The 72,089-nt window shown below is 43.6% G+C and overlaps 3 protein-coding genes across 6 annotated transcripts; 1 reads left to right on the top strand and 2 right to left on the bottom strand.

Annotated features, from left to right (window-relative positions):
- The first annotated feature begins 22,068 nt into the window (after positions 1–22,068).
- Positions 22,069–55,309, top strand: LOC310785341 (myocyte-specific enhancer factor 2D homolog). Of its 4 annotated transcripts, XM_083646381.1 has the most exons (14): positions 22,069–22,205; positions 29,860–30,264; positions 32,289–32,492; positions 37,083–37,217; positions 38,282–38,498; positions 39,655–39,711; positions 40,799–40,980; positions 43,839–43,968; positions 45,885–46,056; positions 48,063–48,119; positions 49,826–49,876; positions 50,791–51,010; positions 53,049–53,118; positions 53,826–55,309. In XM_083646381.1, exons 2-14 carry the CDS (start codon positions 30,211–30,213, stop codon positions 53,828–53,830), a joined length of 1,554 nt encoding a protein of 517 aa, XP_083502507.1. In that variant the 5' UTR covers positions 22,069–22,205; positions 29,860–30,210; the 3' UTR covers positions 53,831–55,309. The 4 variants fall into 4 exon arrangements, with proteins under 4 accessions (XP_083502507.1, XP_083502506.1, XP_083502508.1 ...); XM_083646380.1 differs by lacking the exon at positions 53,826–55,309 and having other exon boundaries at positions 53,049–53,183; XM_083646382.1 differs by lacking the exons at positions 49,826–49,876; positions 53,826–55,309 and having other exon boundaries at positions 53,049–53,183.
- Positions 55,310–57,622: 2,313 nt separating this feature from the next.
- On the bottom strand, positions 57,623–64,052 carry tmem79a (transmembrane protein 79a). Its single transcript, XM_083645786.1, has 5 exons — positions 63,916–64,052; positions 61,824–62,652; positions 60,022–60,216; positions 59,603–59,825; positions 57,623–59,113 (listed from the first exon to the last, which is right to left on the bottom strand). Exons 2-5 carry the CDS (start codon positions 62,515–62,517, stop codon positions 58,924–58,926), a joined length of 1,302 nt encoding a protein of 433 aa, XP_083501912.1. The 5' UTR covers positions 62,518–62,652; positions 63,916–64,052; the 3' UTR covers positions 57,623–58,923.
- A 1,295-nt stretch (positions 64,053–65,347) lies between these two features.
- Positions 65,348–70,563, bottom strand: LOC310785797 (uncharacterized protein). Its single transcript, XM_083646948.1, has 2 exons — positions 70,476–70,563; positions 65,348–68,086 (listed from the first exon to the last, which is right to left on the bottom strand). The coding sequence occupies exon 2, from the start codon at positions 68,026–68,028 to the stop codon at positions 66,691–66,693; it is 1,338 nt and encodes a 445-aa protein (XP_083503074.1). The 5' UTR covers positions 68,029–68,086; positions 70,476–70,563; the 3' UTR covers positions 65,348–66,690.
- Positions 70,564–72,089: the final 1,526 nt, after the last annotated feature.

Genomic DNA, 72,089 nt, shown 5'->3' with positions numbered 1-72,089 from the left:
TCCCTCCTGTTTCCCCTGACACTCCACTCCACACTGTCAGGTGGGTCCCTCCTGTTTCCCCCCGACACTCCACTTCACACTGTCAGGTGGGTCCCTCCTGTTTCCCCCCGACACTCCACTCCACACTGTCAGGTGGGTCCCTCCTGTTTCCCCCGACACTCCACTCCACACTGTCAGGTGGGTCCCTCCTGTTTCCCCCGACACTCCACTCCACACTGTCAGGTGGGTCCCTCCTGTTTCCCCCGACACTCCACTTCACACTGTCAGGTGGGTCCCTCCTGTTTCCCCCCGACACTCCACTCCACACTGTCAGGTGGGTCCCTCCTGTTTCCCCCCGACACTCCACTCCACACTGTCAGGTGGGTCCCTCCTGTTTCCCCCCGACACTCCACTTCACACTGTCAGGTGGGTCCCTCCTGTTTCCCCCCGACACTCCACTCCACACTGTCAGGTGGGTCTCTCCTGTTTCCCCCGACACTCCACTCCACACTGTCAAGTGGGTCCCCTGCGTTCAGACGGCCACCCTGAGCGAGACAGGCTCAGTGGTCAGGTGATAAAACAGCAGCCGAGGGAAGTGATCGCACTCGATTCATCATCCCTGCTGCTGAAGCACTGGGCACAGGGGCGCTGCTGCTGCTGGCGTGATGAAACCTCCTAACTCCAGTTTGGCTCCTTTTCATGGTTTCACTACCATGACAATGTTCCTCTATGGGTTGAAGGAATTCTCTGCCTTCTAGCTAAAAACAAATATTTTTTTTGTGTTGAAAAGCTGCTGTGTTGGAGAAAGGTTTTCTTTTCACAGCGACTAAATCAGGCGAAGCGACCCTATATTCCTTTAGATTGTTTCTCTTCGTTTTATTTGAAGGGGGGTTTTGAAGCTTAGACCTTCCACTAGGCTTACCGTGGAGGGACTGTGCACACGCACGATTTGATGTACGTTTACTGGGAAATAACTGTGCAATATCTGGAGATATATCTGCATAAGTCTCTGTTTATGATCCTGTGTGTCTTATTTATACATACTGTACATATACATTCTTTCATATATACATAATAGACACACACACTTATTGTATTACAGTAGTTAATGCAAAATCTGTGTGTGAGTTCTTTGAGAGCAACGCGAATCAGATTCCTTGTATGTGTAACATAGTTGGCCAATAAAGCTGATTCTGATTATTCAGACATCAATGACAATTAACCCATTGATACCTGATGCAGCATTTGTGCTGTGCAAATGAGGGCTATACACGCAAATGCTGCATCAGGTATCAATGGGTTAACGGTAGCATGTCAAATATCCATAAGGCTGTTCTACCTCCGACCAGATGATGACAGTGTAGGCTACTGCACGTATGATCAAACTGCCTCAGTATGATTGCAAGTGGAGATTTATGAAGATCAGTGCAGCTACCAGTAGCCTATACTCACAGTTACGTGTGTACGTTATGGAGCATGTTAGGTAGGTGTAGTGTTTGTTTTTCACACTATCCAATAAAGCTAGCTCAACACACGTGCGGCGTCAATATTGTCACCACGATCCACATGCGTCCACCATGTTACGGCCAAAATAATTAATAAAAAAAAAAAACCTTTAATGATCTAATTAATGTCGCGGGCAAAAGGAAACGCTTTCAGAGCATCTTGGAAATCCACCAAATGGCTGATCGTCGTCGGCGTTTGATTCGTCGTGACAAGGGGGCACAATGGAAGCCACGCGGGAACCGCAGCTGCCCTTCAAAATGCCAGCTTGTCAACATTCAGAGCTCCTGTCTGCCCGCGCTCTGCTCCTATCTCAGCCCTAGCCGCACGTCTCTCGGGGGGCGATCTCTACAATTAACACACTGGCAGTAATTAACACTGTCTTGAGGCAACCAATGGCGCGGAAAGGATGGGGGCCAAAGTGGAGTGGGGGGAAGGTGCTGCGCGGGCCATCCACGTTCCCTTCTCAGCTGCCATTTTGTGCCAGTCTTACACCTAAGATGGTGGCAGGACTGTGACTTGCCGTGTGGGGGAAGAGGACAAACTGGCGAGGGAGGGGTCGGAGGAGGAGGAGAGGAGGATTATGGGATTGAGGAGGGAGAGTCTCTTATTTTCATTCTTCTCGTCAGAGCGTTTGCTGAACGGTTACCACGACAGCTAGGGGGAAATGGAGGCGGAGATAGGGCAAATAGACAGCTTGGGGGGGGGGGGGGGGGGGGTAGAGTTAGGGGAAATAGAGGCGGAGAGAGAAAAGCCTGATTGTGAGATTGATGCCCAACGTGCTCGACACATGGAGCGGGAATTCTCTTACACATGAGCACACTCACACACACACACACACACACACACACACACACACACACACACACACACACACACACATACACACTCACACACACACACTCTCACACACACACACACACGCACGCACGCACACACACACACACACAGACACACACATGCATGCACGCACAAACGCATCCGCGCACACACACACACACACACACACACACACACACACACACACACACACACACACACACACACACATGCTTGAAGGCACATACCATACACACAATGCACCGGTCTGAGGTGAAGATGGAAAGAAGAAAGTCAAGTATTATAGAGTGGGCTCAAAACAACACGTTGTGATGATCTGTTTGTGTTAATTGCTTGTGCTCAATATAAACCACACACACACAATTACACATTCACACACACACACACACACACACATACACACACACACACACACACACACACACACACACACACACACACACACACATGCTTGAAGGCACATACACACAATACACACACACACACACACACACACACACACACACACACAAACAACCAACGCAGCCGTTCTCATGGTATGGTCTGCCCCTGAGCATGCAAATGACATTCATTATGCAAATGCATACAAATCAGAAGCAACCATCTGAGAATCCAGGCTGGGAAAAAACCAGCAGAATCCAATTAAATGAATGAGAGAAAGCAGAGAAAAGAAAAAAGAGACGTGCGTGGAGAAAGTCCGGTGTCACTTGCCAGGAGAAAAAAAAGGCGAATGTGAATTAGTGTGGTATCACTCATTCTCTGCTTTACTACAATAATACACATATCATGTATCCGCAGAAAGAGCTTTAACAATGTCAACAATGCCAGACAAATAGCCCAAATATCACAAAGTCAACCTACTGTAAATGAACCAATGAGAAGCTGAATTTGGAAGATTTGGTCAATTAAGGTCAATTAAGCAACTGATACTTTTTCTTCTTACTGGTGTTGACTTTTCTAGATGAATACACTCTATTATTATGTCATATAGGCAGTTCAACATTAAACATTAGCATACATTTAATATAGTCTTTGTAAACTGGAGCTTAAGATGTTCAAGAGGCAATCCGTGCGTGCGTGTGTGTGTGTGTGTGTGTGTGTGTGTGTGTGTGTGTGTGTGTGTGTGTGTGTGTGTGTGTGTTTTATGGAGAGAGAAAAAACTACAGGCCCATCATATTACACACAGCACAAACTATGCAGCTGTGTCCTCGCTGTACCATCACTGTGATGCCTCTCTCTGTCATCTTGTTTCTCTCACACAGTCTGTTGAGTTCTTCAGCAGGAAAGCAGAAGATCAACCAGACCAGAGAATCAGCTGGAGTGGAGATGCTCCAAACGAGGGCAAAGTGCCACAGCCCACTGTCCACAGTAATTGTCATTAAATGACAATTACCTGCTACTTAATTAGAATCGTCTGCGATCGAATACTAATAATTTCCCTTTTCATTTTCCTGATTTCACCTCAACCACTGCTCCCTATCCTCTCCTTAAAAACGCATCCTCGGGCTGCCTCGGTGAGAATTGGCCTGCCCCAGTCCCTAAATCAAACACACCTCTCCACTTTACTCAGTGTCAGCTCAGTTGTACCTCCGTGTAACAAGATGAGATTCCACACTCAGATTTATTTTGACAAGCTATTTCTTTGAGAGAGAGAGAGAGAGAGAGAGAGAGAGAGAGAGAGAGAGTGAGAGAGAGAGAGAGAGAGAGAGAGAGAGATTCATGTGCATATAAAACATGGAGAAGCTATAACACCTGCTGTATGGGGAGGCATGATAGACACACAGGTAACGATCCCAGCTTGCCAGGTGCAGATGTCCCCCTTCAGCAGCTGTCTGAATGTGGCTGCATGTCTAGTTCATACCTCTCATCTAACAACTGCATCTAACTATATATATATATATATATATATATATATATATATATATATATACGGTATATATATTTATATATATATTTTTTATCTATATATATATATATATATATATACGGTATATATATTTATATATTTTATTTTTTATCTATTTATATATATATATATATATATATATATATAATGTATATATATATATATATATATATATATTATCTATTTATTTATTTGTTTATTTATTTATTTATTTATTTATTTGTTTATTTATTTATTTATTTATTTATTGATTGATTGATTGATTGATTGATTGATTGATCGATTTTTCTTCCTGTTGTCACACAACATTTTGCCAATTAGCTGACATCGTAGAAACGGTGAAAGAAATAGCTCATCAGAAGCAGTTCGGGGCCAAATTCCTACCCAATGACAGTACAAATGGGCAAAGAAATGTGTCTTGTGCGAGAAAGAGAGAAAGAGAGCAAGAGAGAGAAAGAGAAAGAAAGAGAGCAGGAGAGAGAGAGAGGGAGAGAGAGACCTATGATAAAAGAGAAGGTTCAGGATTTTTAGAAATGGGGAAAAAATAGATTCTATTGTTTCATTTGCTGTTGGCTTGCACTTGCATTGACAGGTTTTGTCAGATAGAAAACCACCACAGCAGCACACATGCAGGTGAACACTTTGTCACTGTAACAGAGGAGCTTCGTCCAACCAGGCAGATACTGTAACACCCTGAGGACTTTCAGCACCGTCAGCCTGAGTCATGGCCTGAATACAAGCATGGGCACCGAGATTCATTCTGACTATCTATATATAGAGAGATAACAAAGAGTCAGTTTGCCATGCATGCAGGGACCCCCCCGGGACCCCCTCGAGGACCCCTGGTGGTCCCCAGACCCCAGGTTGAGCACTCGTCTGCTACTCCAAGTAGATGAACACAAACACCCAGAACTATTTTGCAAAGTACAACGATCTGTGGGTTTGGGTAAACCCTTGAACCACACACTCGGCTGGGGCAAGACACCTCGAGCCCTCCACGTTCCACCCAATCAAAAGGCTGGCAGGAGGTCTCACCGCGTCTCGCTCTCTCTCTTCCTTTTCCCTTCACCCGTCAACCCCCCTCTCTGCTGCTTCAAATAAGATGGCTGGAGGAAAAACTAAGTCCATAGCCTCACTCACTCACAGGTCTTTGAGATCAGACAGAAAGACAGATAGGTAGGGCAGACGGACACACACACACACACACGCACACACACACACACACACACACACACACAGACACACACACACACACACACACACACACACACACACACACACACACACACACAGTCCAGGTGTTACATAATGAGTATATCGCCCATCTCCACAAGCAATACCGCTGCAGTAATACTTTGTAGACAAGAACCAGCTTCGATATAGATTTTGTGGTGAAACCTTATACGAGTAGAATACAGAATCCATCATCTGGTGACTTAATGCATATCAAAGCCTCTGTGAGAGACCCTAACCCTCACACACACACATAATGATCATACCTGCACAGGTCCTCCCGAGTCCTGAGCCGCCTCCCCTCTCTGTCGACCGCTGGCTGTATTTTGTATTTGGATGTTTTCGCAGGCGTGTAATGGGATTCTTGTTACTTTCGGTTATCTAGCTTTATGAAGAATGTACGTCACTCATACAGCTAGATAACCAAAGATAACAGACAACCCCTCAGGCCTGCTCACCACACAGCCCTCTGCTCTGCTCTGCTGCCACACACACGCAGTCGCACACACACACACACAGGCTGGGAGGGACACACCTGTGTGGACAGAGAGTGACACAGGGATTAAAAGAAGGGCTACTTCACAGAAAAACAAAAAAAAGCTCATTTATTATTATGCATAATATGATATCCAGAGGTGGAAGCGGTCATAGATGTGTGGTAATGCAAATGAACATTACAAACAATGTAATGTGGTGTTAAATAAACCTTGGTGATCGATCGATCTATCTGTCTATCTATCCATATCTATCAAGTCTCACAGAGGGACGGTGCTAGAAACACATTTAACGTTATTAAAGTTATTAAATGTTTTTTTTTTATATCAGTGAAATTTTAATAGTTTTATAGGAATTTAAATCAAAACAAAAGCATTATAGGCAAACATGCATTGAGAAAGCACAAAAGATCTTTATGAGGGCACCAATGCACCCAAGGTGAAGATAATGGTATTGAAGTGAATTATCCACCAGATGCTCCTTTAAAGAAAATATGATGGAGCCCTGCTGAAAATGTATTAAGCACATCCATTGAGTTAGATATTGTATTGTTGTATTACATGATCATTGTATTCAGTCAATTTCGGAGTCATCCAATCTGGAATCAATTTCAATATTTTAGCTATGTTCATATAAATTCTTAAATAATTGTGTTTTTTTTTGCCATATTTACAACTTGTTACCTCAAAACACAGTTGTGCAGTGTTAACAGACATGAATATCATTATCCTTTCACAGTCTCATAATGCATGTAAAACTCATGTTCTCCTGTCTCTAACAGAGATCTATGATGTATAAAAACTGTTCAACCCAGCTTGTGAATAAGCAAACCCAGCTGGATTGTCACTTTCAAAATTATATTTACTGTAATCATGGATTGGAGCTTCAAAGAAAGGAAGATGCTTGTTGCTCATGGAGAACATGTGCGACTTACAACACACTGATATCTGTACAAAACTAAACTTAATGTGCAAAATTTGCAGAATAATAAAGTTATCGCAAATCAGCTGCTTCTTTCTGTCATTCAATTAAATTCTACTTTATTGTCCACAATGTGGACATTTGTCTTTGACTTCACATGTTTGTTTGAGCACATAAAAGTCACAATGCAACAAACACCAGAATATACAATATACACATCAAACAACAGAATAAACAATACAACAGAGAACAAAATGCACCGACAACAGACAACAATCTTCCAATGTGAATGATGTTTATGAATTTAGCAAAGTTATTGCATTTGGTATGAACTTTTTTTTTGTAGGCCTAGATGTTCTTGGTTACTGCAGGGACTATACCGTGAGGGCAGTTTTGTGAATTCTCTAAAAAGGGGATCCAGGATCATACACAATTTATCAGACTTTTTGTGTCCTCCATGTAATTATTTATTATTATTTGAATGGCTTTCTTGTATTAATTTAATTTAGATTATTAAACAATTCTACTTCCTATACTTCAATTGATTCAGCAGATATAAGGCCCCCTGCTGATTTGAAATTAAACATATGTTTCATAATAGCCTATAAATGTTAATGTTTGCATTCAAATGAACAAAAAGCCAATAAACATAGTATTGGGGGGGATTCATGTCATAATTTCTATAAAGATTCAATGAAAGATTCCCTAACATGGAGTGAAAATGCCAAATACACCTCTCTCTCTCTCTCTCTCTCTCTCTCTCTCTCTCTCTCTCTCTCTCTCTCTCTCTCTCTCTCTTATTCTGTCTGTCTGTCTGTCTGTCTGTCTGTCCGTCTGTCTGTCTGTCTGTCTGTCTCCCCCAACAAACCTCTTTTTCTACCATAAACTGCTTTTTTCAAAAATAGGTTTTGGCGAGTGAGAGAGGAGTGACGTCACTGCCTTTCAATTAATGCAGTTGCAGCCAGGTGTGATGTCTAATTAAGCCCCCCCCCCCCACACACACACACAAAAGTCACACAGTCTCACACACACACACACACACACACACACACACACACACACACACACACACACACACACACACACACACACACACACACACACACACACACACACACACACACACACACACACACACACAAGCAGTGTTCTTTATTTCGTTAAAGCTGGTATAGCAATCTAAAACAAATGTTGGATAAATGTTGAAAGTACAAAATGTTTTTAACCATGCTTCAAATAGTTTGTAATTTCTTTTTTTTAGATAATAAGCCTATATCATTAGGCTATATTAGCAGGCTTTACATTATAGGCTATATTTTTACAATGAGCGCTTTCTGAGCGGCCCATGTGTAAATCTATGGAGATATATTACGCGGGCTTTGGATCTTTGCCAAGAAATGTCCATTAGTGAGACGGAGATCATTTTGCTGCTTTGCTTTTGAAGGCCGTGTCACTTGATGTTTTTACTTCGTCATAAAGTGAACCTGCAAACATGCACAACTCCATTCAGATCGCGGCCATCTTGAGAGTGTTTTCTCTATAATAAATTCCAGCCAACAGCATAATGACTGCTTATTTTTCTAATTATAAAATCAGGCTATATTTAGAATCGCATATAGGCTAAATGTACTTGTTATTATCAGGCAGAATAAATACTTGATAATACACAGTATTGTATGGAATTCGTTAATTATATGACACGTTTTTGTTTGTGATTGCTGTTTATTCTTATTAATAATAATAACAACAACAACAACAACAACAACAACAATAATAATAATGATAATAGCATATAATATAATATAATATAATATAATATAATATAATATAATATAATATTTTTTATTATAGCACTTTTGAGTTGAAATATATTTTAGGGTTTTTGAGTTTCATGAGCTGCTGTTAGCTGCTCATTTCAGATTCTCCAAACCCATCCTAACCAGTTAAAGCAGCAACAAACACGAGGGAGGGAAATATGCTGAAATTATATTATTATTAACAGGTGACTGTCAATAACAGCCGAAATGATATCTATGTTAAATGCGGCTCCATGTTTCATCATGAATGTTCAATGCATTTCAAATGTCAATCCATAACAATAGGAAAAGCTTTAGGCATACCTTAAGAAAAAGAACTATAGCCTACCGTATATGTTACAAAAAATGAATGAATATAGAGCCACTTTAGGGCCATATCACAGCAACAACAAAAATCCGTCGGTTAGTTATAGAAAATAAAGTGGTGCTAAACCCGCAGAGGTCTCGATAATTCACAGGAGTTTTCATTTAAGTGACTTTAGCACTTACTTTAATAGATTGTCGAGAAGGCTGCTGTAACTGTAACAGTTGCACACAAAAGGATCCTAATAGGATTTAAAATGATTTCCAGGAATAATCAATTAGTTCCACAGCGTGCTGCTGCGCGCCCTGATTTTCTTTAATGATGGCTTGATGTTTATTGCGTGCGTGTTGCGTGCGTGCGTGCCGTGCGTGCGTGTGTGTCTGAGTGATGAGAGAGAGAGAGAGAGAGAGAGAGAGAGAGAGAGAGAGAGAGAGAGAGATTGAGAGAGAGAGAGAGAGAGAGAACTCGTTGTAGGACAGTATAGGCCTACAGTAGGCTATGTTTTTTCCTAAGCTGTAGCCTGCAGGTGGATGTTCCATGCTGTGTTGACTGTTGATGATGGCAAAGCGTGAGAAACCCAAAGTGACGTCATTAATATTCACCTCACCTGCACGTGGTGGAGGAGCCGAGCCAAGCCTTCGATCTTTTTTTCGATCTTATTTTCGCGGATGCTTCATGGGTGCATCATGACGTTGAGGGTCTGAAATAGAAAAAACACGACTTTGGAATAGAGAAATTAACTGTCTAACATGATGTGTCTCTGAACAAGCTTTCTGAAGCTGAAGTAGGCCTATAGCTAAAGCACATCTCATCACGTGGTCAGACTGTATCGTCAGATTGTTAGATATCAATACGACATGGTTATCTGCGAGACTATCTCATCCATCATCTCCCCCATCTGTGTTTCCCCTGTTTAGACTTCTATATATTCAGTGATTTGTATCCATTCATATAGTCTCTCTCTCTCTCTCTCTCTCTCTCTCTCTCTCTCTCTCTCTCTCCTCTCTCTCTCTCCCTCCTCCCTCGTCTCATCAGCACCACAATGATTATTTTGTCTAAAAATGATTCCGCTCAAAAGTAACGCATTTATTGTAGTCAGGTGAGCTATAAAAGCAGAACCTTTCAGTCACCTGCTGTGAATCTCTGGAGATGCTGCTGCAGTCAGATTCGGAGTTGTAACTTGTGGAGTGAGTGCACTATAGTGCAGCAGCATCTCATTTAGCCTATAAAAGCTATCTCCCATCACGACTGAAGTCAAGTGGATTTAACGGGCGAGGTTATCCTATTTTACCTGGATTCACCTGTCTGTCTGAAAGAGCAGTCCCGAGTCCCGACTATTTTTGCAGCCTAGTAGGCTAGTGCAGAGTCATGTTGCCTTATAGCCCCTATGTTCATTTTGGAGGCAGACCTGACTCATTTCCTTTGCGTCATCTGACCTGGACCTTTAGTGATCAGGACAGGCTGAATCAAAGTACAAATTAAACCCGCTTCAAAGGGTTCATATTTGCATACTGCCAGTGCCTCCGAAATTAATGCATCAGATTTAATTCGACTATTATGAAATAAAACGAAAGAAAACTTCCCTTTCTCACCCATGATGCAGGTGGCTTTATCTTTACAACGGCCTCCAACGACTGATGTTGGCGCGGGCATTATAGACCTATACGAAAGCATGCAATAAGATCCACTTACTTTAACTTAAAATACCGTATTGGATATGATCATAATTAAAAGGACAAAAAGGACAAGAGAATGAGTGGTTTTGAAGTCCCTCTCTCTCAGATTAAGCCTGCTTTATGTAACTGTGCTCGCACGCACCCTAATCCAGGCTGCAGGAAGCACTCTGCTGGCTTCATGTAGAATAATCATCTTTGCTTTTGCTTTGCGCCTCTTTGCTCTTTTTTTTAACAAGCTTTGCCCCCCTGCTGCTGAGCCCTTTGTGCGTAATATTGTGCCCACACAATGCAACATTACAGTTTATGAACCTACGCGCAATTGAAGCGTTATTACACTCTATAATCAAGTTGTAATAAGGTAGCCTATCAGTTTGTGCGATCTCCAATAATATAAACCAATGGAAAACGTCACAATATAACACTGACATCTGACATAAAATCCTGGGCCAGTGTCACTGGCACGTCAGGAAAACAAAACACCTCAGTGGCTTTGTTGGGAACCAGTCCTCTTAGCCATAGTAGGCCAATATAGTAAGAGAGAGAGAGGGAGAGAGAGAGGAGAGAGGGAGAGAGGGAGAGAGAGAGAGTCACCTATGTAATCAGGCAAACATCGGTGGACTAAAACTCAATGGAAATTGCTGACTGGGTGCTTGCTGTGGTGCTCAGAAACCACCCAACTCCTACAGGCTTGTGTAAGGACAGACAGAGCTGCTGCAGCCACAAGTGAAACAACTGCTACAATTTGATGATGTTGAGGCTTATGATATGCTGCGCACGACTCATGCAGCCCCGGGATCAAAAACAGGACAAGCTGGAACGAAATAAAGACTAATGCATCGCACTGTAGCAGTAGCAGCTGGTAGGCCTATAAAGCTATCCTCACTTATTTCACTGGGGTTAAATACTGATATATGTCACAGTCACAGTCACACACAAGCTCGCCTATTGCTAAGCCTCACTGTCTGTTGCACCGCTATTGCGCCGCTCCTGCAGCATCTTGGCCCCTCAGACGCGTGACTGTCCACAAAATCCTTTGAGTGAAAACAAGGTGCTTACCGTGCGCTCCTCGGACGCAGCAGGGCGGGTTGCACTGGACTGTGATGGTGAGCTTCTGGAAAACTGCGGTGCCTCCGGACGTGCAGCGCGCTGGGAACCAAATGAGCGCATCGAGCTTTGTGGCGACGGCGGGCGCATCGTGGCGTCCCAATGGTCCCGCCCCGCCGGCGCAGTCCATTTTTTTAATCTAACGGATCCCCTTGTTTCCCATGGATATCGTCACACACAGCTATCATCCACTTCCACAGCCCCGTCCTCCCCTCGTTGAGCGGGGGAGTTGGGGCTGTCCAGCTATCTCCAGCGTTTATCTCCAAATGGTTTACATCTTGTCTTGTCCAGATCATATAGGCTACGGCGGCCAAGGCCCTCCCCCTCGTGAGTCATTGAGGTAACTCTGTCCCCACCCTCTGAGATTTTTGATATTATGCAAGACGAACGATGTAATTATAATAGGAGCCATGCATAGCAGCGCCTCTCACGCCCCCCAACAGACGCACGCAGAAGTGCATGGCACCAAACATCACTGTAATTCCTATAGGGACTGAGTCATGTCTGTGGTAGGCCTACCACAGAGTAGGCTACTCAGTTGTGAGTTTAAAGTGACTTTATCCCGACTTTATGTGTTTTTATCATCCATTTCCTCACTCTAACAATATAGGCCTACGGACAGTTGTGTGCACAGGGATCACAGTGAGTGGTAGGCTATTTCTTAAATCTCCTATTACCATTGACATATATATAGCCTATACTCTATATTCCACATTCATAGCCATAGGGATAGCCTACCCGTGCATGGTCAATAGTGATTTTATAGGGATCTTAGCATTTCTCTCCTGCGAAAGCACTATTAATCCTATTCCTACAGGATATAGGCCTGCACTGTGCAGCCTATAGTTTGTTCTGTGATATTCGCAACTTACAGTTTAAAATTATTTGTATAGTCAATTAAGGCTTTTCCACCAAATTCAACATGGTCCAAACATGGCCTTATAATCTATTTATGGACAATGAATTGTTCTTTGTGATAAGCTACATAGCCTATTCATAAGTCTGTGCATCCTTGGGTAGACAGCACAGGCCTATATTGGTAAATGTGAAAAGTCTTGTACCTCAGTCTGGCTTCTTCTCCAATCTTGAAAGAACACAAAGGTGATGGTGTCTGCAGCTGAAACTTGGACTGTTTGAGAGGCGCTCTGGCTTGGCTAATTATCATGAGAATCACTCAAGAAATCCCCTTTGAATAATTTGTTCAACAGAAGACGAATCCTCTCAAATGCTAGCCTATTGTATACGCCTGAATCTGTCTAGCCATATAGCCATTTGCATAAATAAAGTTAACTCAGTCTTGATGATCAGCTCTCTATAATATCGAGGTGTTTTGAAATCGGCTACATATTAGACAGGCCTACATGATTTCAACAAGTTTAATGGAGCCTATCACTGAATAGCCAGAATTATTCTGGCTTCTTCAAGATGTTGATCCTGAATTTCCCCCAGGGGGATTAATAAAATGCTATCTTATCTGATCTGATCTGATCTTATTAGGCTGTTTAAACATGGAACTGCATTTTAAGTGAAAGCAGGTAGGATTTTCCAGTAGGCTATAGATTTCCTCATTTTAAGAAAAAAAAGAAGGTGGGGGGGCAGGGTGGCGCAGTGGCAGCGCCGTCGCCTCACCGCAAGAAGGTCCTGGGTTCGATTCCCGCCTGGGACGCTGTGGCTGCCGAGGGCGTGTCCCCATCCCCATGTCCTCAGTGCCCACCGGGCCCACCTGGGCGGAGTCTGCATGTTCTCTCTGTGGTCCCCTGCATGGGGTCTCCTCCAGATAGGACTCCAATCAATCAAATCAAACCAGCTTTTACGCATGTGCCATGACATAGAAACAACTGAGGGCACACTTGATGTGGACACTCACTCACCTGTTATTTGTATCACTTTAGGCCTACACACATTTTGCCTCGCTGCTGTAGTGTAGTAGTAGGCTACACTACAGGATCCAGTGTGTAATTGCGCCTGATGTGTGCTCCGTCCCGGCACCCCTTCACCCCCAGTCGCGCAAATATTCAAATGGGGGTCCTCTGATTTGAATAGCAGCATGGTGGTGTCAATGCAAGTGGGGCGACTGCAAGGTTTGAAGGCATGTTGCAGAATTCGCCACGCTCTTTTCCCACAAGTGGCACTTGTCTTGTGTTTAGAGACCAAAGGGTTTTCACAGGGCAAAAGTGCCAACTAGGCTACTTTGATGTTTTCCCTGCCAATTCTTTGATAGAAATGCCCCAGATGGTGCACAGTATTCTTTAATACTAACCTTGGTTACATGGCCAGTCCCCAGCTGAGGAATTGTGAACAAGGCAGGCTATATGAAAAGTAATGAAAGGTTAGTGCTTTTGAAATACACATTTGATTAGATAGCCTATACAGCGTATAACCCATAAACAACGCCAATCTGTTCTTCAGCAAGAACTCAATGTTGTACAGAGTGACTGGCTGCTCGGTGGCAGATCAGAGTGCAGATCCTTGGAGATCTCCTCACTTCATGAGGAGCAAGCAGCTCAGAGGCTGCATGGAGTCAACTGGTGCCATGCTGAGAGCGCTTAACACCCAGCCAGCCCTCCAGCACCAGTGGCTTCACTCTCCTGCAGGCTGCCTGTACCATCTAGACCAGTGGTTCCCAACCATTGTGTTATGTACCCCTTGAGCTGTTTTACCATGCCGATAGTACTCATGTGTGTCCATAATTCTCCTAAAGTTGTTATATTAAACTTATATTAAACTTTTAGTAGGCCTCTCTAACACATCTCATTAAATGAAAATAATTTGAATGACTCCTCTTTAATACAATTTTGACAGTTTTCAATTGCAGTTTTTAGCATCTTGGAAATACATTGTAATCCCAATCTTTATAAGTACCCCCTGCAAGCTGCTCAAGTACCCCTAGGGGTACACGTACCCCTGGTTGGGAATCACTGATCTAGACCAGTGGTTTGTATAGGGTCCAGTCTCCCATCTGATAACTAAGATTTTTGCTTTTAGATGCTTTATTACAGTGTATGAAACCCATGACCAAAATAGTCATACATTCTGTCATTGTGTTACTTATGGGTGGAATTAGAGTGAACATTTATTATTCTCCTTTTTTTTGCTGGGGACCCCCTGGAACCTCAACAAAGGATCCCTGGGGGTACCCGGACCCCACTTTCAGAACCACTGACAGTGACCAGTGGTCCTTATGGAACCACGAGAATGATGTGTGACCAGAGAGAAAGGTGTGAGCACTTTGTCCTGATAACAATCAAGACCTGAGCCAGGAGGGTTACACATTTAGACAAATTGGTTGGTGTGTAAAAAGCATCATATCTTATCTTATCTTATCTTATCTTATCTTATCTTATCTTATCTTATCTTATCTTATCTTAACTTATCTTATCCTAATAATATGGTAAATTCATCTAATTATTACTTTATAGTGTATCTTTGGGTGGCACCATGGGCACAACCTAACAGATTTCCATGTCAGGATTTTTATTGTGTCCTTGAAACCAAAATATTAAGACACATTTGTAGACAAACTGCAGAAAACCAAATGTCCCCTTGTTCATTTTGAAGCTGCCACAGCTATATTTTGATCGACCCTTTGCAATTTACTCTTCAATTCCAGCATCACACATACAAATCTACACGTATTTTTCCAATCAAATCAAATAACAGCCTATGGGTAATTTGTTTAGGCCTACCGCTGACGCTGAGATCTAACTTGTGAGGGGGCGTGCAACTAATGGGACATTTCATGACATGTAGGCCCAAATAAACTTCGCCTAAAAGTCGGCTACTAGTAATTATTTCGATCATTTCCATTACAATTAATGACTCCACGTTTTATCCACGTTTTATCCCGTGCAAGACATCGGCCTATGGTGCTGTAATTTTGGCAATACAGTTTCTTAAGGATCGTTTTCAAAGTGTCAGTCTACTCTAGACTCTATAGGCCTATAAAATTAATTAGGAAACTTATTAAACTATAGTAGAAGTTAAAGTTAAGTTAAATGATGGCGTATCTTAGGACATAATAGTTAATTGTAATCAATTAACAGGTGATTACAATCCAAAAACAGCCAATATTGGAAATGCATGTGACATCATGGGAAAACTATGAATACGGTAGCCTATTTCAGAGCATCGAAAAGCGCCAGCCATGGAGTTAGCCTACTCATGGATGAACTGCTGAAACGTCTGCCAGAACTCCTTTGATAGCCAACAGCACAAACAGAATCGGTTAGGTAGCCTATTCAATTATTTTTATTTTAATGAATATGCTATTGAATAGTGAATACACAAACAGAAATCAGCATTATTATGATAAAGACTTGCCTCAAAGGAGAAAGCACGCAGCTGCTGTGCTCTGTCGTTCCTCCAGTGGCTGTCACGGGAGGGGTCATGTTTCTCTGGTTTCGTGCTGCCATCACGTGGTGAACATGGGTACTGCACATACACCGCTGAGAATCAAGTAACCAAGCGAGTCTGCTGCCCCCATCTGGAAACCCAGGGTAGAGTCAAGGCTTTGGGACTAAAGGAGCAGCACGTTTGTATGTGTTTGTATGTATGTGTTTGTAATGTATGTGTTTGTACGTGTGTATTACTGTAATAATCGATAACTGCTAAGCCTATGTGAATAATACCATTCCAATCACATTCCTAATTGTGTAGGCCACACACACACACACACACACACACACACACACACACACACACACACACACACACACACACACACACACACACACACACACTCACACTCACCCACTCTCTCTCTCTCTTTCTTTGGAATGACTTTAAGACCATTATAGCCTACTATTTTTGCACAATCAGGGGAATAGATGGTCCAGGTTAGATGTTGTACAACTTCTTGAGTAAAGAATCAAAGTTTCCTTTGTGGAATGAGCCACAAGTTGCTACTTTTCTGACATACATGACATTTAAACCCTTCGATTTCATTTTGTGTGGTTCTGCTCATTTATGAGCACATTATCAGTGTAAAAACATTCATGAAAAAAAAATCCCTTGTACAAAGTTATCTAAAAACCCTCTGCCTGTTTGCTCAGGGCCTCAGTTCACACAATGAGGGCCACAGTCCAGAATTGAGAAGACAGTGGAGATGGTTGTGGACTACAGGAGGAACGCATGCTCCACCTTTCCCTATCACCCTCCCCAGTTAACACCGTGGAGTCCTTTCGCTTCCTGGATTCATCAGCTGGGACCTGAAATGGGAGCTGAACATCAGAGCTCTCACCAAGAAGGCACAACATGTACAGGATGTACTTTCTCCGGCAGCTGAGGAAGTTCAAAGCATTGGTGCTTTTCTACACCTCCACCGTCGAGTCCTTCCTCACCTCCTTTATCACCGTCTGGGATGCCGCTTCCAGACTGCTCAAAAGGTGGTCAGATGCAGCCTGCCATCCTTTCAGGACCTCCACACCGCCAGGATGATAAAGCGGTCTCGGAGAATCACGGCCGACCCCTCCCACCCAGGTCATAAACTCTTCGAGAGCCTCCCCCTTGGCAGAAGACTGAGGTCTGGCGGTACCAGAACCTCTCGTCACATGGACAGTTTCTACCCAACTGCCATCCAGCTCTTCAACGAGACCCGAAAGACCCCACAAATAAGGACGTTATCACCCCCCCCTCCAATGCCCCAGCTCAGTGGCCTTGTGGTTTGAGTGTCCACCCTGAGACTGGGAGGTTGTGAGTTCGATCCCCGGCCGAGTCATACCAAAGACTATAAAAATGGGACCCATTGCCTCCCTGCTTGGCACTCAGCATCAAAGGGTTGGAATTGGGGGGTTAGATCACCAAATGATTCCCGAGCGCGCCACTGCTGCTGCTCACCGCTCCCCCAGGGGATGGGTCAAATGCGGAGACAGGTGTGTGACAATCGTTGGGACTTTACTTTACCTTTACAGCCGGCTTAGTAATGGCTGGGGACACCCCCCCGTCCCACGGACATTATCCTATCCCCCCAACCATGTCACTTTGAAATACTTTATATTTTGCACTTTATAACTTGCAATTGTTTTTCTGTATTGCTTTGTCTCCTACTATTGACGTGGCCGCTGCACTGCATACTTGCCCTCAGTCAAATTCCTCGTTTGTAATCTGATTACTTACTGCTATTAAAGTGAATCTCGAAACTTGAATCTTGAAAACTTGAAATGTTTATTGCAGTTGCTGTCAAAATGCCTTTGTCCGAGAATATCTGTCAGAACGTAAAGGTATCAACGTTACAAACCAGTTTCTGGGCTTTCAGAATAATGGTTCTGATCATATCAGAAATTACTTCTGTCAAATTACTTCTGTCGTCGTTTTTGTTTTTGTTCCCTGAACCCAGTGTCTTCTCAGGTGAAAATAAATGGTCACAACTTTTATATCATCACATTCATTTCAGTCAGTGTGCATAAATAATCACTGTCACATATGAAGGGTATGTGTTGCCAAAACAATGATTATGTCCCTTGGACTGACAGAGGTACAGATTAGAGTTATACCAACTGGCTGTTCAGAATAACTATTTTAACTTGACACATTAATGCTTAAAACGTAATTATTATTTATCTATCTAAAGTAGTTAGTCAGTGGTTCTCAAACTTTTCCACGTCAAGGACCCCTAGACTGACGCTAAGACTACGGACCCCCATTTGATAAGATTTTGTCCCAGGGTCCCCCAGGGTCTCTCTCCCTCCTCATCGATGCAGCTTTTGCTCTGTTCGTTTGTTTAATGTAGTTTGTGTTGTCTAGTTATTTTCCTTAATAGTTTTAGCTAATAAATTACTGTTTGAACTTTTACTTTGATGTATGACTCGGCCCCCCTCATTTGTTACTTCCTTGAGGCAGGTTGTATAGGCTATTTAGCCGCGTTATTTAGCCCCCTTCCCAGCCAACTAGCACTGGCATGACAGGCCTGGTAGCAAGTTGACATAGGTCCTCTAGTTTAATATGATGCCAATATCTTCACTGTAGCTTTAAGAGTGCGCCCGCTGAAAGACAGTTATGTCGGCCACAGACGCCAGCACCCTCAGGATTTTGGGGTGGCACCTGGGGTGGCCAATCAGATTGGGGGTGGCCGCGCCACCCCTGGCCACTCCCTGAAACGCCCCTGAGTTGCATTATGTGAACAGGATGATGTTGTTAATCACAGGGATAGGTTCAATGAAGCCTTTTTCACTTCCCACCCAATTCACCCATTTTGTGTCTAAAAGGCAGGAAGTAACACAGGTGCAAGCAAGACATTAACGAGGGCCCCGGCATTGGATCACCTAAACGAATGGAAGTTGGAAACCTTCATTAATGTCTTGCTTGCACCTGTGTTACTTCCTGACTTTTAGACACAACATGGTTGAATTGGGTGGGAAGTGAAAAGGGCAAATTACTCCAGACTAGTAGGAATAAAACAACTTGTTTGCTGCCATTATCTTCATAAACTCGCAGAGCTGAACACTTTCTTGTCTGATTCGCCCCCTCCACCCCCTAATTGTCTCTGTATTATATCCTTACTGTTATCAGGTGAGTGTACTTGGAGTGTACTTGATAGCGTGCGTTCCCCCCTCCTTATCGGAAGCTTTCCTTTATTAGTTTCTGAGTTGCCTCCTCAATCTCACCATACCAGTCATTCTTTTCACACTGTTTCCTGCAGCTTCAAAGACTCAAAACCTTACCACCATAGTCATGCATAATATCCCCCAATTTAACTATTAATTTATTCTCAACCTTTCCTCTTAGTGCATTTAAAAAAAAAGTGTGAACAGATGCCTGTTCCCTCTTGTTAGCAGCCCTTAGGCTATTTATCTGTAGGTTTTCACTAGCTTTTCCTTCCTTTGCTGCTGATCTCCGTGCCCCCATGCATTTCGCTGCTGAATGATGTCTGCCTCTGGACACTGATATACTGCAGAGATTTGGTTGCTACTTTCCACTGGACTTCATCCAACTGACACGATGAACTTCTCAAAACAAACTGATCAACATGAGGTTCCTGCGATCCCTCGGTCAAGCACTGTACTTCTCTTGATGCATTCTAAGTCACCTTACAAACCGTTACCTTCAGCTACTACTCTACTATTACTACTACTATTCTACTATGCTGTGCTCTCCTGGTCCAAGCATGTCCATGCCTGAGTCTGCTGCCTTACCTCATCTGCCCTCGCACAATTCAACTCATATTCTCAATCTATATGCGTATTTGGAGCTTTTGAGGGTGTATCAACATATTGCTACCATGGGTTTCTGACCCAAGTCGTCCATGATGAGGTTGATTTCCAAGATGTTATGTGTTCTTTCTTTCTTTCTTTCTCTATCAGCCTCTCTTATAAAGAGAAAATCGAGTTGAGGCATTGGTTAATGCACTGGATCTGATATAACTTACACTTTCATAGGGTGAGCAGCATCTGGAAACCTAGCTTGGATGATTAAGGAAAGATGGAAGCGTAGAGCCGAGATATCATTGGGGTTATAAAGTGCAAAGCAACCAGATGCAATGAGTAATTCAATGCATTTTTTCTGTCTCTTCTATATCTCTTCATCACTTGTATCACAGCTTTCAGGGTCCTGATGCAGCCTCTTGCATCTCATTAGGATCTCAGTTACAAGATGCACTCTGACCAGCCGGCCTCTGACCTAAAGCACTGTCGCCTATTTCAATGAGGAATAAACAGATTGCTCTACCACTCAATATCTAGCTAGGCCCTGGGCTGCTGAACAAGGGAGGGACAATAACACATTGGTTATGCTCCTGGTTTATTGTTGAGTAGATGGCTACTACTTTGGTATACTACTGAAGTGGCCCTGAAGAACATGAGGAATGGTGTGAAATAGTTTCCCACTGGTATAGTATTGCTCATGGTACTTTTACCTTGAGATGTGGGTCACAGAGGAGAATATTGGTGTCTCTCAGGCCATGATGGGCCTGAAAAGACTATAATGTCCGAACAGAAAAGACAAAGGACTTCAATTTTCTTGGCACTATCTCCATTGTTCATGCCCGACTCAAGGTTTTCTCAGGGAATGCATGACGAGTATATTCTGTCTGTATTTCTGAATGTAGTCAATATGTTGTCATCTTTATATAGGCTAGCTAAATTGAGACAGACAGTAGTAGTCTATCTTGACATTAGGGCCTGTCAGTATTTCTCACTGACAGGAATGTGTGCAGCCGCTACTGTTTCTATTTAAATGAAACTGGGAATGCTAATAAGCTATTGCTCCATTCACTAAAATGACAACAGATCATTTTCAGTAGGTATTGTGTCACAAAGGCGCTTATAAGAAACATAGCTAGTGATCAAAAACAAGTCAAGGTATCCCCTTAAAACACTTAATGTGGAGCATGTGCCTCTCATACTCCTGTTTCATAACCAGAGTTTACATGAACAAGTCCAGTGCAAGAAAACTAATGTTTTGGCATGTTGGGGGGAGGGGGCATCCAGTTATTCCTACTTATATGCACTATTTTCACTGCAGGAAAATGGTTGAGGAATCAGAAGACATTTCAGCAGGCTATGTCAAGTCCTGCCATTGTAGTGTGTCATACCGTCTGATGCCATGAAAATAAATCCTCTGGGTAGGCTACTGTGATGACCCGGGTACCGGGGACACTTTACAACAACAGTGGACTCTGGCCACATGAGCAGGTCGCGGACTGAACTTGTGTATGTCTATGTGTGAGTGTCTATGTGTGTGTGTGTGTGTGTGTGTGTGTGTGTGTGTGTGTGTGTGTGTGTGTGTGTGTGTGTGTGTGTGTGTGTGTGTGTGTTTGTGTGTGTGTCTATGTGTGTGTGTGTGTGTATGTGTGTGTGTGTGTCTGTGTGTGTGTGTGTGTGTGTGTGTGTGTGTGTGTGTGTGTGTGTGTGTGTGTGTGTGTGTGTGTGTGTGTGTGTGTGTGTGTGTGTGTGTGTGTGTGTGTGTGTGTGTGTGTGTGTGTGTGTGTGTGTGTGGCTCGCACTGTTGATTACAGATGTGGAAAACAAACGGCCTAACGGGTTTTCCTATGGAAAGCAGAGAGGGCACAGTGGGGCTTCAGTGACATTTTCCCCACATGCAAAATCATGCAAAAGGTAAATACTGAGGCGGAGGGATACAAACACTATTGCAGAACATGGCCGTCACCTCCGTCATGTCCTCTCGTGCGGACCCGCCCACTCCAGTAACTCGTCCTCTGATTGGATTAGCCGCTCGAACGGCGGCTTGTCATTGGATTCTTGACGTGTCAATCCCGAGCTAATGTCAATGACGTCGACGGTACACTGGGTACACTGTATCGCCTGGGTGGACAGTATAGTTACTTCTACATTAAATGGAATATAATGCCGCGGATTTCTGTAAATAGAGGCGTTATTAGAGTCTAATTACTTGACGCGTGTTAATGAAAACAGGTTGAGCTGTGAACCGACTGGCGGCAGGCTTATCGCCGGGTTTAACAGCAATATTTCAGGGTAAGTGGAATGATACATTTCCTTCCTGCGTCTTTTTCCTCGCACAGGAACAGACTTGCTTTGCTTGCCTTTATTATTATGATTTAAATACAACAAAGTAAAAACAGCACTTTCGCCTTTTTATATTACGCGCACAATCGGCGCCGCGCTAACTGTGTCTGTATTGTGATTTTTTAATTAGTGCGTGCTCCAGCTCGCCAGACGAGTTATGGAGAGTGTGTGTGTGTGTACGGGAAGGTAATGGCTGTCGGTCGGACTCGTTATAGAAATTGTGAAATGGCCTGCTATAACAGCTTGCCTCCTGCTCTGTGTGAGTCGTGCCTGTTTGTGATGGTCTAAAAGAGGACATTTGGTTCGCCGTGCTCTCAGCACATGCCCGTGTGTTAACAATCTAAAATGCCTCCAACCTGTCAAATCAGCCCCCCTGTACCTGTCTGCCCGTCAGTGGGCCTACTTCGCCTCGCAGCAGCGTCTCCACACTCCGCGTATCGCGATTTGTTTTTAGGGCACAAACTGCTCTGTGTACTGAGAGTCGAGCTCCCAGTGTGTTGAAACAAGCACAATTGGACGTCCACATTCCTGCTCTAACATGGTCAGTAGTCTAATGACATTAAGGAAGCCAACAGACTCTAACTACACAGATAAGGGACCTATTGTTCAAAGCTGTTCATCCACTAGCAGTTTTCAGTGGCAGAGGTTTCATTCTGACAACAGCCTCAAGACATAAATGCTAATATTTCCTTGTATTATTGGTTTAATGTAAATACTCTGTGCCTTGAGGAATTTGCTTAGTGGTGTAGCTTTGATTTGGGACAAAAAGCGTCACACTACTGCTTTGCTTAGAGATGCTGCCAACTGCTGCGATGCCACCGAGAAGCAAAAGTGCAGTGAAATAGTATTCTTAACATTCACCTTAAGGGCAGTTTCGGACAGCCAGGAGCATTCAAACGGGGACACTGATTATGGCTTAGCATGGGGGCATTATCACTATCAGAGTCATGTGCTGCAGCAAATCAGCAGCCATGATTTTCTGTGGCATCCCAAGGGGGATACCAAAGCTGTTGGACTAGAAGTAGGCCAGTTTGACAGAGTGATGCACCATAGTGAACCCCCTGCGCTGATGATGGAGTCTGATCAACCTTGCTATGCACTACAGACCCACTCATTATGAAGACAGAATCAGAAAAGGTAGGTTATATCATGGGCAGGTGGCTTATTTGACAGGGATCTTGACGGCAAATTAAATCACAAATCAGACTTATGCAGCACCAACCTGCTCATTGTCAATTTGTCTTATTTTTTGTTTTGTTTGATCAAATTCTTATTTCAAATAAAAGGAAACTTGGAGCTAAGTTCTGCTTCTGCAAGTCCCAAAATGGCACCATATTAGTTACATTAGTTTGCATCGTGTGGATGCCGGATGCTCTTATTATATACGCCATGCTTTTCCGCCCCACGCTGCCACTAAGAGAAAGATATTGGCTGGATGTACTGGCATAAAAAAACCTTGCTCTCATCAACAAACATATTTTATTGCCATGCTTAAAATAACAACGCTATTGCAACTTGAAATCCTCATGGACCAGGACTTTGAGCTGAAGAAGCGGTGAGGTTGCCAAGATGAGCCAAATTAAACCAAGGACTTCTCCCCAGCAACAATACTTCAGCCCAGCATCACCAGATTTTTACTATGAATATCTATCCTTATTGTAGTAGTTCAGGTGTATATTGAATACATGTAAATTGATATATATTGTAAATTGAATACATGTCAAAGAGAATGTCCATTTACTTTGCAACCAAGAGAGAGAGGCTAGGGATGTGATTTTAATATGTGAAGTTAAAAATCACTAATACATACTAAACAGAAACCAGAATCAAACTCCGTACATGATAGATTTACAACAGTCAATGGAATGTATATGATAGATAATGTATATCAGACAGCATGATATTAAAGTTTGATTCCTCTCTGTCACTGTAAATATTTCAGGGATGTCTGGAAACTAATCATTTATTACTGAGCTTTTTTAAACTCTGAAATTGATTTTCTCCTCAAGTGCCCTCTTAAGAGAGCCTGGCTGCTAGTGAGTGATTATATTTTAATCGCTAGAGCAGCGAGCAGCATTCGCCTTCCAAAAGTGCTGAAAATACGGCTCACAGCAACACCTCGTACAGTGATTTTAAAATGTCATTTATTCGTTTTGTTGGGTCACACAGGTTAAATCCCGCGAAACATCCAAATGTCCTGTCAAATTGAGCAAGACGCTGAACCTGCTCACTAAAATGTTGAAATAAAATGATATTTCTAGATAAATATGGACTTGTATGACTGAGACACGACCTCTCAAATTTCTCTGAGTGGTTAAAAACAAACAAAAAAACAAGCGCAGATAGCTGCGACCACATATTATGCAAATTTCCAAAATGCAGGGGGCAGCCCACCCTCCTCTGCCTTTGCCACCCTGCATTTAGAAATAATGCGTTTTGGGGGGTACGGTGGTGCAGTGGTAAGCGCTGTCGCCTCACAGCTCGAAGGTCCTCCTGGGTTCGATTCCCACCTGGGACGCTGTGAACGCTGAAGGAATGCGTGCCCGTCCGCATGTCCTCGAGTGCCTCAAAAGGGCCTTTCGGTGTGGAGTTTGCATGTTCTCCCCGTGCCTCCCGGGGGTTTCCTTCATATAGGAACCCCTTCACCAAAACATGCAATATCCTGGTTGCTGATGTGGTGCCTCCTCTGGTCGTGAAGGGCGCCTGTTCGGAGGGAGGGGAACTCGTTGGAATAGCGTGATCCTCCCACGTGCTATGTCCTACCGGTGAAGCTTCCCCTGTCAGGTGAAAAGAAGCGGCTGGCTAACTGCCCATGTCTCGGAGGAAGCATGGAGCCAGTTTTCGGCTCTCCCCAGATCGGCAGAGGGTGGAGCAGCAACCAGGATAAATATAAATGAGCACTAATGGGGGATAAAAATGGGATAGAAAATCTGAAAAGAAAGAAAGAAAGAATGCGTTTTGGTAGCGTCTCATCTCATAATGTGTTGCTCTCCTAGTCCTTAGCAATATTTGACATACGTAGTCTGTGGTGGTAACTGTGCCATAGTATAGTTAGTACAACAACAAACACTGTTATACGAGGGATCAGCCGAGCAGCATTTTGGTAAACAAACCGCGTCACTGGGTGGCAATGGCAATGGAACCCTATGGAGCCTGAGCTTTGGGAGGCTTGAGTGTCTGACTCTATCCGGCTGACCCTGTTTACATTTTAAAAACTGTGACAGTTCACACAACTTTAACACAACATGCATATATTATACATCAAACTCTTGAGCTACTTCTGCTCTCACTCAGAATGTCAAAATATAAGCGATGTGATGTATAGTTTTTGAGATATGAACGTTTGTTTGGCAACAACTCATACTATTAACTGCCGCGGGGGTTCCGCATTTCTGGGTGGCAGTGACGTCACGCTGATTCGTCCTATACTACTAGACCTTTTGACAAGTGTGTGCGTGTGTGTGTGTGTGTGTGTGTGTTGTGAAACGGACGTTTAAAACTGTAGTCAGTCAGTGTGAGTCTGCCCCTCGGGTTATCATTTTATAGCGATCTGGTCGGGTGAAGCGTAAAGAAAGATTCATCGATGTGACGTATTTAGTGAAAACTGTGGAAAATGTCCCCAAAGTAGATCATGTGACATGCTAGTTATGCTACACAAAGGCACCAATTTTCACGTTTACATCTGAACCTTCTTTGTTTTTGTCAGGGTTACGTTGGGTTTTAATTCTGCCTTTCCACGAGACTTGGTATCGCCTCAGTCCAATCAACCCTGTGCCTCCTTGGGCAGAGGAGATTGAGCCGTGGAGGGTCAAGCCCCACTCCAGGTTCGAGGCTCCTGCTATTTATCTCAGGGCTTTGGCACATTTCATTGGTACAGTAATTATCTGCTAAAGGTCACTGCCACTAATTAATTGCACTACTCCAAAGCAGACAGATGCCCTCGCTGAGCTTGATTGCGCCCCTCCTCATCATAAGAATATCCATTGGAAAATATATTTTTATATATATTTTTTTATATATATTTTTTATTTTCTACCAAGGTGACAGAATTCCTGCCCTCTTAAGATAATGAGGCGAAGTTGGTCCAGCCAAAGGTCAATCATTGTTCACTATTAGACCTTTCTGTCTTGGCTCTTCCAAAGTGTTCTTCTTCAGGTTGACTCAAAAAAAGGCGCATCTTCTTCCTGCCTCATTTGGTCCCCGTATGTCACACAGAGCGAGCTGGTGTTTGGTCGGGTCCAGGGCTCAGTTTGAGCCGAGCGCCGCTGACCTCGTTATCTTTGGCGTCCAATCAGTCGTCCGGCCAGCTCCTAATTGAGCCATCAGCGCCTTGAGGGGGAAGAGGAGGGATGAACGTGTCAATTACAGTAATGAGGGGGCAGCCATGCAGAGGGCAGCGGGGAGTCAGGCTACGACGAGGCGAGACCGAAGCCTTTGCAGTGTCGCAGCGCCATTCTGCTCACTTCACAGCTAATCAGAGATCATATTGCAGTGGAAAAGTTAGCTAACTCAGTCGGGGATGTTTGCCTCTTAGCAGCGGGATACTTCAGCATTTCTTGTTGTGGTAATTGTTAAGAATTCAGGGTTTTTCCTGCATTTTGCGCCGCCCCCCAAAGAGATTTTAGCCACCCCCCCAAAGGCCGAGTTCAGGATAACCCTGACTGCATACAACTCACTCAAAAACAAGCATCTTTACTGTATCAATTGATGAGATGCCTTCGACTTCACTTGATTATCGCTGCCATGGTCGCAGATTTTTCTACTGTATTGTGGGCTCTGGCCCATATAGGTAAGCAAATTACTGCTGTATTTAAACATCTGATTTGCAATCTCATATGGTTTATTTTGGTGTTGAGGTATTGATGCTGTCTGGTTATCGAATAAATTAGCGTAAATAAAGTGGGTCTGTAGTGTACAAATATCAACGACAAAATAAAAGCCTCTACTACGACTCGAACCCTTGATCAGAAAATGCACGACGATGGGCTACTACATTCAAATTGTTGCTGTTTTTGTAACTCTTCATGTGTCGGCCGCCTGCAGGCTGCACTAGGTCACTGCATGTCGTTGACATTGACCTGAGTTGAGCCTGCCTCTTGGCAACCGACTCCGTCACGTTGGTTTGTTATGACTTGTATTTGCTGCATTGCACTGCACCTTGCTCTGTAGCAGTGTATTCTGTACTCGTCGTCTTTTTCTATCATTTGAGTGTTTTATCTGTGAAGCACTTTGGTCGGCTTTGGTCGTCGTAAATGTGCTCTATAAATAAAGTTGACTTGACTTGACTTGACATATCGATGACACATGACACTGATGGATGACACTGTAGTGACCTGAGATTTCTACTGAGCTGCTGAATACCATACACTGGATTTGATTACAAACGGCTGATTCATTCTCAAGTTGCCCACCGGGTGGAGTGCAGTGAAGCTTGGTCAGCTGGAGGCCCCATGTGCATGCCACTGCCCACTGTTGATTGGTTTTTCATATTTTCCATCTGGCCTCACAAAGATCTCGCAGAAAAGCATGGACTTGAGGGTCATGACCGGAGAGAAAACCTTTGAACCTTTTGTGTGAGAGAGAGAGAACACATTTCTTTATTTTTTGACTAGGTGACACACTTTGAATAGCTGTCCGGTCGGTGTGTCCAGGTCAGGATGCATGTGATGGTGGGTCTGGTCAAACTTAAAATTCAGAGATGCAGGAGACAATATTTCAGTGGTGGGGTAGTGGTGATTGTTGCGAGAGACATTTAAAAACTAGGCTATAGTGAGACATTGTAAAAACTCAATGATGTATTGAGCAGACCACGGTACTTGTTTTGACATGTAAATAGTCTTTTCCCACTGAAGATTGAACACAAACACCAGAGGATCACGATGATGACATAATAACTCCTTCCTTATCCGTGAGAACATCCATGCTGAGATTTTAGGTAGCAAGTTGCTGCAGCTAACTCATCAGGGCACACGACAAGAATGCACCCAGTTTCACTCATTTGTAGGAATTACATTTGTGTTGTAAAACAAATTCAACGTGTTAAAAGAGATCAGTTTCAGATCTGTCTGCATGCTGCAGCCTCTTCATCACAGATGTAAAGGCTTTCTTATTCATAGTCTTCTCAGCTTCAAGGCCAGTCAGCAGAAATGACTAGTTACCTCAGTCATAGAAATGGAAAAGTTGGTATAGCTAGCTGCTTTCGGGATGGCCTTATAAAGATATAGCAGTGATTCAGCCCATACATGGAAAAAGATAGCCAGCCTGCCAGACTGACTGTAGCACAATGTGCTGTAATGAGTGAAGCCCTGACAGTTTGTAAAGAAAGTCATTATTATAAGCAGCACTATCCATCCAGTATGTAAAGACACACTTCATATATCAGATTTCAATAATAACTATTTTATACAGTCAAAGGAAAAATCAAATCCTAACTTTGAACTCAACTTTTAAGGGTATGATAATGTAATAGATTAGAAATATCCAATGCATAAATATTTACAATTTACAATTGGAACACATCTGTCCTTTTTGATAAAATAATCAAATAATATTTTCATTGCACTGAGCACTTTTTGTAATGGCACTTAATCGTTGAATTGCAGTATTTTTCTTGATGTTGGACAATTCTTTTTTCTTCTTCTTTTTTTTACCTTCGAATATTGGTGTGGGCGTTTCATCTCTTGCATGCATTAATTTTCCATGTTCCATGCCCAGAGATGGTTGCGTGGTAATGCCAAATCTGAAGCCGTTTGTGTGCTCTTCCTAGTGGCCAAGGCTCGAATCTCACCAGAACATTGTCTCCTGTCTCCCCTCATCTGTCCCCCTCTCAGCTTTCTGTTTGAACGAATAAAAACAAGTCAACAGTAAACACGTCGTCACCCGCAATTTACGCGGTCTGCCCCCATGGACAGCCAGTAACAAATATTGTTTTGACCTGTTAACTGTACTGCCCCCTTTGGGCTAGTCAGTGTAAATGTTCTGATCAGTGGTGTTTGAGATATCATGCATGACAAACGGATAGAGATGCATGGATGAACAAAAAGAGACGCATCCAGCCATGTTCCTCCGCCTAAGACGGTGAGTGAGTGGATCTGCCCAGTCACGTTTTAGGAAGAGGAGGAGGAGGGGATCAATGTTCCATAATTATCTCTTTGTGAAAGACCTCCTGCTTAATATTGTCACTCTGATCTTGTCAATCATCGTTAAAGGATGGCTTTACCGATTATCAACCCCACTTTGCATCGTTATAATGTTGAGAGATGATTTGAGTTCAGTTGTGGACCAGTGATGTCATTAAGTGCATGAATGACATCACAACTTAACTCAAATCAACTCTCAATAACGGTCAAACTAAATGAATGCCTGCAGAAACGGTTGACAGTTTTTGAATATGTGAGATCGCGTGCAAAATAAATCGGCGTTGTTTTTCGGCGAAGTTCTCGGCTTCACGCCCGGAGCTACGAGCTAGCCCTTTGTTTATTATATCGTAGGTCTATATCTCTGTCATACTTATTTTAGCCTTCTGTTGATGTTGGTGTGATGGTTTATGTGCATACGTGCTGTTGGAGTAACCCATCTCTCTCTGTCTGTCTGTCTCATGTAGGAGAGGAGTGACGTCCTCCTCGTCACCACGGCAACAGCGGGGAAGCTGGCCAGTTTTGTCCCCCGTTGAGCAAGCGATGAACTAAGAACCCCCCCCCGGGCCACCTCCACGCCGTCACACGTCTCTGCTGCGCCCGCTGCCTTTGGGCAAGGCAGTCGACCACGCCGCCACGCCACAGCCGGGCTGAGAGATGAGTGTGCGCGTGCATCCTGGGAGGCAGGATTGTGTCTGAGTGTTTTTGGTGCCCCGAGTAAGAGAGGTCGTAGACTGCGCTTCCTCTCTCAACCTCTGAGAGGCGCACTTCGCGACTTGACTGACCCACGACATTTGTCTCCACAACTGCAAAGCATCATGGGGAGGAAAAAGATTCAGATCCAGCGGATCACTGATGAGAGGAACAAGCAGGCGAGTTCTATTTTCTGGGCCAATTCTCTCCTTCTAGGCTCTTTGGTGTTAGAATAAGGCAGCAACAAACTATTATTTGGGCAAATGATTATTCTGCTGATTATTTCGAGTGTTTAATTGATTAATTAGACAAGAAGAAATGTAAACGAGGTGTTGCAACCCGAAATTAGGGAACGGATTCAGAATAATTCCAGTGATTTGATTTGCCTGAACATTTGTTTGAGTCCTTGTCATCTCAGATCCATTTTAACAGCAACATTTTCTTTAAATTAATTTGTGATTTGGCCATTTGTTGTAAATGCTAATAATGTTACTACAATCAACAGCAGTACACATTAGTATTTTCTTTTTGCATATCCAATTTCTTAATAAAGTTACAATGTACTTTATTTTTGCCAAAAGCAAACAGCTAACTGCCGGCTCAATGCAGCATGATGTATCAATAATACAAAGCAGTGTCCCGTAGCGAGGCCTATTTGAAAGTAAAATGACCCGTACTGACAGTTTGCATATCTCTAGAACAGCATTACAGTTAAGACAGAAGTGCCGGTAATCGTTTTAGCATCTTTCTCTTTGTAAAAAGGACACCGTTGATGTGCTCGTAATATTGTGTAAACCTTTTTTGCTGATCGAACCAAAGAGTAGCAATCTCAGCAACCGTTTCTATGGAAACGGAGTGCTGTGTTGTGTATTATGAGGATGCTCTGTCAACATTCCTGTTTATAATTAATTATGTTATTTAAAACCGTTGCATATTGCATGTTATCACTCCATTTTGTCTTGAGTGCTGTTACACAAAACAAAAACGATGTCCCTCGGGACAATGAAATGTCCAAATTGATTTGAGTTAATGCCATGAATCGATAGCTGTATGAAGCTCAAGGCCTGTTAGGGTTTTAATCACTCTTTCAAGTGTGTTTCCATTTTCAAGAATATAATTGTACTGGGGCGCCCCCGGTGGTTCACCTGATAGAGTGCGTACCACTAAGGCTTAGTCCTTCGCGTGGCCGACCCGGGTTTCGAATCCGACCCGTGGTCCTTTGCCACATGTCATCCCCTCTCTCTCTCCCCACCCCTCCCAAAAAATAATCTTAAAATCAAGATAAAAGTAAACCTCTCCCCCTATAGTGTGTTAGGAATTAGGATGTCCTTTTTGTGTGTGCCAGAATGTACATTTGCCATTGGTCAGAAGAAGTGCATGCCTATAGTGCCACCTGTCAGGTCCTGTACAGTAGCTTCCCTGTTTGGACGAGATACTCGAGTAAGGGGCCGAACACACCATACGCCAGTCCTACGCTGAAGCAACGCAGCGCGGAGGCACTTTCATTTCAGCGCGTCCTTGTTAACAGGCGAGACCGATCACACCAGCCGCAGCGCTTTGCCTCGCCACGCCACGCTGAAGCCATAGTTTCAGCTTCTGGTCTATTCTTTCAAGCGTGCAGCGCGCTACAAGTGAGCAGCCAGGCATGAAGTCAATGCAAGTTATGAGCGGGGGCAGGCCAGTGCCAGGCAAAACAAGAGTGATTCTGGTGTGAATGGCAAGGCTCCTGCCGGAAGCTTCCGTGAAGCACTGCTTCAGCGCTGCTTGTGGTGTGAACCAAGCATAAGAGTGGACCCGATTTGATAGAGAAATCTGCCGACATCACTATTGGCCAGATTCTGATCAGTTCAGACATGCCTCATTGTAGATGAAGTGGAAATAATCATCTTTCTCTTTCTTTTTTACATTCAAAATACATTTGCAAACATGAATCACTCTTCCTGAAAGCGGCATCAGAAAATCAAGCAGTCAGTAATGTCAGCTCTGTTGACCAAATCACATTTACATTATTTTACTGTACTTTTTTTTTTACTGTACTTTTTTAAGAAAAACAAGAGTCCAATGTCCAAATTGTCGACATGTACGAATTCTTTGAGTCCGTTTATTGTCTATTTATTTATCCAGCCATCATGTTCATGTGTTTTGTGTTACGCGCCTCCCGCCTCCCTGCCCCCGCTCTCTCCCCTGTTCTCCTCGTCCCCAGGTGACGTTCACCAAGCGTAAGTTTGGCTTGATGAAGAAGGCGTACGAGCTGAGCGTGCTGTGCGACTGTGAGATCGCCCTGATCATCTTCAACCACTCCAACAAGCTGTTCCAGTACGCCAGCACCGACATGGACAAGGTGCTGCTCAAATACACCGAGTACAACGAGCCTCACGAGAGCCGCACCAACGCAGACATCATTGAGGTCAGTCGGTCGGTCAGACCAGCAGGGTCTCATATAAGTATTATTTGACGTACCGATTTAGAAAAACTCAATGCAGCCCTTCACTATCAGGATTCTGGGCCAAAATATTTGACTGGTACTCCAAGGCCTACAAAATAACCCTCCCAACTGGAGGCGGAACTCGCCATCTTCGGGCTGCTCGGAGTCCTCTTTGCTCCTCCCAACGGCCGTGCAGCAATCTCTGACACAGGGAATGACGGTCGCCAAGAAAAACTAATTTTGAAGGAACGGAAGTCCTCCTCTCCACCTTCTTTTCAGCTGTGGCTGACAGACATGATCTCAGTTATACATGTGGAGAGACTCCGATTCCAGAGGACGAATTCTTTAGGGAGATTTTCTGTTGTTTGGGACCCGTTCCTGACCTATTTCGATCGGGCTAGGGGCGCTAATTGAGTTTCTTTTGGATCCTTTGCACAGTATTTTTTTATCGTTTTGTAAGCACATTTTTCTATGACTGGTAGCACCATTTTGTGGCATTGTAATGTTGAATGTATGTATATATGTTTTTTCTTTTCTTTTTTCCTGTTCTTGTTTTATTTTCTTTATGTTCTGAAAAAGTAAAAAAAAAAAAAAAAGGTCAATGCAGAGGACCGTGCGAAAAGTGTGAGCACACAGAGCCTCACACCTATGAGGGCCAACGCTACGTTCACACAGGGCACCTACGCCTCGCCTTGCCTCAACCCACGCCTACGCCTACAGACCTTGAGCTGGGCGTGAACCTATCACATGCTTTTGCGATCACACTGCACGCCTATTGCACGCTGAACCTGAGCCGAGTCACAAGCGCCTCTCCTCTCTCCCGAGTGTTTTTTTTGTCACGTGTGGTCCTGAATTATCATGGGTAGGTCAAATAAATCGGATATATTTAATGTGCTATTGATGCTGGATATGTACAACCAGGTCTCCTTCTTGGGTCACTGTCAGAGAGAACTGGATGCTGTTGTACTAAGTGGATTAACTTTTCATTATCCATCTTGCTTCTTCGGTGGCTATTCTCTCTCCTGAAGATTTGTTTACTGACGGGGAGAAAGCCCCACGTGATAGCCACCCGTCCATCTCTCTCTCTCTCTCTCTCTCTCTCTCTGCTCAACACTGTTGTAGTAACACCATTTTATTTTGAAATTCAGTTGACTTTGCCATTTCCCACGGATATTGTCGCGTTTTTCCTTCATGGCTTGACGGAAAAAGTCTGCCTTCACGCGCCTAGTCGCCTTGAAAATAGAACTCACGCCTAAACGATAAAATCGCCTAAACGATCAAATCAGGCGAGGCGTGGGTACACGCAAGGTTCACGCTGAGGCGCCCTGTGTACACAGCCTCATTGACTAAAAAGGACGCCTGTTTAAAAGCGTGGGTAAAGGCAAGGCGTAGGCGAGGCTTGCGTGCCCTGTGTGAACGTAGCCCTCTCTCTCTCCATCCTTCCGCTGCTTCCGAGGCGAGAACCAGCGACCGAGCAGCACCCCCCCCCCCCCGTGCGCTCTCTGCAGGCATATACATGATCATGTTGTGTTATGTTTTCCACCATGACGCACTGATAAGAAACATCTCGACTAGTTGGAACACTGCAAGCCTGTCAGCCTGAAAGTGAAAGAGAGAGAGAGAGAGAGAGAGAGAGAGAGGGATGTCTTGATGGTGAGATATCTTTCTGCTCCACATGTAGATCAAGAAGTAGTAAATATGACAGTTTTCCAGCGATGGTGGTAATCCATTATTTCAGATAACAAAACGTGTGAAGCTGTTGATTCGGTTGCTCGGCGACGCCCTCGCACCGCCGTCCAAGCGCACTCGTTAAACGATGTGCTCGCCGTCCACTCGCGTGTACAACCATAGACGTGCTATGTGCGCGCGCGTGATTCATGCTCATGCATGTTCATGAGCCTCGCCTCGCATGTCAAGTTCGCACACTGCAAACTCTCTGAGCATAAAGATGCTTTTCTTTTTTTTCTGACTTGGCTACATTTTGAAGGAAGCACGTCTAATTGACTCCAGTGGGGGGCGCTGTGACAAGCAGCTCGTTGAGTCCCTCTCAGGGTTTTGTCCTGCCTCAAAACGAGGCGGAGGTGGTACTCGAGCTCGACCGGATCTTTGAGACCGATTTTAGTGAGGGAAAATTCACTGCTTACTGATAGCTGCCGATATGATTTTTTTTTTGTTGGAATGAAAATAGGCATTTGACTACGCAAACATACTCAGAAGGCTGCTTTAAACGTTATTAAATATTTAATATTAACCCTTGTACCCCAATGCCGCGGAATCCTCAATTTACTATTGGTCCATCTGATGGACCTTAACGGGAATACTGTACTAATTTATAAATATTAATTTAAATTTTTAAATTTTTGACTGTTTATAATTCATTGGTAACTTCTTCCCTAATACCTCATACCAACATTTCATACCTATTCGAATTTTAACCCCTCAAATGCCAGTGTACAGTAAGTACAGTAAAAAAAAAAAAAGTACATAAAAAAAAAAAGTGATTTTTTTTTCCATTTCCATAAAGACAAACTGGCTTTGGGTCTGATATTATGGGCAGGTTGGGGTGTTTTACAAAAGTCACCACTGCAAGATGCCTAGTATCAAAGATTCGCAGGCATGATGTCACAATAGCTATGACATCACTAGCCTATGACATCATCAGTGATGTCATGAGATGATTTTTTGTCAATAATATGTCACTGATGACATTACTGATGATGTCACAGACATTGTGACATCATCAGTGGGTTTTTGTATTTTTTGTGATTTTTTGTAAAAATAGTATTTTTTCATATTTTGAGCCAAAAATCCAAAAAGCGCATGTTTTGGACTTCCAGCCATTTTCCCCAAAAAACACAAACGAGCTTTAGTCCAGCATCTATCCCGGTCTAAAGGCTTCAAATCAGTAGTGTGGACTGTCAAATTCAGTTTTCTAATATTTTCCCATTTTTGGCATAGGAATCATTTTTTTTTACATTTCATGTAAACTGTATGGAATTGATTGCTATGCCAAAACTGGGGCAATATGGGGAAATAGGCAAACACATTAGAAACTACAATTTTAACCGCTTGAGTCAAGGTGAGATGTGTAACATCAAGGAAATAATGATTTTTTGAAAAATTTGCTGGAAGTCAAAAAAAAATGTTCTTTTTGTGCAAAATTAACATTGAAATCAATGGGACAACTATGCAATGGACTTTGAGACCATGTAACTCCCCCAAAATTTCTACCAACTCCAAGGTTAGATATTAAGGTCAAAGTTCAAGGTATTTGGTCCAGGATGCCCGCTGAAATAAATGAAATAAATTAATTTTGTGAAAATTTGCTGGGAGTACCAATAGAGTGGTTTCAATGGAAGTCAATGGGTCCATCAGATGGACCAGTAGTAAATTGAGGAGTATTTTTGAAAATAGGTCTTAGGATCGTATAAAAATGATAACTATGATTGATTTTTGTCAAATACCCCCAAAAAAATACCTAGCCTTAATTTAAGACCATATACTCAAAAAATGTCGAAACGGCCCATACGCGAATGCAGGAAAAGTCCATCAGATGGACTAGCGGGGTACAAGTTTAAATTGTCAACACATCGGCAGAATGTCGCTATTACAAATGGCAGAAATCCACCGAGTGCAGCGCTTGTTAGAAAAAGTAGTGTTTTCCACGAAAACAATATTGTCAGTTAGTTTTGTTAAGAGCTGGAGGTGGCACCACATTTGACATGGGTGACCACCTCTGAATTCTCTATGCAGGAAAAAGCCTGGTCCACAAAAAGTTCACCACCCTCACAGTTTTCGCCCTAGGAGGCTGAAATTTGGCATTGAGGTCGTGTGTGTGTGTGTGTGTGTGTGCGTGTGTGTGTGTGTGTGTGTGTGTGTGCGCGTGCGTGCGTGCGTACATGTGTAGGTGTGTGTTTGGCAGAGTAGGCTGGGCTGCCCCTGGTGGCAGAGGCAGAGTAGGCTGGGCTGCCCCTGGTGGCAGAGGCAGAGTAGGCTGGGCTGCCCCTGGCATCCTGCATTTCGCATAATGTGGTCGCAGCTATTGCGAATTTGCGCTTGTTCTTTTTTGTAACATTTTTCAACTCTGTCTCACAGCATATCTTGAGAATGAGAAGTAACTTCGGCCAATGAGCACTTTTGTCTTCTCTGTGCATTATTTGCTGTGATCCCAGTGTGGTAAGTGACAAGACGGGGTGTATCAGTAGTAGGTAACAGATAAAGTAACAGTATTGACAGTAACAGTATACTCTATTGTATATATACATAGAGATTCATCGGTGCAACGTTACACTGATGGAGGCCTTTTGCACTTCATTCAGTTATGTCAAGAATATGATCTTGTGAAGGATTTTGATTTGTTACGCCGCAGACACATTACCTGACGCTGCCAGATGGGGGCGGTATTGTGTTCACGTCAGGTAAACGGACACACCGGTCTGTGGCCCTGGTTTTTTGCCATTGGCGCTAGTCGGCCCTGTCGGCATGTTGAATCAACGTGGGGCAGTTGGTGTAATCATAACGGATAACTAAACGGACTCTTCTAACTTTGCTCCCTCTCATCTTTCCCCACAGACGTTGAGAAAGAAAGGTTTCAACGGCTGCGACAGTCCAGAGCCTGACGGGGAAGACTCTATCGATCAAAGTCTAAATGATGAAAAGTACCGGAAGACCACCGAGGACCTGGACATTCTCTTCAAACGCTACGGAGTAAATCACCTGACCCTCACGTCACCAGATCATCTTCTCATATTGCATACAGAATAGGCTATTCTATCGCCTTTTTGATTTCTTGTTTTCCTCACTGATCTAGACTCAGATTTCTTGGCCGAACAGCTGTCAGTCATTCTATATTGAGTTTGGCTTGAGCGTGCATATGGAGGAAGCACTCACTGGTGTAAAGTTCCCCCAGGTTGCTCTATACTTCATTTATTTCACTGGAAGTCTCAAAAAGTCAGAAACTTGAACAGTTGCTTGGTACTGGCATCTGCCCATAATCCTGAGTGAATAGAATAGAATAGAATAGAACTTTATTGTCCACCAGGGTGGAGAAGCCAGCAGGCAGTAAGACAAACACATACATGAGATTGCATTACATATTCAAAACGGTTCATATCAATGTCTGTGACATCACTGATGACATCATCGGTGACATACTTTCAGGCGGTGTCTCGTCATAGACGCGTGGTCAATGGGTCAGCATGCGGGAAATCCTCTCGTTCTCCCCATTCATCATAGTTAGTATGTAGCTGCTAGTCCAGCCCAGCCCAGGCAGACAGGATCAGGGATTCAACCACCGCAGTAAACGCACATCTGAACAGACGTCTATGTACCTGCTCTAGAATCCCCAATCCTGTAGTGTAGAGCCGCAGCACCGTCCTTCGGTGAGTCAGCCCATTGAGAAATATGGGGAGTTTTCCCCCACCGTCTAGTCTCGCGCGCCAGCTGTAATAACATTTTGTGGGCGTCTGACTCATAGATACAGTCAGACCGACTGTATCTATCAGTGGGAAGCAGGGAAGGGATGCTCTGTGGGTGTGAAGGCCTAAAAACATAAAATATTGCCGTAGTGCACACATGGGCAAAATGCGGCGCCTAGCTAAAAATAAATATAAAATAGAATAAATAATAAAGAGAACCAGAGTTGCACTCATTCACTGTGATTAAGCACTTGCATCAAAACAACACATACGTTGCTTCTGAATGTGATGCAGTGAAGTGGAGAGGTGCCGGGCGAAGACTAAAAGTGAAATTCTCTCTTCTCCATCCTCCAGCAGTCCGTGGCCGCGCCCCCTACCTTCTCCATGCCAGTCACAGTCCAGGCGTCCAATCAGAACACGCTGCAATTCAGTAACCCTGGCAACGCCCTGGTAACCACCTCCTATGTGACATCGTCGTCGCTTTCCGATCCCCACCTCCTGTCGCCACAGCAACCGGCTCTTCAGAGGAGTACAGTGTCTCCTGGGTTGCCACAGCGACCAGCCAGCGCAGGTGAGAAAGACACTCCATCTCCATCTGGTGAGACTGAAGTCATCTGGAAACTAAATCAGTTCCAGCACAATCGGATGGTGAAATGGAAAGCTGCTCTGGGCTTTGGTGGGAGTTTTCTTTGTGGATGAGCGCTATGTTTTTGAGGAACCGAGGAATAAGTTACAAGTCTTTTTTCCTTCTTTTTGTTGAAAAAGCGTTCTTGAAGATACAGTATGTATCTGATCTGCTATTCCTTAGAGCAAAGGTTCCCAAACGTTTCAGACCAAGCACCACTATGTACCAAACCAAATCTCACTGCGTATATGTATATATATATATATATATATACATACACACATACCTTTTTTTTTTCTTTCTTTTTTCATCAAATAAAATTCACTGCATCAGCCAAGACAAAATAGATGCGCCACAACAGATAAACATCTTATTTGCTGATAGGCTGACGCCCAATGCCCATTACAAGCGATAGATTCGCATGGAGTCGCCTTCGCCCTGTCAAGCCCCGCCCCGCCGGTCTCTTGGTGCTGCAGCTTGGTTGGCCGCCTGGCTGTCTTTCCGTTTTTCATTGGTCTATTTTGATTTTGGCCCCTCCTCTCGTCTTGTCGTCCGCGATGTCCGCGATGCCGCAGCATCCCCGCATGCTTTTTCAGCGATTTGGTCGCGTCCAATACAAAGTCAATGGGAGTTGACTATTATTCGCTTATAGTGGGCATGCATGCACCCTGATGGCAGTCAGCAAGGCTCTTGAGTACCACTAGGTGGAGCCTCGCGCACCACCAGTGGTCCAGGGACCACTGGTGGTCCCTGGACCACTGGTGGGAATCACTCCCTTCCCTGATATGTAAATACTGTATCATCAAATAAAGGATTTTGAATTCCTTCTCTTTTAAATACATGACTACCATGATGGATTTCTATTGTCATTATTGTTGCAAATCTTCAATGTTCTCTTCTTCCTCTGAAATGTCTTGTACGGAACTTCACTTTTCAACAAGCTATTAGTTCCTCGTTCAAGTGCAAGATAAATCACATGTAGATATATGACTCTTTTCATAAAGCGAGAAAGCCCACTAGTGCCTTTTCGGGCTCCTAAGTGTTGGTTTTTCCAGGCCGTGCGGTTGCATAATCCTCGTCTTCCATCTCATCTTCTCTACAGGTGCTCTTCTCGGAGGCGACCTGAATAATTCAAATGGCGGCTGCACGAGTCCTGTCCGTGAGTATGATTGTATTTGTTCACTTGGGCCCGCGCGTTTGGATATTGCTTCCTTTCCTCCCGTTATCTGCTCTGTATTGGAGTCCATCCCAAATCCCGTCCTCCGCCATCTGTGTTTGTGCCTTGGAGGGATCAGGGGATACCACCAGTCACAGCAACAGCAAGTTAAGACATGCACAGGATTCCCAGGACTTTCCTTTGGACACCAAGTTAATTTTATGGGTCCCTATTTAACATTATGGCAACAGTCCTATGTGGGAATAAATATTACATTTGTTGCACATCAGTGGGAATTTCTTTTAATACTTTTATTTGACTTGTGTTTTGAGTTTTGGAACATAACAAGTTTTGCTATTATTACATCAGACGACTATGATTTTTCAATCATTTTCTAAAATCTGGTGTTCTTCGTAGTTAATACAGTTTCACTATATTTCTTGTATGTTCTTTCTGGTGTCGAGCACATCCAGTATACCCAGAGAAGTTAAATAAGCCAGTTCAATTGATAATTTTTTATTTATTTTGACATTATTTATATTTTTAGCTCAGTCTGTACATCTATCTATCTATATGCCTCGTTTTCAGGTCGTAGTTGAAGCTGATTCTCGTTTCTGCTGATGCTAATCAAACCGAAGTTGTCAGGGAGACTTAAACATCATATTTAAAGCTGGAAATAAGGTCCAGGGTGTAAAAAAAAAACTGAATTCTCTAGATATATTGCAAGTGAGACATATGTCTTGACATTTATTTCACCCAATATTATGTTACAGACACAAAAATATTTCAACATCATTTTACGCACGTCTCATTAGCTAGGCTTTTTTTTTTTTTTTTTTACTCTGCATTAATTTACATTTTGTCTAGAAATAAACTTCTCTTCTGTTGACGATGATGTTGACCTGTCCTTTTACATTAGTTGCACCCAGAATAGCATCATACATCGCAGAAGGAAAGCTTGTGAAGATTATTCTAACACAACTTTGAATACACACACTCCAAGAGGCTTTGCATAATATATTCTGCTGTCTTTCTTTGTTTCACCTGGTTGAATTTCTCATTGGTTTCTGTCCATTCTCACCTTTTGCAGCGAACGGCTACGCCAGTGCCAGGGCCTCCCCGGGCCTCCTCACCGTTTCCAACGGCAACAGCCTGGGCAAAGTAGTTCCGGCCAAGTCTCCGCCCCCCCCTCACAGCCCCCAGATGGTCAACAGCCGCAAGCCAGACCTGCGAGTCATCACCTCGCAGGGCGGAAAGAGCCTCATGCAGATGGTGAGCTGAACCGGGCCGAACCGGCTCTGAGCAGCGCCTGCCAGAGCCTAACTGGACCCTTAACACTTGGAACCTTCAAAAAGCAAGGAGAGAATTCCATATGGCAGACTCAGTCCATTTCTGAGTCAACTTCTCTCACCTCCACTTTGTTACTTTATATAATACAAAGATGGCGGCGGCGGCGCAGCTGCCTACAGTACATACTTGAATCTGAAACCTTGCGCTGAATTGCGCTGGGACACGAGGAGATCGAAAATATTTTCATTCCACCAGGATCCCATCACTGGCCAGCTGAATGAGATGTTGACCACACAAAAACAATTGATGTCAATGTGTCAAATGAAGGAAATGGAGATAGCCAGATGAGGCTAATATTAGAGGCGGTCATCTCTTTTTTTTTTTTTTCTTTTTTTTTTTTACTAATGAATTGGGTGCAAATAAGAGGATTTGTGATCAACACTCAAGGTCAGGCCAACATTTCAACATTTGCTCAGGCGAAAGTTAGCGAGCTCTTGGATAAACCCGCCTACACCCACTCACATACTGAAGAGATTTCCCAACAACTGTTCAAACGAAAAGATTCGCCCACGTCGACTCGCGAGCAAAGTTCATCCTAGCCAACAGTGGTTGCTCCGCCCTTGCTCGTCATTGGAATTTCAGCTGCGTCAACACTAGTACCAAAGCAAAAGCATGATCTAATATATTATTATATCTAATATTTTTATCTAAAAAAAAAAGAAGTCAAAGCATTTCTCTAGATTCTAGAGAAATGCTTTGACTTATTTTTTTAACCATTCATTCCATACAGGATCTTTTATACCGTAGTTACATTTCCTCACAAACTAGAGGCAATCAAACCAACAAAGTAGCCGACCTAACTCAGGTTTTGTTGTTTGTTGTTGTTGTTGTGTTTCCTTGTGTTTTTGTCGCGCCTCTATTGATTTGAGTCGACTATAATAAAGCAGGTTGAGAGTTGTGACCCCTCTCTGTTACCACCCTTTGCAGACAGAGGATGACCTGGACTTGGTAAACGAGGTGAATGTCCCCCGTGTGGATCGCCCGCATGTGTCGGTGGCTGTGGCCTGCCCGCACATTAGCAGCATGGTTACACTGTCCTCATGCGTGTGCCTGAGGACAGACGTTTTTGTCATTGTTTTTGGTCTTGTGTCCACTGGCATTTCTGGGGGGTGGTCTTCAGTTTGTCCGTTTGTTACCACCTGGCTGCATGGGGGGGGGGGGGGGGTCAAGGGTCAAGACTCGTGGTCGTGTTCTTCCGGCATTCTCGTGTACAGTCCGATGATCATCCCTGTGCGGTCTTTGTTGGTGAAAGTCTAGTCGTCGTCCATTTGTAACACAGACAAACGCACAATGCTTTAGCGAACATCGGTGAACTGCATTGTGTTTTGAATGATCCTGTTGGTTTTGAACTAGGCCCATTTGACGTCATTGTGTGAGCAGTTGAAAGCATGGGTGTCTTCTTCACGTGGCCGTGTGGTGAGAACACAAGAGGACGCATGTTCACTTGTTCACTTGAAACCCGCACAGAGTCTCATTTTCACCCACCACCACCAGAATGCAAACAACAAAGAGATTCAACAACATAACGGGCCATTACATTAAAGGCATGTCACTCAGCTGTGTTTTCCCTCGGGTGTCCGCGGGTAGCGTAGTGGTAGATTCCCTGCCAGTGCCGACCAACACGAGGGTCGCAGGTTCGCGCCCCCGTATTACCTCCGGCTTGGTCGGGGGCGTCCATACAGGCACGATTGGCTGTGTCTGCAGCAGGTGGGAAGCCGGCTTAGTGGCGTGTCCTGGTCGCTGCACACTAGCGCCTCCTCTGGTCGGACGGGGCGCCTGTTCACGGCGGAAGGGAACTGGCGGGAATAGTGTGATCCTCCCACGTGCTACGTCCTGCCAGTGAAGCTCCCCCCCACTGTTGGGTGAAAAGAAGCGGCTGGCGCCTGCGCATGTGTCGGAGGAAGCATGGTGCTAGTCTATGGCTCTCCCCAGATCCAACAGAGGGTGGAGCAGCGACCGGGGCAGAAAAATCAGAAGGAAAATAATGTGTTTTCCTCAGTCACTCCTCTATATTAGCTCAAAATAATAATGTTAAAAATCTGATTTGCTCAACACCAGAAATGATTGATGTAATGAAGTTGGGATAGTAAATGTTGAAAGTAGACCACTCTTAGTATTTCTCCTTTTTAATGATGGCAGTAAGCAGCGTGAGGAAGGCAAGAGAATAACTATTGGAGGCAAGAGAGAAAGTTCAGGTGGGGGTCTTAACCATTATCTTCATCATATAATTAAGTGTAATGTTCATTTAAAATAAAGGAAAGTACAGTTTGGCTGATGGTTCACAATTTTGTTGTTGATGGTCTACATGGCATTTTCAATGTGATGTTGTGTGATGGCGAAACATCACACATTGTTTTTTAAGACTTAGATTTAATTAGGATGCAACTTGAAAAGATAAATTAATTACCCATAATTCTGGACCATGTGACCCCATAATTGAGGGTAAACATAAATTGCCTTTAATGTAATGTGCCTCTTTACGGTTCACTCAAAACAGAGAAAGTGTTTTTTGATGCATGTCCTCACCAAGAACGTCCTGCCACAAAATCCACTCGATTTCTACGATTTACTTGACCCAGTATGTCGTTATGAATCCAACCATAATATGCACATTGTCATTCCCAGCATGTCAAAAGTTACATTCATTGTTTATTATTCATTATTCATTGAAATAATTTGATGTTTTTTTTTAATTATTTTCAGACTCCATATGTATATCACATTTAAATGTTGTTCCCTTGCGTTTACTGTGATTAACCCTTGGTTCTCCTCTCTGGCAGAATGCCCAGCGGTTGGCAGCAGGAGCCCAGGTGGCACAAAGCCTCAGCACACCGGTGGTCTCTGTAACCACACCGAGTCTCCTGGCCCAGGGGCTGCCCTTCTCTGCTATGCCCACAGCTTACAACACAGGTGAACTACCCACAGCTTACAACACAGGTGAACTACCCACAGCTTACAACACAGGTGAACTACACACAGCTTACAACACAGGTGAACTACCCACAGCTTACAACACAGGTGAACTACCCACAGCTTACAACACAGGTGAACTACACACAGCTTACAACACAGGTGAACTACCCACAGCTTACAACACAGGTGAACTACCCACAGCTTACAACACAGGTGAACTACCCACAGCTTACAACACAGGTGAACTGCCCACAGCTTACAACACAGGTGAACTACCCACAGCTTACAACACAGGTGAACTACACACAGCTTACAACACAGGTGAACTACCCACAGCTTACAACACAGGTGAACTACCCACAGCTTACAACACAGGTGAACTACCCACAGCTTACAACACAGGTGAACTACCCACAGCTTACAACACAGGTGAACTACCCACATCTTACAACACAGGTGAACTGCCCACAGCTTACAACACAGGTGAACTGCCCACAGCATACAACACAGGTGAACTGCCCACAGCTTACAACACAGGTGAACTACCCACAGCTTACAACACAGGTGAACTACCCACAGCTTACAACACAGGTGAACTACCCACAGCTTACAACACAGGTGAACTACCCACAGCTTACAACACAGGTGAACTACCCACAGCTTACAACACAGGTGAACTACCCACAGCTTACAGCACAGGTGAACTGCCCACAGCTTACAACACAGGTGAACTACCCACAGCTTACAACACAGGTGAACTGCCCACAGCTTACAACACAGGTGAACAGCTTACAACACAGGTGAACTACCCACAGCTTACAACACAGGTGAACTACCCACAGCTTACAACACAGGTGAACTACCCACAGCTTACAACACAGGTGAACTGCCCACAGCTTACAACACAGGTGAACTACCCACAGCTTACAACACAGGTGAACTGCCCACAGCTTACAACACAGGTGAACTGCCAACAGCTTACAACACAGGTGAACTGATACCCACAGCTTACAACACAGGTGAACTGCCAACAGCTTACAACACAGGTGAACTACCCACAGCTTACAACACAGGTGAACTGATGCCCACAGCTTACAACACAGGTGAACTACCCACAGCTTACAACACAGGTGAACTGATGCCCACAGCTTACAACACAGGTGAACTACCCACAGCTTACAACACAGGTGAACTACCCACAGCTTACAACACAGGTGAACTACACACAGCTTACAACACAGGTGAACTACCCACAGCTTACAACACAGGTGAACTACCCACAGCTTACATCACAGGTGAACTGATACCCACAGCTTACAACACAGGTGAACTGATACCCACAGCATACAACACAGGTGAACTGATACCCACAGCTTACAACACAGGTGATCTCTGAAGGCTCAGGCTCTTTAGAGAGGGAGCAAAATAAGCTTTCTGTTCATGGAGAAATACAGAAACTCAAATAAGGGGAAATGTGTTTTTGTTCAAGTATGTCCGCATTTGTGGCCATTATCCTGGAGTGTAATCGCACCATATATTCCTTTGACAAACTAATTTAATTTGGACTTATAGGGCTAACCCTTTCTAGCACTTTTTATTTTAAAAGCCCTGTACTGTACATGCAGAAAGCATTTCTCCTTGTGATTAGTTTTTCACGTAGCCTCTCCTGAAATTACTTAATCACACACACACACACACACACACACACACACACACACACACACACACACACACACACATACACACACACACACACACACACACACACACACACACACACCTCTGTGTCTGTCTTTTTGGAGATGACAGTGTTTGACTTGAAAGATACTGACATATTACATGGTTGTAGTGGCATTGGAACAGATTAAAATAAAAATAAAATGTCAATCCTCCTCCTCTTTGGCCTCTCCCAGAGTACCAGCTGACGAGTGCTGACATCACTGCTTTACATGCCTTGGCATCACCTGGCGGCTTGTTACCGACCAACGTGTCCACATGGCAACAGCAGACTGTTTCCCAGCAACCGCAGCAGCAGCAACATCAACAACAGCAGCAACTTAATCTTGCATCACTCAGCAACTTGGTGTAAGTCTTATCTTCATGTTCTCCAAACCTGGGATGGGGTTCCAAAAAGCCAGCAGCCCTGTGTGAGAGCTATCAGTCCACTGGATATCCTTTGTTTCATGTTAAGATACTATGCTGTTGACTTTCATGTCAGCGTGCATGGTATCCCCATACCATGACTCTATATGTTAGCAATTCACATACGTAGTGAATTGGTCTCTCACCAGCATCTCACCATCTCAGTTTCTTCATAACTTCACCTTAAACGTAATTTTGAACCTTAAACTGAAGCACTTATGCAATATGAACCAGTGTGCAGTATTTGGAAGGAGGAGATACAGTTGACTTATGTTTATTGTCCCAAAGAGAAAATGGTCTTGGACACACATCACTAATATAGTATAGAAAATACACCAGAACTTATATATGTAAGTATATACAACACCATGTACATATGATATAGGCTAGAGTGACACATTGTTTGATCTCCTTACTCTTATTTGGATGTGAAATGACCATCGTTGGCAGCTTTTAATTTGAGGTTAAAGACCTACAGGCCTTTCTGTGCGTGCTCACTCTCATCTCAGGCTCTGGTTGATGTATCGATGAAAGTGGCTGTTCTTCATAGAGAGAGAGAGAATTTATACTGTAAGTAATAACTTAAATGGCTCAGCTACAGAGCTGGTGCTCCAGCACACTTTAGCAGGAAGGATGCTTGCAGACACGAGGGCTTGAAGCAGGTCCTCCATTTCTGCTCAGGCAACATGCAGAGTAATTGATTGGCCTAAATGAGTGAAGTTAATTAAGGGTCTAAAGCCTCAAACGCACTGGGAGAGAAACCTGACGCGCGCCATTTGATGCGCGTCAATTTCTGCTCCTATAGCGCACTGCAAGCATCAGATACCAAATACCAATAGCACAGAACCAGTAGTATTTTGGGGGAAAGGTCACTAATTTATATGTCGGCAGGCACAATGACTGATGAATAAACAGTTGTTAATAAGGGTAGTTTTGAGCCCCTTGTCAGTCAGAGGCTGTAATCGTCCTACCTGTCTATCAGGCAGTGCTGCTGCGGGAAGCAATCCAGTCTATCCAAGCTTTTGCAGATCTGATCTCATCATTACATGCAGCAGGGATACATATTTTTGGCAGACGATGTGTTTAGAAGAGTGTTCTCACTTTGTTCAGACAGACAGTCTTGCTATAGTGTAGTGTTATATTTTACACGCTTGCTATATTTAAACTGCCGTGAGATTTGTTTGGGGAGCGTATGCGAGACAGGCGGGGATTAAAATGGGCAGAGAGACAGAGAGAGAGAGGAGGGGAGCTCAGAGCGCTTTGGTCGCTGCCTGCTGGAGCCTCATTTGACGCTCCAAAATCGAAACGGGCTTGGAGTACGGGCGTCAGAACGCTCTTGGCGCGCGTTCGGCCTTTTGAAACAATGGGTGGACTTCAAAACGCGAGCGTCAGACGCTCCCTGTGCGTTTGGGGCTTTAAGTTATCATGCGTTTGGGGCTTTAGTTATCATGCGTTTGGGGCTTTAGTTATCAATAGAGCTTCGTACTCCAAATGGTTGAAATGTGCGACGAAGTACAAACTGTACAAAGGTCTATCGCTGTTGATCCAGGAGGGCTCGAGATACTTCAAAGTCATTTCACATCCAAAGTAACAGGACGATGGAGCCGTATCGTTAAACATTGTCACGTTCCGCCCCTCACACAGTCGTCACACCTACGCAGAGAAAGTCTTATTTAAAAAAAGTGAAAAGTTCTGCCAATATTGTGAGATAATTCCATTTTATTCCAATGCATTTTCAGTTTGCGGGAAATAAGGCGGGTCACTCCAGTAGTATGAGGAAATGCCGCTTGATTCCCGAAAGTTCCCGTTGGCAGACGTACCGGATTAAACCACTTTAAGATGGAATTTCTTTTGTCGTTTAGAATGTTGTAACAAAAGGAGTGCGTTGACTTGTCAGGTTTGGGGTGTGGTGGCGATCCTTGAAGTGTGTTCTCTCCTCTTGTCCACAGCATGTGGGGCATGGACAAACAGAACAGCGAGGTGTCCAGTCTGGCTGCCAACCTGAGGTGAACAGCGGCCACTAGTGTGTGCCAAATGTCATGACCTTGTCTGTGGGGGAACTGCAGTGCACCTTGCATTCAAAAGAGTTCCCAACTCGGAGGCTGGCGTTTCTTCTTGAATACAAGCACTTCTCTCTCTCTCTCTCTCTGTCTCTCTCTCTCTCTCTCTCTGTCTCTCTCTCTCTCTCTCTCTCTCTGTCACTCACTCACTCACACACACACACACACACACACACACACACACGTACCAATCTGCCATGAAGTCAACCACACATTAATGTATGAACGATAACAAAGGACAATCAAATTCAAAATGATCAACCTCTAAACAAGCAGAAAGCACTGTGACATGCATTATGCATATACCACTTGACTCTGTTGGAAATGTGAAGGTCATTATTGATTTGGTCGACAACGATGAGGAGAAAAGTTCAGTGAGATCTTAGTGAGGTCTGTATAAAACTGCTCAACCTTTTCATAATTATGAAGATTGGATAAACGGGATGCAATTAAATTAATTTAACTGGAATGAAAAGAGACCAGTTGCAAATCAGACCATGGGCATCATATTTGCTGTCGTACATGAAATTGCAGACACACTCTTTCGTCTCTCTCCACGCAGACACACCGGCGTCGTTTATATGCACGGATGGAGTCACTGATTTCTTGACTTACCTGCCAGAGAAACAGACACATAGTAAATGAAACGTATAAATGTAGCGGTGTACCTGTGCAGCTGCCAAGAAATAGCACTGTTCATGTTGCTATCGAGATTATAGCCCAGATCTGCTAAAATGGACGCAAGGGGTTCAGTGCAAAAAACAAGTACAGATGCAATTAGACCTGCAGTTGCAAAAATAGTTGCTAAGTTTGGGCGTGCAAACGAAAATCGGCGCAGATCATTTGTGAGAATGGGAAAACCTCAAATATATCAAGGCAAACTAAAGCACGATTGCCACGAGCAAAAGATCTGCACGACCCACCATCACTAATTAATGAAAAGTTTAAGTCTGTTCATCGTTCACGTTCTTTGCTCTCCCACTGTTGTGCCGATGTCCTCTTTAGCTCTGTGAAGTAATTTAACCTTCTGTAAGGAAACTACATCTATTACCATGGGAGGGAGGAGTGTTCAGACTAGCCAGGTGCGCTCCAGACAAGCTGTTATTATTGTTATTATTAATGGCCTCACCTAAGAGCACAAATCACAAAAAGCACAACAGACTAATGCAATAAATAAACCTTTTCGATTACATTTTTTCCCCCCTTCCTAACGGTCAAAACATCCCAAGCCTCCATGGACGCAGAGTTGAGACGTGCTCTTTCTAGCTCTGCACGCTCAGCAGATAGCAAGCGAGCCTCTGGCGTTGATAAATCACATACACTGACAATTTCCCTAATTCGCTCCGTCTGTTGCACTCCAGCCTTGGAACACCCATACATGCATTATGCAGTAAGAACATATGTTTCCCAATTGAGCCATTTATTCAGGTGCAAATGCAAAAAGTTTTTTTCCGTGTGTGTCTGCCGGTTTGATTTAGTCTGGTAGAAACCTTCCGTTAGATCAGGGCCTGTGTGTTTCTTATGCTAACTACAACATTATTGCCGTTAAAGAAACGTTGCTTGCAATAATGTTTGACACTTTCCCCACACATGCCTTCTAATTCACCTCTTCCCTTTGGTTTGGGCTCCAACATCTTCTTTTCTCCCCACAGTGTTGGCTCTCCGTCCAACCTGCTCTTGGGTAGAGATGAGTGGTTGGGCCGGTACTGTATCACACTTCCTGTTTCCTGTGTGTCTGTGCGCTTTTGGCTGCCTCCCCCCTATAAGCATGTCTTCTTCTTCTGTCTGCAGTCAAACAGGAAAGAGACATAGTTCCGGCTTCCACCATGTTCTCTAACCCGAGACTTTGTTGTTTCTGTTTTTGATTATGATTTGTAGTTTCTTCACATCACAGCCGAGTCATTGTGCCAACATACCACTGTCATACAAACCATTTCATGCTTCCTGGGCTGTTCTGTGGATTTCTTTGGGAGTGGCGGGTCATTTTGTGATGCTTTTGAAAATGCTCGCAGTGGATTGGATGATTGGATAATGAGGTGTGGCTTTTTGCTGTTGGTGCTATGCCTTGCAATGTGGGTTTTTTGTCTGACTCTGGAGTGACCTTTCGGTTTTCTAATACGCGTTTGTCAAGTGACTAATCATTATCACCTTTTTTCTTTCCTCTGTTTTCCTTATGCTCTGTCCCTCACCTTCCCTTCTCTCCCTGTCTCTGGCTCCTCCTCTCTGTCTGTCTCTGGCTCCTCCTCTCTGTCTGTCTCTGTCTCCTCCTCTCTGTCTGTCCCTGTCTCCTCCTCTCTGTCTGTCCCTGTCTCCTCCTCTCTGTCTGTCTCTGTCTCCTCCTCTCTGTCTGTCTCTGTCTCCTCGTCTCGGTCTGTCTTTGTCCCCTCCTCTCTGTCTCTGTCTCCTCGTCTCGGTCTGTCTCTGTCCCCTCCTCTCTGTCTGTCTCTTGCTCCTCCTCTCTGTCTCTGTCTCCTCGTCTCGGTCTGTCTCTGTCTCCTCCTCTCTGTCTGTCTCTGTCTCCTCCTCTCCGTCTGTCTCTGGCTCCTCCTCTCTGTCTCTGTCTCCTCGTCTCTGTCTCTGTCCCCTCCTCTCCGTCTGTCCCTGTCTCCCTTCTCAGGCCTGTGAGCCATATACCTCAAGGCGCCATGCTGACCGTCAACACAAACCAAAGCGTGAGCATCAAGTCGGAGCCGGTGTCGCCCGGCCGGGACCGCAGCACGCCTTGCCCTCCGCCCTCCTCCAGCACGCCGTCCGCGACCATCCTGACCGCGCCCCCTCAGTACCCCGGCTCCCTGCTGTGCCTGGAGCCGCCCACCGGCCGCTCGCCCGCAGACAGTGTAAGCAGCAACGCCAGCTCCTTTGAAGGCAGCGATCGCGACGACACCGGGGCGGGGGGCGGCGGCACGGCGGCGGGCGCCGCGGGAAGCGTGGGCCCCGCCGGCCGGTCCCTCCCGCCCGACTTCAGTCCCTCCGCCGAGCTCCTCAGGGCACAGAACGAAGCGGAACAGGAGGGGGGGAACATCAAACGTATGAGATTGGACGCCTGGGCCACATAGAGGCCATGAGGGAAATTCTCTACACCCCGCCCGCCCCGCCCCCAAGTGAAGTCTTGGTGACACTTAACCACCCACCCGTCACCCACGACACACACACCCACCCACACTCATCCCTGAAAACACCCGACTGCCCCAACCCCACTGCCATGTGACACTACCATCACACATCTGCCTCTGTCCAACAGTTATAAAACCGTCTACTCAGCTGCTTTACCCAGACCCTAAAGGCTTGGCCAAAAAAGATAAGTAAAAAAGACCCTGGGGAACGTGCTCTGAGTGAGGGAAGGATGGCTTAGTGTGCAGCTGGATATTTTGTCCGAGCAAGGTTTGAATATAGAGACAGTAGAATCTCAAAGCCTTCTTGCTTGAATGGACTCCCATATAGTAATTTCTCTTGGTAGAACTGAGGCTTAAGACTTATCTGAGGAAACCATAAGAAGACATTTCTCTTTCACACGGTTTCGACGCGTAAACCAGATGTGAAACCAAATCTACACACGGGTAGATCCTAGTTTGCATCGCCGTCATATATATTTACATTGATCTCCGCTACATTGGCTCACGATGTGATTGGCTGCACTCGAGCTGGTTGTCAACATTATGGAACTTCTGCCATATTGACCGTCCGCTCTTGCTCTGCGAAACTTCTGTAAGTGTAAGTGTGTGCTGTCCATTCTTCCATCAATCACTTCCAAAATGCACTTTTTTGGAAACTTGACTTGGGACGAGTACGGTTTGTGAAGACAGAGTATCTGGCACTGAGCACTGACGGCCACACGGGGTCTTGGGTCAAGTGAATTCACCCTGAATGGATTTTTTTGCTTTCGTTTTTTTGGGGCTGCCACAATTTACCAACCTCGTACCCGAGCCTCGAGTCCCTCAGGTGGCACTCTGCGTTCAAACTAGTGCTACCAGCCAAGGCTAAGGAGTCGAGCACCCGGCCCAGAGTGCCAACATCAACCTCTCTTCAGAGAATGCCAAATGCCTCTCACACACACACAGTGCAGCAGGGACACGGAGGAAGAGCAACTCGCACTGTCGCACCCGCGACTCACGGCACCGTTATGAACCTGTCCATGCTTTTCAGCCATCGCTCTCTCTCTCCTCAGTTTGGGTGCTCGTACCGTCCTCTCACCTCATCACTCTTTGGAGCTCGGATGGAAATTGTCGCAGCAGAAATCCAGCCAGTCACGCAGCTTAATATAACAGGAGTAATAATAATATTATTATTATTAATAACAGGAATAGATGCCATCCAGTTTAATGCATAGTGAAGAGTTTTTTGAGCCTCTGGTGGCTTTTGGTAGGGAAGTATTTGGTTCTTTCAGTCCAAGTGTTCTTGATCTGTTGGTATTTTAAAGCTGTTTTGAAGGTCTGTTAGTTGTCCAGAAGTAGGAATTCTGACTTTGTATAAAATCACTCCTTATACAAAAAAAAGCATTGATGTCCCTCTCTTTAGCTCTCTCTCTCTAGCTCTCCTTAGCTCTTTGCGGTGTTTCAAAAAGTGAAAGGAAAAATCCATTTTCTATATTTCTACAGCTTCAATTGGCAACGAAGTAAAATAGCTTTTCGGCTTGAACGATGTGTATGTATTATGAATATATTTGCATAGACTTTGCTAGGTATCCCTAAAACAAGCAATGTGTTGATTCTCAGTGGATCTTGTTTGCATATATGAGTGTGAATTTGATATGTTTGGAGCTCCGGTGCAGGGGTTAACGCCACACTGGGTAGTGCTGGTGAATCGGACTTGTTTCAGTAAACCTATTTGATGCTAGCGTTGATGGTGTGCGCACTTTTCTGTCTCTCACTCACGCAGGCCCGCTTTGGTCGTGGTGTCATATTCTCTCCTTCGAAGGAAAACTCTGCACATCTCTCTTACGGTGCAGGTGCGTAGGACAAGGATATAATTCACACAAAATAAAGAGAGTCCCGCACACTGTCCAAACTTGCAAAATTATAAATTTAATATTGTAACGTTTCGGTCTCAGACCTTTCTCAAATTGTATTTGTTTGAGAAAGGTCTGAGACCGAAACGTTACAATATTAAATTTATAATTTTGCAAGTTTTGACAGTGTGCGGGACTCTCTTTATTTTGTCATATTCTCTCTCCTGCCACACATTTTAAACCCACGCTCAAAGTCAAATGAGCTTTTGTCCACGACGACCATAAAATGAGATATGGGTGAACTTCAGTAGGACACTGGCATGCAAGTAAAGGATTGCCAAGAGATACAAATATACTTAGTTTCCTCGTGATGTCATGATTATTAAATCATGAAAAACCTTTTCACTTTGTACAGCATACACACTTCAGCCAAGAAATGTGGCTACTGCTGTGCTGTCTGTTTTATTGTATCTTTTTTATAGTACACATTTGTTTTGACTGAACCATTTCAGGTTTGTGTGCATGTACACACGCCAGATTGTATACGATAAGTTTACTATACAAATATTAAGTTTCTCAGTTTGCATGATATTGAGTTTGTTTTGACACGACGCTCAAAAGCACAGACTTGTCTTTCAAAATATTGTTTGTCGACTCAACGTTTGTATTCTCTTGCGTCAATCCTGTGCTTTTAAATGTGTGTACAGGGTGAAACGGTGCAGAAAGAGTTGCAGATTCATGCGTTGACGCCACGTGGTGCGATTGTCCCCGTCCGCCGTCCCGGTGTCCCTCAGGTGAAGCCAGCGTTTTGCTCCGCTTCTTCGTCCCCATCGAACTGGCCAGAGCAGATGCTGACATTAGCCTACGTTGTGCTGTGGGAAAACCATCATTATGCTGTAAGATGAGTTCACCTCGGTGTGGTCTCACACTGTAGTGAGGCAGACAGGCCTGACACACCCGTGTCTAGCGTCGCGGTGTTTCCCCACGATTAGGTCATTTTCTTCGTCGCTCATATCGCACAGTCTGGCAGGTAGCTAGTTTTTCCACTCGACAAATTTCAGGTCGGTATATATTCTCAACTCGGTCAAACCTGGTAAACTGGTTTTTGACACCATGGCCGCCGGTTCAGTTCCCTAAAGAGCCTACTGATGATGTACACAGACTTCAGACAGAGCTAATGATATGACACTTTGGCAGCCATCATCTTCATGCACCTGCCCATTCGGGAATAACTTACACCCTGAACACCTTTCCATTTTGACAAAACTCATTTCCATCTTAACACCTCTGTTGGTGGTGGGCGTTGATGGTGGACTGAAATGTGACTCCACACACCGATTGGCTGCGACATCCTGCCCCCTGCAGGTTTGTTCGTGTACAAACGGTTCTCTGTCCAATCTAGCAATGTAGTCTCAAGACAATCTATATATGAGAAAGGAAAACCTGCACCCATGTTACTTGTTGTGTACAATGTTTTTTAGAATCTCACTATTTTTGGATTGTTAATTTGTGCTGGTGACAGTTCCATTGTCTATTATTATAATGATATTATTATGGAGCTTTTATTTTATTGCTATTTTGTGTAGGATAGCCAACTGTTTTTTTTTTATTATTATCTTCCTTATCATAAACATATAGTACTGGTTTCCTTTTTTTTGAAACAACTTGCTGAAAATTGCACGATCAGTTATTGTGGTATTAGCAAATGCAATGAAGGAAATACCAGTTAAATGCTGCAATTTTAATTAAGATATAGAATATATTTATAAAATGGGAAACAACTGAAATTAGTAATTCATTAAATTTGAAAGATGTAAATGCATGGGATACAAGTAACAACACAACTTATGTTACATACAGTAATGATAAAGGACATGCATCACAGATGAGTTTAAAACTCAGAATAATGTAGCATATGAAATACTAAAGATGAGATTTATAGCTAATATATTGTTTTGAGCTAGTCTGCTTTGGGTTTTGTTGTAAAGAAATATTTCTTTTTGTTGTTTTTTTGAGAATGATATACAATTTGTGTATATTTTCATATACAAAGTATGCACTGATATGTTATTAAAATTCTATACCGCTTTTACAAAAAAGTGTTTGTTGTACCAAAGTATCCAAGTCCCTTGAAACCTTATCCTTTTTGCGTATGTTTTACCGTATTTTATATATTAAATAGACAAACTGAGTGAAATGAATTTGAATCTGTGGTTTATTTTCCAACGGGGTGGGGGGGTTCTTCTAGAGTGCATCAGATGAGATTAAATTGGTCGCCCCAAAATAAACATTCTAAATTGGCCCTAAGCTTGGACACAACATTATGGACGAATAATCCAGACGAATATCCCATAGAGATAAACAGTGTTTATCTCTATCACATCTATATGCCATAGAGATAAACAGTGTATCTATATCCCATGGAGATAAACAGTGTTTATCTCTATCACATCTATATCCCATAGAGATAAACATTGTCTATCTCTATCACATCTATTTGCCATAGAGATAAACACATTGTCTATCTCGATCACATCTATATGCCATAGAGATAAACACATTGTCTATCTCTATCACATCTATATGCCATAGAGATAAACACATTGTCTATCTCTATCACATCTATTTGCCATAGAGATAAACACATCGTCTATCTCTATCACATCTATATGCCATAGAGATAAACACATTGTCTATCTCGATCACATCTATATGCCATAGAGATAAACACATTGTCTATCTCTATCACATCTATATGCCATAGAGATAAACACATTGTCTATCTCCATCACATCTATATGCCATAGAGATAAACACATTGTCTATCTCTATCACATCTATTTGCCATAGAGATAAACACATCGTCTATCTCTATCACATCTATATGCCATAGAGATAAACACATTGTCTATCTCCATCACATCTATATGCCATAGAGATAAACACATTGTCTATCTCTATCACATCTATATGCCATAGAGATAAACACATTGTCTATCTCCATCACATCTATATGCCATAGAGATAAACACATTGTCTATCTCTATCACATCTATTTGCCATAGAGATAAACACATCGTCTATCTCTCACATCTATATGCCATAGAGATAAACACATTGTCTATCTCCATCACATCTATATGCCATAGAGATAAACACATTGTCTATCTCTATCACATCTATTTGCCATAGAGATAAACACATCGTCTATCTCTATCACATCTATATGCCATAGAGATAAACACATTGTCTATCTCGATCACATCTATATGCCATAGAGATAAACACATTGTCTATCTCTATCACATCTATATGCCATAGAGATAAACACATTGTCTATCTCCATCACATCTATATGCCATAGAGATAAACACAGCATCTATCTCTATCACATCTATATGCCATAGAGATAAACACATTGTCTATCTCTATCACATCTATATGCCATAGAGATAAACACATTGTCTATCTCTATCACATCTATATGCCATAGAGATAAACACATTGTCTATCTCCATCACATCTATATGCCATAGAGATAAACACATTGTCTATCTCTATCACATCTATATGCCATAGAGATAAACACATCGTCTATCTCTATCACATCTATATGCCATAGAGATAAACACATTGTCTATCTCTATCACATCTATATGCCATAGAGATAAACACCGCATCTATCTCTATCACATCTATATGCCATAGAGATAAACACATTGTCTATCTCTATCACATCTATATGCCATAGAGATAAACACATTGTCTATCTCCATCACATCTATATGCCATAGAGATAAACACATTGTCTATCTCTATCACATCTATATGCCATAGAGATAAACACAGCATCTATCTCTATCACATCTATATGCCATAGAGATAAACACATTGTCTATCTCTATCACATCTATATGCCATAGAGATAAACACATTGTCTATCTCTATCACATCTATATGCCATAGAGATAAACACATTGTCTATCTCCATCACATCTATATGCCATAGAGATAAACACTGTTTATCTCTATGAACTGGCCCCTGACTTAAAGATGGATGCAGTCTGATGATTTAAACAATCTTTGAGCAACAGTTGTACCAAAAGTTTGTGGCTTTGTGTTATTGTTGTAGAGGAATCTTACAAATTGGACCTTGATGCTATTAACACATGGAAAAATGGCCATGGATTCTGTTACCATTATTCAAACAAACTGGCAATCAGCCAGTAGCGAGCACACTCACCGGTGTTTTTAAAGTTTCGGTGCACGGCACAGGAGAATACTTTGAAGGAGGAGAGCCAGCACACAAAATGTCCTTTCGTTGTATTTATTCCAGTTTTCACCAGGTACAAGCACGAACGTTTCAGCCTAACGGCCTTCTTCAGCGTGATACATGACATTTTGTGTGCTGGCTCTCCTTCTCCTTCTGTTACCATTAGCCTACATAAAACAATGTAAGATCAATCAAGGTCAAAATGATTGCAGTAGCTTTGAGTTTCTAAATTCAGAATTTTATTATTTAGAAAAATGAATAGTCAGTCAAAATAGACAGTCTGGAAACTAATATTTTTCCATATGCTTTTCCTTTTTGCATATTGTTCAAGACCTGGAAAATACTAAAATCAAATTCCATACTTTTCCATACTTTCGTAGGAACCATGATTAAAACATTGCAAAACACCTGCCAACTGCTGCACATTGTTCAATGTCACAATTTGGCAATCTGGCTTTATTCAACTCATCCAAGATTCCAAATATTGATGACATTTACAATACATTTAATACATGCCCTTAAAATCCTTCAAAAAAAGAGACTAAAATGAGTACAGCAATATTATGTTGCTGTAGACAAGCAGAATGAAAAACCTTTGATCAGTATAAAACAACGTAAATGCATTCAACTGCCTACAACTGTTTTAAAGTGATCAAATTCTTGACATGATACAAATTGCAATAATTTGTTCACAACTTAACAATTTAAGCTCCAATAACATTCTTGTGCAATATTAGCTACGGTAGTCATGATGCAAAAAATATATTTACTTCAAAAGGATGTTTTATATATCATCCAATATAAAATATTTACTTCAATGAACATGCAATATCCACCATTCAGTTACAGTGGATTTAATTATGCGCATATAGCTGACAGCTTCCTGGTTTTGACGTCAATATTTATTTTCTGCTAGGTTATGCTGATACCCAGCCGTTTTTGCCTGTAACATCCGGTGATACTAGCACCCCTGACATCCTGAACGAGTGGATATCTCAAAACCTTCATCAGCATAATAACACAAGTCAGAGGTGGTTATATTTGGCCTACCATTTACAGACTCTCTAGTATCCAGGACGCTCCTCAGTATTGTGGTAATATCAAACCCAACTTTTATTCTGCAATGAATTAAAAAAAACAAGTACAAAGAGTCTTGTTTTCCTCAATTAGGCCCCTAAACTTTGGAACGACAACTCTATTCCTTTAAGTCACAACGGTAAACACATTTTTACAAACTTGCTTTTCCCTTGTGCCGTTTCTGTTGTAATACCATGTAAAGCACTTTGCTTTGCAAAAAAAAAAAAAAAACATTATTAGCGTGTGAATATTTTTAGATGTCTACTTTTTTTTTTAGACCGAGTTGGATTTAAGTTTCAAATGCACTGAGAGTCATGATGATGGCATTCATTGCTTTCTGAACATAGAAGGAATCAAATGCTTATGAGGGACAAAAAAATGAGCAAGAGGCCAACATGTCTTTGAGAGTTACTGCGTCGTGATGTTAAAGAATGTGGCTTCAGGTGTTCCTCTCGTTAACCCCACCATCGCTGCCTGGGAGGAGCCGTCGTGGGCGGAGCCACATCGAAGATGGCCGCTTGTCCGAGCGACGAGCAGACGTAGTACAGGTTGGTGGCCAGCATGACCAGTATGGGGAAGAAAGACAGGCCGAAGCCCAGCGCTCGCACACTGCTGCCCAGGGAGAGGCACACCCAGTAGATCAGCCTGTGGCGCAGAAATAACACACTGTAACCCACTCCGCACGAGATGCTTAGGGAAGAGAATTAATAAGCATTATTATGGCCTGTCAAAACAGTTGCAACTCTATTTGTGGTTTGAAAGTACCGTGTCATGTAAACTGAGCATTGAATATTTGTAATTGTCCCCATTATGTTTGATTGATATTTATGTTTTAATCAGCATGTTTTGGACGGATGGGTAATCTTGACCCCAAAAAAAGTATTCAACCACCTTGGCTTTCTATGTATTTTTGTGTGATGTTGCACAGGGTGAAAGTCTCGCATGATCAATCATGGTGCAACAAACAACAAAGTTGAATAGTCCCACAAAATCTTGGGGGAGGGCTGTTGTTCTTTAATTGTTCATTGCTGAAAATAGCCTCTGGTTAAAGCTGACAGTCTGCACTTGACTCTCAGATTGTGTGTTTTTCATAATTATACAAAGTCATATGAGAGTGTTGTTTTTGTCACAAACCTGCCGAAGGCAAAGATGATGGTGAGCAGCGGCACCAGCTTGAGCAGGTCCTGGCCGATGTAGGTTGCCATGACGGCTAGTTGCAGGAAGTAGATGAGGAAGAGGGCCAGTGATTCGTTGACAAAGTGCCAGTGGACCGCGACCTCCCTGCTCTCTAGTTTACCCTCATAGAGCGGCTTCAGCGCACTGAAGCGCAGCCTGGCGACCCCCTGCACCACAACGCCTGCAGGCAGACACAGAGAGCAGGACGCAATTTCAATAAGAAATATCAAACTGCTTTGTGATTATTATTATTATGATGATGATGATATAAACAGAGACAGCCTGTGATGATCGATTTGAGCTGTGCATGACTAAAAAGAACACATTCAACACTGGGAAATTCAGCATAGCACATTAGCATCCCTTATCCTGCTTACCCAGGAGGATGGGGACAGTGGCAAAGAAAGAGCAGCGCAGTGTGTACACAATCCTGAGGGGGGTGCTCTCCAGCAGCGGGGCATCAAAGGGCAGGAGGGCGTAGCCACCCCACACCAGCAGGGGGAAGAGGAGAGCTGCGGCCGCCGTGGCCAGACCTAGCTTCAGCTTCTCGCTGCATACATGGTCACAGAAGTCTAAGGGGAGAAAACCAGAGTTAGAAGATTTTTGTCAGCAGCCGTGACGTGTGGCCGGTATCGTTTTCACCTTGTGAGTCTGTGTGTGTCGTCAGGGCAAAATGTGGTCCACACACTCACTGTAGCAGGAAGTACCACAGAAGCAGTACTGAGTATCTTTGTCTGTTGTTTAGATGTTTTCTTTGTCTGTGGACAGATTTCGTCAACGCAATTGCGTCACAAGTGCAGTCAGGCTTGACGGGTGGGTAGTTGAGATCACAATGAAAGGCCAGTTTGAACATGGGTGTGGTCGCAGCAAGTGGGTGAGAACTAGGGGAGTAGGAAGCAGGGAAGGGGCCATTGCCCCACCCACACCCCAACCCCCAACCCCCAAACCCACGCCCACATTTGTTTTGCGTTGCAGGCGTCGTGGCTGGTGTGATCCCATTACAAGATGGTCTCTAGTTTTTTTTAAACAGAGTGGCGATCATGGCAGATCACCTTCTTAAGTATCCCTTAAAGCCCATGACACACCGATCAAACATTCTCCAACTGCCATCATTCTGTAGTTGGAGAACGCTCGATTGGTGTGCCATGGGCTGAACACAGACAAACAAGGATTGAACATGTTGAATCTGACCAAACATCTCCAAACAAGGACAGGCAGAACATGGCACATGAAACAAATGTCTGTGTTTGTTGTAGAATGTTTGATTGGAGTGCCATGGGTTTAAGGACACAATGGGGTGACAGGGAGACAAACACGATTAGAGGGGGACAGGAGTCCTGGCATCATTCATCTCAAGGCTTATAGCGATATGTGGCTAACGAGGAAGTGGTTAATTAGAGCGGTATGCGGTTAACGAGGAAGTGGTTAAAGGGACCCTCCACCGAAAAACGATCCCGATTTATTCTGCGCATAATCTCACACATATCCGAAAACTGTAAACAGCTTTGCAGACATTCATTTCGTTTTGACAGTTATTGAGAGTTGGTTTGAGTTTAAGTTGTGGACCAGTGATGTCATTTGTGCATGAATGAATACTGTATTGTGTAAGTTGAGTTGATAGATACAGACCTATTTACAAGATAGAGCTACTATGAGGAAAAGGACGGATTGTGCCGAGGAAGAACTCCCAATCAACATCATCATTGGTAAGTAGCAAATAGGGCTAGGTTTTAAAAATTTGTGAACTATCCCTTTATGTGACCCGACTGTGTTCCCGTCACATGAATTGAGTTGACACCTGGATAATTGCTCCCGCAAAGTGTAAAGACAGTGTAAAGTGTAAAGTGTAAAGACAGTGTAAAGTGTAAAGACAGTGTAAAGTGTAAATACAGTGTAAAGTGTAAAGACAATGTAAAGTGTAAAGACAGTGTAAAGTGTAAAGACAGTGTAAAGTGTAAAGTCAGTGTAAAGTGTAAAGACAGTGTAGAGTGTAAAGACAGTGTAAAGTGTAAAGACAGTGTAAAGTGTAAAGACAGTGAAAAAGTCTCATCTGGCTCAGCTGTATTGCTCATCCTACGCAAAAACCGGTCTAACTTCAGTGAATGTCTAACGTGGGTGGCAGGCAGCACAGGCTCGGGCTCTTCGACAGCTATGCTTTCGAGATGCAATAGAGACTCACATGTGTAGTTGTCGTCCTGCTCGGTCCACTCGGGGGAGAACTGCACTGCTGAAGCCGGTTCCGTCTGCGGCTCCTTCTCCGTGTCCTCAATAAAGTGTCTGCTCTCCTGAGGGGGCTCCTTGCTGGACGGACGCAGAATCTTGACTTGCGGAGTGAAGACCAAAGCAGCTTTCTCCGGCATCCAATTCTCCTCCTCGTCGTCGTCGTCGTCGTCCTCCTCCTCCTCGTCTTCGTCATCTGCGAGTGACCCGTCTCCTTTATCGGCCCGCAGAAGCTCCACCTCCTCTCTCCACCTCTCTCCCTCGGGCATGCTCTCCCTCCACTTGGCTTGTGTCTTTCTGTCGCTTTCGGCCGGGCTGCTTCGGCCCTCCGACAGGTCTTGGCTTCCTCCACTCGCCCCCGCGTCCCGCTCTCCCGCCTCTCGGACGGCCTTTTCCGGCGATGCCCCGTCCGCCTCCACCCTCTTCTCTCTGTCTCCCGGCCATGGCAAAGTGCTTGGCTCCAATACGGCGGCGCCAGTCTCCACTTCCTCCTCCTCCTCCTCCTCCTCCTCCTCCTCCTCCTCAGACCCTTCTTCTTTCGTCCTTTCCTCTACGCCTTGTTGACCTTTGCCCCCTGATACTTGGGGTTCTGCAGTAGCACCAGACGCCACCTCTCCGTCTGACTCTGGGATCAAACCACTTTGCCCAGACATCCTTGTCAAATGTGAAATGTCTTGGTTTGTCTCTCTTTTGGGTGAACTGTCTGACTGTCAGTGACGCCTCTTCTTCCCGTCGCGGAAACTCATTTTAGGATCATCTCTGTTGGGTTGCCAATCTGAAATCTGATTCTGAAAAGGAAAGAAAGTTACAACAGTATTCAAGACAACTTCCTCCTCAGCCTTCAGTTTAAGAAAATTCAAAGTCCATTGTTTATGATGGGTGTGTTCTCGGCTTGTTATGCTCTTGGATAGGTACATACTGTATATAGCAGCTTTCTGCAACTCTATCGCCCTCTTTCTCTCTCTCTTGTTTATGTTTTGTGTGTAATACACGCAATAATACTAATACTAATAATAATACTAATAATAATACTATCAATCCAAGTATTGAATTGTGTATATCAATAAGCCTATCAAAGACCAATCCCGGGAGATATTCCATTTCCACTGAGAGCGAATTAGAGACTTTGTGGATACAGTGAGAATATTTCTGATTATTTGAAGGAGATATGGCCACACTGGTTCTCTTATCACTCTGCCCAAATAATCGCAATCTGTGATGTCATCAGCCAGGGTACAAAATCTGCAGCTGCTCTTTAAAAATGAGGAAAGTCTGTGGAGCACAAAGCTATTCAACCATGGACCAGCCACAGCACAGGAACATCCCAACTGCAAAATATGACCTGGATTAGAAGAAAACTGTGTGATTTGCCATCAGCCTAGAGAGGGACTGTTCTTAAATGTATTTAGGATTCAGTAAGGATCTTAAACACATTTGGATTTTGGATACAATTGATACTTATCCCAATTTTGGGATATCCAAAGAGGCCATCCCTTCAGCCAAAATCCTGCTTCAGCTGTAATGTGAGTAATAATGTAAACAGCCTGCCTCCCCTTTCAACTTTTCTGACGTAGCCTACATGTAACAGTATGTGTCTGCTGTCGATCTACACAGTCAATGGCTGTGGACTAAAAAACAGTTTGACAACAGTAAAGTTGGAAAAGAATTAAGAAACCATGTTGTTGTACTTGTAAACTTAACACAGGAACCCAAACTGGGTGTAGAATGGCTTTCTGTAGGCCTAATGGCAAAGCAGAACTTTTTCCTGTTTGACTTTAAGCCGAGTAGCCTACCATGGATTTTACGTGGGTCACAAAATAGGCCTGTCTCAACCACCTATGGATTACGGTGTGTTGACCTAACCCTATATACATACTTGTAACATTGCCTACACAGGCCTGGCAGTGACACACAGCCGTGTGAGCCGCGAGGAATGAAGTTAGTTGATGGAGCTGAAACTTGTTTCGCAACTTGCAAGTCACATTTAACTGCGACCTAGCGCCTTGCCATACTGAACAATTTGAATAACTTTGATCAGGAAAGTGACTTACCTGCTATATCTGCCACATCAACGAATCAAACAAACCGCAGTCTTTTAACTAACTAACTACGACTTCAGTTGTTGATCACTCGTGGAAGTTAAACTTGAAACGATCGAGTTATTCGGCAGGTGTGTCCAGGTGCTGACTCCATTCTTCAACCAGAAAGGAGCAAAAAGGAAAGAGGTATCACTCTGCCTCCGTTTCCAGGTCCTGCATCGAGCACCACTGGAGGTTCTATCAGTGTTTCTCAAAGTGGGGTCCAGGGACCCACAGGGGTCCTTGAGGGGGTTCCCCAGTAAAAAGGGGAACACTTTATTTTCACTATAATTCCATCCATAACATTATAACAGAATGTATGACTATTTTGATCATGGGTTTCATACACTTTCTGTACTAAAACATCTAAAGGCTAAAATCCCATGGGCGACCCTGGAACCAAATCTTATTAAATGTGGGTCCATGGTCCAATTTGTGTCGGTTAGAGGTCCTTGATGTGAAAGTTTTAGAACCACTGCTGTAAGATATCTTCAATTATAAACATCTAGTCAGGTCTAGGTTTATTTGGACCAAATGACACACAAGCCAATATTAACATAACTACTTACTTATTAACACTACTACTTACTACTTACATAACTACAATCAATACCCTAATTACCCAGCAAACTACTTTCCTGTTGTTTATGCTGAACTGCCTCTTCTAATTAGGGCAGTGCAGAAGCCATTGGTTTTTTAAGCCCAAAATCAATGAGCTTGCTGTCTATATCCATATGAGAATTATGAGAACTACTAACTCTAGTCATAATTACGTTGTAAGATCATTTGTAGTTTTACTTGGCAAATGCACTTTTGAGAATATTGTACATCATTATTTGCTATGTTGTCATATTTGATTTGATATACTTTTAACTTTTTTGTAAGTCATCTTTCAGTCTGGAAATAAGACTGCCATCCTGAGTCCGACAGTTTCTACATGTTTTGTTAGTGTATCTGAATTGCCACGTAAACTAATTCCCAGAGTTAAAAACATACATCACATTAAGAGGTTTTGATGAAAAGGATCAATCAGTTCCTGGTAACTGCTATATATTTGCTGTCTCGAAGGTGCAGTGTTGCATGGGTGACAATTACTGACAACTTTCACAGACCTGAAGATGGACTAACTTTATATTTTTGAGTGATTAATCTTCCAAAACATAGACGATCTTTGATTGGTGCATAGATATATTAAGCAAGCACAAGCAGTAAGCAAACAGGACTAGTGAGGGTGGAGCTTATACCCACTCCAAATTGAAAACTATGAAACATGGCAGTGAGTGGTAGTCTATGAACCTCCCTATAAAAAGATGAATGGCCTAAAAAATAAAACAAAAACAAAGGCAACATCCCCAAATACGAGTGAGAAACATCTGTATCAAATCCAAACATCACACACGCCATGAAAAATAAAACAGCAAGATCAACATTTTATTTCAAGAACATAAACTCACAAATTGTTGGCTTTTTCGTTGAAAACACACAAAAAACAAAATATTTCCACTGGACATGGTTTGACTTCACAAAGCCAGATTGGATTGCAAGTTTTGCAACAGCAACTTTAAAAGCACAGCGTCATATTCATCTCCACCTCACATTCTTGTACAAATAACTGGACACAGAGTAGCACATTTTGATAGTAATTTCATCCAAGAAGGGGTAATCAATGAGAATAAACTGAATATACAAAAAAAAAAAATCTATGACCATGTTGCACTCAATTTATACACAGGGCATTCAAAAACAAGGCATTCAAAAACAAGGCAACACGTTTCATGAAATCAAACCAATCACTTGAATTTAATATCATTGTGATCTTATAAAAAAGAAAAATGCTTCACAGCTACACATATCAACATTTAGAGAGAAGAGTGAAGTTGAAATTACTACAGCTAACAAAACAGACAAAAGTAAACGGTGCATGTTGAGGAAATCTTCAGGGCATTACTGTGAACATCTTGGTGTCGAACAGCCTAAATTTACCTTTCGCTCTTTCAAGGAATACATTCCCATGGATGAGCCAGGACCCATGGAGGAGCCAGGCCCCATGGAGGAGCCAGGACCCATGGAGGAGCCAGGCCGATCTATGCGTGAACTCATTGATCTATGAATGGTAACTGACGGTACATTCAAAGCTTTGGCAATTGAGGCAAAACAAATGACGAAGACATTTAACTGTGAAATGGCATTTAGAGACATTAGACATGGTCTTATCCCCCCTTCCCCAGTTCCAACCCCCATACTCAATATTTTAACCATGTTTCCTTATCTTGATGTCTGACGTTTTGAATTGTTTTCCTCTAAAAGTCTTTCCCCCGTCACTGAGGGACTTGACTAAATGCTTAAAAAAGTATTATGGTAAAAATGCAACAGGGAAAAAAGCAGTACTAACCTGTCCTATAAGTGCTTGTTCAGTATCTCTAGTAAAAATATTTTACACTTCGATGAGAGAAAGTAGAAACGATTAAAAATAAAATGTGTCAGTTATAGTGAAAGCATCAGACATCCAAAGCACATTAACAAAAATGAACAAGTTAGTCAGGAAAGTAAGAGCTGCAGAATATCTAGCCTACCCAAATGACAAAATGTTAAAAACACATCTGTTCCTTTTAACAAGTTTGGATTCTACGTTTCTAAAAAGCAACTGGAAGGGGTCGTGTACGTTTTTGTTCGTGCTCCGCCATTTTCGGTTGAGTCGGATGCTGCGCCGCACCCGATCCCGCCTTTCGCCGAGCCTCATCGCTCACTTTAATTCATATCATCATCGTTGCCATCGAACGTGGCGACGCTTCCATCCTGATCCGCGGCCGTTTCTTCGGTATCGTCTGCGTCTTCTGGCGGCACCGTTTCCTCAGATTGCTCCACCTCCTCCTCTCCTTCATCTTCCTCCTGCTCCGCTGATGAAGCTGGCTTTCCTCTCTTGTGGCGCCGGTGTTTCCCCGGCAACGCGCTCTTTTTGACAGAAAGCTTGGGGCGACCTCTCTTTCGCGGGGTGCCATCGCCACTCTTCACCGTACCACTCTTCACCGTACCCGAGGGACGGCCTCTCTTACTTGGGGATCCGTCGGCGGTCGCCGGGAGGCTCTTTCGGAGGTGAGCGCCTTTTTTAGACTCCACCTTACGAGGGCGCCCTCGGCTCCTGCGGGCGGCCGGGGCGTCGCCCTCCGGAGGGTCGACACGTGGGTACTTTCTTGGCCTTCCCAGCGGCTTCCACACTTTGGGTTTCTTCAACTCCTCGGGCGACGGCAAAGGGTACTTCCTCGGCCGCCCCCTTACAGGCGCCCCTTTTCTCGGCCGGCCGCGCTGCTTTCCCGTCGCGACGGAGGCGACCGTCTCCGCTTTCCGCAAGGACGAGGGCGTCTTGTTCAAGGAGCCTTTTGGTCGCCCTCTTCCCCTCTTGGGCGTCTGGGAACCGTCTGTGAACTGTTGGGTAGCTGTCTTTTGAACTCTTGCTGGCCTTCCCCTCTTCCGCTGAGACGGCCTCGAGATGCCGTTGGAAACATCTCGCGCCACGCGTTTCCTCCCCCTTCTCGAAATGTTTGGGTATTCGTCGTCGTCGTCGTCCTCCTCCTCCGACTCCGCCTCGCTGCTCACTTCTCTCGCCTCCAATTCGGCGATCAACCTGGGTTTCTTGTTGAGAGAACCTTTTGGCCGACCTCGTTTCCTAGGCGATCTCATGCTGCCACTGTCCTCTTCCCCGCTCATGGCACTTTCACGCTTCGTGGATCCTTTTGATAATTCTGCTCCCGAGTCATCTTCACTGGCGATAGCTTTGTTCGGGTATTTTTTCGGTCTCCCTCTTTTCTTAGCGGGATTTTCTTCCTCACGTTGCTGCGCAGTGCGTTTCTTTCCGGAGCCTTTTGGCCTCCCTCTACGGCTCAGGGACTGTGTGGACCCACCATTGGCAAAGTCTGAACCCAGCTCCAGGTTAACATCTGTGACCCACACCTGCAGCTCCTTGGTTACTTTCGGTCGCCCCCTTTCTCTTTTAGTCGGCCCGGGGCCGTTGTTGGACGTGTCCAACCCGGACTCGCCCTCGCTGCTTTCAGCGTCTCCTCGTCCTTTCTCGGTTATTTCCTCTTCCATACTGCTGCTTTCACGGTAGCCCAGCACGGCTTTGGAAAAAACGAGGTTCGAGGTGCACCTGCAAAACCACACATTGAAAAGTATAATTAAAGACAAGAATTGATTAAACCTTATTGCATAACAACAGGTAAGTGTAATAACATAATAGTGATCCCGGTTTCCCATAATACCACAATTACAGATTTTTTCCAGGGAAAACAGATGGTATCACATAACATGGACTACTATATTATGCAGTCATCCATATTGTAGAAAAATACTACAGTAATGTCATATTATAAAACCATTTGAACGCAATGAAAACCGGCTAGTTGTTTGGGAAATGACACCAGATGCATGCGCACTGGCATCATTTGGTGATAGTGATACTGCTTCTTTTTTTTAAACTAATGTTGTGGTTCTGGGTCTAGTGCATGTTCTGCCAATTGTACCCTTTTGGGCCTTTTTCGAAAGATTGTTGGCAATTTGAGCAATGTGTGCTATGCAGCATCGCTGTCAGGGGCACCTTAAAATGTCTGTAGAAGACAAAATGATGCCAGTGCGCATGCATCGGGTGTCAGGCCCCAAACAATAGCCGTTTTTTGTCAAACTTTGTCTTTTAAAACAATAACTGCTAACTTTTTGAAGCAACTAGGATTCTGATAAATTAAGTTTGTTTCCCCTGACCCCCCCCCCCAAAAAAAAACCTTCAGAAGGCAGAAATAAGGCGAGTTTAATGCCTGATACAGGATTCCAATGACTAAAGTAAGAGGGCGCTCCCCCAGCAAGCCATCAGGCGAGCTGTGAGAAGCGCCTGAGTGTAACAGGGGGAGGGGGTACTTGAGAGAAAGGGGGAAATGTAAAAACAAATTATGAAAATAATTTAAAACATTAAAATAAATCTGCCCAGGAGGCACTAACTAATTGCAACTTATTCACTCCATTTCTTATTTTCGTTATGTTCTTCAAAAGGTGGGTTATTATTCATTCATTGCATCGTGCTCTAGTTTTCTCTTGCTGCGTTTTCCAAAGCAAAATGTTGTATTTGGGTAAAGGGGGTACTTCGATTCAGAAATCAGGGAAAGGGGTACTACTGAAGCCAAAAAAGTTTGAGACCCAATGGGCGAAGCCTATTTTTTATTTTCTTCCATAATTAAAAGCTATGCTCCTATGGTAGTTTATCACCATTACAACACACATTAGGCAACAACTTAGGTATTTTCTAATTTTTTCTTCTGCTTTATTAATACACCAAGATAAGTTTAAAATAATGATACCTGAAAATGTCTCCATATCATTAAAACGAATTTTGTGTTTGTTATTTTGTATTATTATGCAATATGTATTATTATGCAATATTATATTTGTTATTTTGCATGCAATTAGTCCCGATTTGCATATTAGTTAAAAAAAAATGCCTACTTGAGATGAGCCGATGGCCCTGGCTATTTCCTGGACAAGACTGCAACAGCAGGAGCGTCTATTCATCCTTTCTAGCATTAGCTGGACGGATCGCTAGGTGCTTTGAAAGCATTTGTGTACACATTATCGTTGCATGCAATACGATGAATTTCGTGCTCTTTAATCGCTTATTTTACATTTAGAAATTAAGGCAACTGGTGGTGTACGTCAGAAATCCCATGCAATATCAATCGTAACTATAGTTAAAAGACAACAAACAAAATGCTACGAGTATTTCGTTGTTATCCAGGTAATAGTCGGCAACAAAATCGACGGCGATGCAAATAGTTAGCGACCTGGAAGAGAGAAAATATTAGATTTAATAGAGAGCGGATCTCACCTGTAAAAGTTATTCTAAGATATTTGCTTAATTTTCCATAATATATTGTTTGATCAGATGAACGTTAATGGCGTTTAAATTTGCGACCGCTTCCGGCGTCTGTGACGTTTAGGAAGCTCCGAAGGAAACCTGGGTGTTGTTGAGCTTTGGTTCCACACTTCTGCATCTAAAGCATCGCGATTACCGTGATTACTTGTGGTTGCAAATGCAGACGATTTAACATGAATTCCATTTTGATATTTCAATAAAAAAAATTAATACACTTTAGAAAACCTAATTTTGACCCGCAGACGTTAGAGCTGGGGGGAATATCTAACGTCAACGTCACATATTGTTGTGTAAATGCTTTGGCCATGATTTTCATAGTAAAAAAAACTTGAGATTATTATCCGAATATAACTGTCTGACGAAACAAGACACAATTATAAATACATGTTTTGGGGGATAAAAAAAACCCTATGCTACTGCGAGTATGCTCATTAACGTTATAGTTGGAGCATACGCTTAACGTTAATGGCAGAAATAGTTATATAACGTTACGTTACTCTGATAGCAATCAACATTCATTATAGACACCAGTCCAGAATAACTTTATAGTCCGCGACAAAATCGGGGGAAATATGAGCTAGAAAGAGAGAACATTTTAGACAACATGCGCAGATCTCACCTGTAAAATGTCCTCAGTACGTTTTTACCTAGTTTTTCCCGTTTTGTTTGATCAAATATCGCATGAATCGAAATTTCGCCTTTATTGTTGTGATGGCGGCAAATACGTCGGACCGCTTCCGGGCGTCCAGCTCCGATGGAAACCGCGAGAGTCGAGTTTTAGTTCCACTTCTGCATCTAATGCGATTGACGTTACCGTGATTTGTGACAGTGTATACACTATACAGTATCATAATATTCCACACATGCATACTTTCGGATACTTACGACCCCTTCCTATATCCACATATAGTTACCAGGTAGGCCCCGAATATTGCAGAGAAAAGTATGATACTGGATGGTATTTTTGTGGCTCAGCACTGCCCCCTGTTGTCACATTTGCTTATTAATGTATGCTTATAAAAAAAAAAGTAATTGGACAGTAATGATATTGATATTGTTATACTAGTGCAAAGAAGGAAACATGTCTGTGTAAAATCCATAACTAGCTAGTCAACCAGCATCTATCTATGACTTTGGCAGTAATGTAGTGGTAATGTATATGAGAAGAATAAATATGCACCCATGAAAGATAATCAAAAGAGGGTATTATTGATTGATATTCCTATACAACTTATTAAAAAAGGCAACTCATCAGATGTGGTTTGTCATTATTTAGTTCTTGCTGGACTTAGCATTTTCCCATTCTTACCTACCTCTTGTCTTTACTGAATCTCTCCACAGAGGGGAACCAGACTATGGAAGAGAGACACAAGAAAAGGATGGGAGGGGGGGGTTAGAAAGACGCAGATGATGTTGCACAGGGTGGGTGGATAAGGGGGGGGGTTGGAGTATGAGGTAAGGGTAGAGTGATGAGGTCAGCCTCAATAAGGCATGAAAATGCGAGAGAATGAAATGTGCAAATTATGTTTGTATGTGTTTTGTGTGTGTGTGTGTGTGTGTGTGTGTGTGTGTGTGTGTGTGTGTGTGTGTGTGTGTGTGTGTGTGTGAGACTGTAGAGAGAGAGAGAGCGAGAGAGAGAGAGAGAGAGAGAGAGAGAGAGAGAGAGAGAGAGAAGTTTCAGTTCAAAAGGAGAGGGAGGTTGGCTGAGAGAAAATGACAGACGTGGCTGGAGGAGAGGAAAGCAGTGCTTGAGCGAGAGAGAGAGAGAGAGAGAGGAGAGAAGAGAGAGAGAGACACAACCCCGGAGAGACTGCGAGCTGAACCCGCTGCCCCGTCTCAACCCCCCTCCCCTCCCTGTGTGCTTTGCCATGGTTACCAGACAGGGCTCCCATTGCAGCCGGTTAATGTGTTTTTCAGCGGCAGGGGCGAGCTGGGTACTAATGTGTCTTAGTCTGTCTCCTGCACAATCAATGTCAAACTGTCCTGGGATGCACAAACACCGAGCCACGCCGGCTCCACGTTTAGGCCAGCCTGGACACGGCGTTTTCATTTCAAGTGCAAGCTCTGCTGGTCAAATGAAGTTTAAAATGCACAGGAGAGGTGGAGGACACCAAAGTGATTTGATTACTGTGTCCCTTATTTTCAGTGGCAGCCTGAGATCACAGGTTGATTATTGAATGCCTGAATGGTTCATCTGGACCTGCCTGGTGTTGGTGTGCAAATATAGTACAGC

Source organism: Poromitra crassiceps (assembly GCF_964638095.1).
Source record: "Poromitra crassiceps genome assembly, chromosome: 11".
Classification (NCBI taxonomy): domain Eukaryota; kingdom Metazoa; phylum Chordata; class Actinopteri; order Beryciformes; family Melamphaidae; genus Poromitra; species Poromitra crassiceps.
This window is presented reverse-complemented; position numbering and strand designations above follow the sequence as displayed.

Excerpts from the sequence above, each read along its gene's own strand:
- LOC310785341 (XM_083646379.1), top strand. The coding sequence starts at position 30,211 with ATGGGGAGGAAAAAGATTCAGATCCAGCGGATCACTGATGAGAGGAAC. Across the intron at positions 40,981-43,838 it reads GAAAGAGCCTCATGCAGATG|AATGCCCAGCGGTTGGCAGC; the intron begins GTGAGCTGAACC and ends CCTCTCTGGCAG. Across the intron at positions 48,120-49,825 it reads AGTCTGGCTGCCAACCTGAG|TGTTGGCTCTCCGTCCAACC; the intron begins GTGAACAGCGGC and ends TTCTCCCCACAG.
- tmem79a (XM_083645786.1), bottom strand. The coding sequence starts at position 62,517 with ATGTCTGGGCAAAGTGGTTTGATCCCAGAGTCAGACGGAGAGGTGGCG. Across the intron at positions 60,217-61,823 it reads GCAGGACGACAACTACACAT|ACTTCTGTGACCATGTATGC; the intron begins GTGAGTCTCTAT and ends TTCTCCCCTTAG. Across the intron at positions 59,114-59,602 it reads ATCATCTTTGCCTTCGGCAG|GCTGATCTACTGGGTGTGCC; the intron begins GTTTGTGACAAA and ends TCTGCGCCACAG.
- LOC310785797 (XM_083646948.1), bottom strand. The coding sequence starts at position 68,028 with ATGGAAGAGGAAATAACCGAGAAAGGACGAGGAGACGCTGAAAGCAGC.